This window comes from Schistocerca piceifrons, chromosome 5 (genome assembly GCF_021461385.2).
Source record: "Schistocerca piceifrons isolate TAMUIC-IGC-003096 chromosome 5, iqSchPice1.1, whole genome shotgun sequence".
Taxonomy (NCBI): Eukaryota; Metazoa; Arthropoda; class Insecta; order Orthoptera; family Acrididae; genus Schistocerca; species Schistocerca piceifrons.
Window position 1 is genome coordinate 295,352,583 of NC_060142.1, and position 72,089 is coordinate 295,424,671.

The following is a 72,089-nucleotide window of genomic DNA, read 5'->3' on the forward strand; positions in this document are numbered from 1 at the left end:
ATCAATAAATCAGAAGATCCAATAACACGTCTTTATTTACCAGTGACGCTGAAATTTATAAACCGGAGCCCTTAGAGGAAACTGTCGTACCGCCAAGAACGAAATTCTCGGGCAATTCGGGTGAAGTGCATTTTTATAATTTAATTCAACTCATTCATGTAGTTATTTAGGTTTTGTCAATCATACCCAGAAGAGAGTAATCACTACAGTTTTATGTACAGGAGCATTATTTCTCTTCTGTCATGTAAAATTATTATTCGTCTAATTTTGTTTATTTGAAATTAAAAGTGAAATGTGTATGGAAGAAGTACGAGGCTTATGTCTGCTAATTAGCATATCGTAAATGAGTAAAGCGAGTTGTTTTGGTAGGTGGACTGTAGTCTATGTAGTCGCAATATTTCCCTGAAAATGATCGTGGCTTTGGAGCGGAGCTGGAGCCACTATGTAAGCCGGCTTTAAGGTCCTCCAGGGCGAGCTGTTGATCGTTTCGGAGGATTAACGGCTGCCTACTAAGCTGGCAAGGACGTAACGGCGGGAATTCCAGTAAGCGGCTATTCGTTTCGCATTTATTCTCTGTAGCCATACGTAAGAGAACCGAGTAGGCAGCTTAAAACAGGAGACAATTAATTCACTCGACTTCACAAAGAATGTTGATATTATCAGTCTTGTATTCTGCTTCGGGCTTCCCTACAAAGTCTCGTTAACATGCACAGCGATAAATCCATGAACCTCCTTTCAAAAATAGACACAACCAGATGAAGCAGATTGGACGAAATCAAGCTCTACAACTTCACTTATGTTGTGCAAAATCATTAGTACATCTTATGTTTAGATTGCTCCCTCTACGAAACAGCCAGTGCACATCGAGAGGAAGTTGGCTAAAAATGTGACAATTACTTTAAAATTCGTATTATGACCAGATCAACACGAATGTGAGCACTTCAATAAAAATGCGGTTACACACATTAAAGTTTATAACACCCAAGTTATTAATGCCTTCAGACAAATATCAACAAAGCGTTGCAAAAATTGGCACGTCTAACACACTATTGGTTTAGCGTATGATTCACAGTAACTCGGTTCTAAAAGATTTCAAAAATGTGACAGACACATAGCGTCATAAGTTTTTCGGGCAAAAACGATGTTTGACACCGCCGCCAACTAGTAAGAAGGCACTCACCACAGGTCGCCCTCGTTACTGAAGAAATTTACACCTGAAGCGGTTTTTTCAACCTCTGGTTCTTCAGTGAACCAAATCTACACGAGAAGTCAAAGGCAACAGGTCTAGTGGACTTTACCTTGCCTCCCTGTAAAGTGAGGAAAAAACTTGGGAGAATTGCACGTTTGGCTTGGTCAGCACTTCTTGAGAAGCGCCAGATAATCATTGTGTCTGCTTTTGCTATTACTTTTTAATATTTGCATCTATTAATTTCTACGTTTGTTGTCTCACTTGTCGCTATCATAAGCTACTCTCTCTTCTAAACGCTAATTTTAATCACACTGATAGAAAAAATCGCAACTCCTAAAGATAATAGAAGTAGAGTAATTAAATTTTGGCAATAAGTTTGTCTAGGTAACATATTTATGTCATTAAAATTGCAAGATTACCGGTTGATATAAGCTCGAGATAAGCCACTCAAATGTTCAATTCTGGTACATTAATGACAGGTGTATCCACGAGAATGTTGAACACAAGCATGCAGTCCTGCATTGTCTTGTACAGGTGCCGTTGTCGGTTTGTGTGATGGTGTTCCATGTCTGCTGTATTTGGTCGGTCAATACAGGGACTATTAATACTGTTTGTGGATGATGTCGAAGTTGCCGTCCGATGATGTACCACGTGTGCCAGATTAGAGACAGATTTGGTGATCGAGCAGGTCAAGGCAATATGTCGACGCTATGTAGAGCATGTTGTGTTACAACAGCGGTATGTGGGCGAGTGCTATCCTGTTGGAAAACAACCCCCGGAATGCTGTTCCTGAAGGGCAGCCGGCCGGGGTGGCCGAGCGGTTCTAGGCGCTGCAGTCCGGAACAGCGCGACCGCTACGGTCGCAGGTTCGAATCCTGCCTCGGGCATGGACGTGTGTGATGTCCTTAGGTTAGTTAGGTTTAAGTAGTTCTAAGTTCTATGGGACTGATGACCTCAGGTGTTAAGACCCATTGTGCTCAGAACCAACCAGCCTGAATGGCAGCACAACAAGTCGAATACCAGGTTATCGTATGGATTTGTAGTCAGTGTGCGCGGGGTAACCACTAGAGTGCTCATTCTGCCATACAAAATCGCAGCCTAGAGTCCAGGTATAGGTCCAGTGTGTCTAGCACACAAAAAGGTTGTTTCAGGCCGTCAACTGGCTTTCTGCTAACCAACACACGGCCATCACTGGTACCGAGGCAGAGCTATCTTTCATCAGGAAACACAACAGACTTCCATCCTGCCCTCCAAAGACCTCTCGGTTGACACCACTGAAGCCGCAGATGGCAGTGGTTTGGGGTCAGTGGAATGCTCGCTACGGGGCACCTGGCTCGGAGCTACCCTTACCAGTGATTGGAAAAGAGCACAGGCAGTTCCAGTTTTCAAGAAGGGTCTTCGAGCAGATGCGCAAAACTATAGGCCTATATCTCTGACATCGATCTGTTGTAGAATTTTAGAATATGTTTTTTGCTCGCGTATCATGTCATTTCTGGAAACCCAGAATCTACTCTGCAGGAATCAACATGGATTCCGGAAACAGCGTTCGTGTGAGACCCAACTCGCTTTATTTGTTCATGAGACCCAGAAAATATTAGAAGATACAGACTACCAGGTAGATGCCATTTTCCTTGACTTCCGGACGGTGTTCGATATAGTTCCGCACTGTCGCCTGATTGGATGGATTGAAGAGTTTTTAGCAAACAGAACACAGCATATTGTTCTCAATGGAGAGACGTCTACAGAGGTTAAAGTTACCTCTGGGGCCCCACAGGGGAGTGTTATGGGACCATTGCTTTTCACAATATATATAAATGACCTAATAGATAATGTCGGAAGTTCCATGCGACCTTTCGCGGATGATGCTGTAGTATACAGAGAAGTTGCACCATTAGAAAATTGCAGCGAAATGCTGGAAGATCTGCAGTGGATGGGCACTTGGTGCATGGAGTGGCAACTGACCATTAACATAGACAAATGTAATGTATTGCGAATACACAGAAAGAAGGATCCTTTACTGTATGATTATATGATAGCGGAACAAACACTGGTAGCAGTTACTCCTGTAAAATATCTGGGAGTATGCGTGCGGAACGATTTGAAGTGGAATGATCATATAAAATTGTTGGTAAGGCGGGCGCCAGGTTGAGATTCATTGACAGAGTCCTTAGAAAATGTAGTCCATCAGCAAAGGAGGTGGCTTACAAAACTCTCGTTCGACCTATACTTGAGTGTTGCTCTTCAGTGTGGGATCCGTACCAGGTCGGGTTGACGGAGGAGGTAGAGAAGATCCAAAGAAGAGGGGCGCGTTTCGTCACAGGGTTATTTGGTAACCATGATAGCGTTATGGAGATGTTTAGCAAACTCAAGTGGCAGACTCTGCCAGAGAGGTGCTCTGCATCGCGGTGTAGCTTGCTGTCCAGGTTTCGAGAGGTTGCGTTTTTGGACGAGGTACCGAATATATTGATTCCCCCTACTTATACCTCCCGAGGAGATCACGAATGTAAAATTAGAGAGATTCGAGCGCGCACGGAGGCCTTCCGGCAGTTGTTCTTCCCACGAACAATACGCTACTGGAAGAGGAAAGGGAGGTAATGACAGTGGCACGTTAAGTGCCCTCCGCCACACACCGTTGGGTGGCTTGCGGAGTATAAATGTAGATGTAGTGCCATGTGGCCGTCCGGAGCGCAGTCTTCTAGTACATTCCCGTGACTACGGCAGCCAGCAGTCATGCAGAGTGACTATATTCCTGCCAAGTGTTTCTGCAGTTCGCAGAAGGAACATCCAGCTTATCGCATCCCTGTTCTCGTTCAGAGTCTGTAAGGTGTTAACAAGGGCCTTAAAGGTATTCTTGACTAACATCAGCAAACACGTCAAATCTAAGGTAACTAACGCTCATCAGCATTAGACCGTGTATTTAAAGCAAACTTGATGTGCAACCTCATAGTGGTGCTACTAGCGCACTCATGTGACTGGCGTGAACTTGATAGACGTCATATTCCAGATGTAGAAACACATCTACCAGCTTTCGTTTATGTCGCACATCTCCTTCTTATTGGTGCAATTTTTTGTCCTTCAGTATACTCGTATATTGCAGTGTTGAACTCTTTTCTGTTAACAGCTGAGACAGAACAGAACCCTGTGGGAGGAAAGTTAAATGTCGCTGCTAGCGAAAACTTACCTGCACCACTGTTCTGCCCTTCAGGGTAGTCATTTTCGAAAATGTGGAGAGTAGCTTCTCTTGCTGACGCTCGCGCAGCACGGAAAACATTAGCATTGACTGGAAGTGCCCAGATTCATTGCTGTACTTCAGTAGCTTGCCGTAAGGGTTGCATCGTTGCAGTGTTCAGGGTGAGTCACCTAACATTACCGCTGGATATATTTCGTAAACCACATCAAATACTGACGAATCGATTCCACAGACCGAACGTGAGGAGAGGGGCTAGTGTAATTGGTTACTACAAACCATAAAAAAATGCACGGAAGTATGTTTTTTAACACAAACCTACGGTTTTTTAAATGGAACCCCGTTAGTTTTGTTAGCACATCTGAACATATAAACAAATACGTAATCAGTGCCGTTTGTTGCATTGTAAAATCTTAATTACATCCGGAGATATTGTAACCTAAAGTTGACGCTTGAGTACCACTCCTCCGCTGTTCGATCGTGTGTATCGGAGAGCACCTAATTACGTAGGGCTCCAAAGGGAACGGTGATGGTCCTTAGGTACAGAAGAGACTGGAACAGCACATTACGTCCACATGCTAACACCTTTTTATTGGTCTCTTTCACTGACGCTCATGCACATTACCATGAGGGGTGAGGTACACGTACACACGTGGTTTCCGTTTTCAATTACGGAGTGGAATAGAGTGTGTCCCGACATGTCAGGCCAATAGATGTTCAATGTGGTGGCCATCATTTGCTGCACACAATTGCAATCTCTGGCGTAATGAATGTCGTACACGCCGCAGTACATCTGGTGTAATGTCGCCGCAGGCTGCCACAATACGTTGTTTCATATCCTCTGTTGTTGTGGGCACGTCACGGTACACATTCTCCTTTAACGTACGCTACAGAAAGAAGTCCAGAGGTGTAAGATCAGGAGAACGGGCCGGCCAATTTATGCGTCCTCCACGTCCTATGAAACGCCCGTCGAACATCCTGTAAAGAGCCAGCCTAGTGTTAATTGCGGAATGTGCAGGTGCACCATCATGCTGATACCACATACGTCGACGCGTTTCCAGTGGGACATTTTCGAGCAACGTTGGCAGATCATTCTGTAGAAACGCGATGTATGTTTCAGCTGTTTGGGCCCCTGCAATGAAGTGAGGACAATGTTTCAAGCGTCAACTTTAGGTTACAATATCTCCCGATGTAATTAACATTTTACAATGCAACAAACGGCACTGATTACGTATTTGTTTATATGTTCAGACGTGCTAACAAAACTAACGTGGTTCCATTTTAAAAAAACGTAGGTTTGTGTTAAAAAACATACTTCCGTGCATTTTTGTATGGTTTGTATTAAACAATTACACTAGCCCCTCTCCTCACGTTCGGTCTGTGGAATCGGTTCGTCAGTATTTGATGTGGTTTACGAAATATATCCAGCGGTAACGTTAGGTGACTCACCCTGTAGAGTACTTTCAGTGTATTGTCGAGTCCACACCGTAATAAGCAGCCTCCTCAGCAGGTGTAATGTAGTTTCTACACACTGTGAAGATTAAGTCTGTGGCTCATTCCTCTAATGCTAGTTTGTTTGGTCTCAGACGTAGCCTACAGGAACTGAAAGATATTTTCGAGAGCAGACACCGATGTACCGATGTTTTCCTGACTTTGCAAGCGTCCAGGTCAACCTGATACATCAGCCCAAAGAAGTTCTTCATTACATGGGTGGCAGTTAACACAGGTTAGACTCATCAGTGAATTAGGTGAAGTAGGAAATTACAGAAGACATGTCCAAAACATACACTACAAACAATAGCATTTAAAACAGTCAGCTGGTATGGTGGAAAGTTCAGGTAGGATACAAAGAATTCTTGACACAGGAGACATACTATAGGACTCTGGATAGAACATCATCCAGACAATCCTAACGACAGCAAGGGCAGTGTGAGAACTAGTAGATCGAGAAATACCATATAATCACCCTAGCAGTTCGTGTGCCAAGGTGAATGGAAAAATATGTTTGATGAAAATGTGTTTGAAGACAAGTTTGGCTTTAGAAAAAGTAACGCTTGATATTGGATGAAGACCAAAGAAAAACTGTCACAAATCGTAGGATTAGCTGACTTATGAAAAGCTTTCGAAATCTGCGGTGCTTTAAGGTGTTTCAAATCTGATAAAACGTGGGAATGGACTACAGAGATAGACGTAATTCTGTTGCTTTGGAATTCGAACAATGTTCGAAGGAATAAGGATAGACATATGAACTACATTACTACGATTCGACAAAAGATTTATCCTTCTGTGTTAGATAAGCTAAATTTGGATTCTAAATTTGTGAGAATGTACGTATGAAACACAGTGGAAGCGAGTCACGTGGTAAAAACAGAAAAGATGAGAAGTGAAAAGTTTGAGAAGTGGTGTTACGTTGAAAATTTGCTGATAATATCATAAATCAATAAGTTCTCTGCGTAATTGGAGAGGAGAGGAATACACTGAATAGAAGGGACGGGATGATATGACGTAGGTCGTCGGGGAATACTAGAGAGAGGTGTAGGTGAACCATAAAGTTACTTCTGGCTCACCAAAGGTTATTAATCTCAAGCAATACACAAAATGTAAAGAGGAAGTAGGTGCCAAGGAATAACTGGTGAAATTACACACAATTTTCAGTAACACTTTTTATTTCAGTAACGCTTTTTATTCAAATTTGATGCAAGACTTGACGATATTTTTTTTAAAAAAACAATAATTTAACAAATGAGTCACAATTTACGTCAGGAAAGGATTTTTAAATTATTAAATTATTATAAAAAAATTCACACCAGTAAAAGGCAAGTACAGGCATGCAATTTAACGTATACAACGCGACGCTGTATAACATTTCAAGCTCAGCTAAATTACAGGCGAATTTCACTCCATTCATTAAATGGCGCAGAAACTAACTTGTCTGCAACACATAAAGACAATCCTGTTTACAAAAATTCTCAAAATAGAAAACCAAAACGCATTAGTCATGCAGACGGGGAGATACTCACAGTTCATAACATTAATATTTCCAAATTATAGAAAAAAACGAATTTTACAAATTTCTGCCAGTTAACTTACGGTAAACACACACGCTCGCCAGGTAGGACTTGCGAACTTTTACAACATTCTCCTTTCAAGGCAACGATGTCTATCTGTAATGAAATGGCGAAGTTTTGCACGGCAAGTAAACATACTAACAAGCAACTGCCTGCATAAAACACATAAGCACGTTGAGTAAAAGCCTTAAAAGGTACTGAATTGGAAAAACACACAACAGTTTTTGCTGACTAGAAACAATATAAAAAAATTCACTACGGCGTACATTAACAACCTTGCTTAATTATAGCCAAATATACATAAACACAAATTTACGTAAGTTACAGCTTCCAGATGAGCAGGAATTCGTTATGCACTTGACTAGTTCTTACTACGAGGCAAAAGGAATTTTTCTTCTTTCTTAGAGTATCTTTCACACGTGAGTCTAGTAATTCTAGTTATGGCAGGCGAGAGAATGGATCAGGTCTTACTGCCTTGCGTTTTAAACAGCATAGTCATTGGTGCCTTAGACTTTCACAGACATGGCAGAGGCTAACAGTCGAATAAACCCGTAGGTAAGCTGGGAGGAGAAAGAAGTAATCCGAAACACAGACTTACTCTGACTCCCCCCCTTTCGTCCTCAATAGGGGACAAACGGATCACCCTTTCTAATATTACCACCTTCCCGCGGGTGGGCAGACGAGACTGAATGGGGGGAAACCCCCAAAAATACGGCTGGTATAATTAACAAGAATAAGTAAATTGAATTCAATTAAACTTCAGCCGGCCGAAGTGGCCGTGCGGTTAAAGGCGCTGCAGTCTGGAACCGCAAGACCGCTACGGTCGCAGGTTCGAATCTTGTCTCGGGCATGGATGTTTGTGATGTTCTTAGGTTAGTTAGGTATAACTAGTTCTAAGTTCTAGGGGACTAATGACCTCAGCAGTTGAGTTCCATAGTGCTCAGAGCCATTTGAACCATTTGAGCCAACTTCATAAAATCTGTCAACAATCAATACTCAACTTCTGGTGCGTTGCGACTACCGGGACTGAACCAACGCAGCACCTCCAAATACCCTGCCGAGCCGTCCGCTGCCAGCCGTTTCAACGGACGCAGGAAGGCGCGCCGATTTTCAGAACCTCCTTGCCGGTCGACAGCAAACGGCCGAACTGGATATTAGGCTCTCGCGGACCCACGCTCAGGAAGATTCCTTTCACGACAGGCAGTTAACGCCCCATACCACGGAGCCGCTGCTCGCGTCGCTTACGCTGATGCCGCGGTCTGCATGCTGTCCCTCTAGCACCGGCAGCAAAGTCGCTTCTTGATGCCCCAACTGCCAACTCTCTACCAGGGCCCATACAGCCACTTCTTAAACCCACGCGAACAGCCCACTTTTCCCCTTTCCCGCTAGAGGGAGACCCCGAAGCCTTCAATTGCGACAAAGGCACCACCTCCAGAATACGGAGGACGACTGCTTCACGCTACGCGCTGCGGCACGCTTTTCAAAGCTAACTTTACTACGGCTCAGTAGAGAGAAAAGTTGTAATTGGATTTAAGAGAAATTTGAATATACGGGATGCAATCGCTAATTGTTTACAATGTACCACACCTCTGCAGAGGAAGACGCAGTCAACTATTTGATAAAGGACTCTTAAGGTCCCTCAAGTCGGGAAACGACCACAAATAAGCTTACGTGAACCACTTAGGATACAGAACTTACGCGTCGTGCGAGATGTTCAATATTCTCTCTTTCTCTTCAAGTAAACTATTTTTCCTAAGAAAAAACTCATAGGATCGTACTTATAGGAAATTTAATGTTTAATTTTGTACCGTAATACGTGTTTGCTACAGGCCGAGTTTCGAGTTATTCAAGAAAGAGTTACATAGCTGACCTTCAAAACCAACCAACACCTTCGCACAAATCCCCACCTTTCAAGATTTTTCTGTTGTTCGTAGTGCTCTCTTTCCGCACTGTACACAAATTTGAGACTACACGATTGTTTCTCCTCGAAATAATTTTCAGGCAAGTCATTCAGAACTACCTCACACAAATCCCTTATTCTGGCACCATTTCAGTTGCATGAAGTTCGCATCCTATAGCTCTCACTATTATAACAGCATGAATTGGAAACTTACTCCAAGTTGTCTGTGAAACGCTCCGCCATTAGAACTTAGGAAGCTGGCCGTCTGTAATAGCACCCGATAATCTTGTTTGACCCATCTTTCATGCTATCCTTCACCGAGTCTGTTTAACATTCAAAATCTGTGATAACCTCACTAGGCACTATGTTCTTTAACGCAATAAATGCACCACCTCCACCGCCGCCTAACCTGTCCGTACGATATCTGTTCCAATCGGAACCTAAGATTTTGCTTCTGTTCATTTCCAGTTTCAGCCAACTTTGTATCCCTAATACTATGTATTAATCTCTTTAATAAGCGTGACTTGTTTTGGGGCCGGCCGCGGTGGTCTCGAGGTTCTAGGCGCGCAGTCCGGAACCGTGCGACTGCTACGGTCGCAGGTTCGAATCCTGCCTCGGGCATGGATGTGTGTGATGTCCTTAGGTTAGTTAGGTTTAAGTAGTTCTAAGTTCTAGGGGACTGATGACCACAGCAGTTGAGTCCCATAGAGCTCAGAGCCATTTGAACCATTTTGAACTTGTTTTGGGACCTTACAATGAATGCTCCTACATTTTACCGGTACTGTATTTACATTTTCTTGTCCCGATCTGCAAGCCTGAATGTTCTCCTCTGAGAATAGCGTAGCTGACCTTTCCTTAAATTCGGCAGGCATTTCATCAGTGCCCTAAAGATGGAATTCTTCTAAGCGAAACATCTACGATGTGGATAATGATGGAGCGTTGTAATTACTTGAAAACAACATCACAAGCTGTGGTGTTAACTTAGATCACCACGACCAGTTTCGGCATGCAAGGCCAATTTCAAGTGGTTATGTGCCTAGTGTCGTGGGAGTACACACGTTCCACCGTAGAACTACCTGAGCCTCTGGTTAAGACCTTCAACTCGACTCAAAACCAAAGCACGATGATGGACTCCAGGTACGATGCTGCAGATAGTGATCAGTGCTTCCATTCCACGTGTGATTCTAGTTGCCTTCACCAATTCAGTCAAATGCTAAAGGAACTGAGGATAGTCTCAGAATCCAGGCAGCAAGCGTTCTTGTGCCTATCTGATGCCGACACGAGCCACTATACGCAGCCGGTTGTACCCACTGCGTTCAAATTGGGCAGCAGAGACTCTACCACATCTTTTACTAGACGGGCTAGCAAACATGCCGTTATGCACACTGGCATTGTTTCCTGACCTGCCTGCTGCTTCCTGAGGGTCTCACCTACCAGCCTAATCTTGGAGTTCGCTCTGTGATCTTTCAGACTTCGCAGGAAAATCGGCCACTGGTACAACAGACATGTTGTCAACTAGGCAGTACTTCGAAAGTGTTGCTAAGGTGTAATGCTGCTGTCATATAGCCAGTTCCCACTTTCACGTTCCGCTCAGAGATATGCAAAAGCAAAGAAGCTCGCCACTTACCGTTGAGTGAGACCAAAGTGTTCAGGTGATGCAAATCGGAAGATGGAGTGATATTGCCAGGGGATTCCAACTGAACAAGAGGTGTCACAGATTTGCCAGTGGTGGCCGTTTCCGCCGCAACTTATTACAAAATGGCTCTGAGCACTATGGGACTCAACTGCTGAGGTCATTAGTCCCCTAGAACTTAGAACTAGTTAAACCTAACTAACGTAAGGACATCACAAACATCCAAGCCCGAGGCAGGATTCGAACCTGCGACCGTAGCGGTCTTACGGTTCCAGACTGCAGCGCCTTTAACCGCACGGCCACTTCGGCCGTCGCAACTTATTACAGCTGCCTGAAATCTTTCGACGGTGGCCAACGCAGCTTGAGTTGCCTATTCACCTTGTGTCCGTACACAACAAATGCAGCCCTATCCATTTCCTCCGACATAAAAAACTACACAAAATCACGAATAAATTTGCTAAACATTCAGGGACTAGTAGAGAAAAGAGCAACAAGCCTCAAACGCTGCAGACATAAAGTAAATATATTTTGACATTAGCGTTTACAGTGACGGGAAACTACACTAAAGAGTCAATTAATCTTACACAAACAACAGAAAAATACACAAACTCTTACAACAGAGTAAATAGCACTACCAAGAACAGATAAATAAACAGCTACTGTTCACTTCCACACAGAAGCACGTTAGAATACCACTAAACTGAACAATGTATGCAATATGTGTACACTGTACCCACTACGATCGCTGCTGCTGAACTCCGCTCGGGTTTACAACTGGAGTTCTGCTAAATATTTACTGTTCGCAGAGGTTGTATAAATCAAATCAATATAGTGACATTAGCGCGTAATGGGGCGGAAAACTAAACTATAAGCTTAATTCACTATACACAAACGATCGAAATATAGACGAATTTTTATGACAAAATAAATAGCATAACTAAAGACAGATAAACAAAAAACTGCTTTTCATTTCTACTCAGAAGCACTTAAGAATGTACAAATGTTTTCTTTATAAAAACTACACAAATACCGTATGACACCTACATGTGTTGGTGCGCTGGTATTCCCAGTAAAACGCCGCGATAATATAACTTTTCTAATAAATGGTGAGCCATTGAAGCCCATGGGTTGTTTACACGAAAACGCCCATTTTGTGTCAGATTCACATATATAACAGTAAGTGATAAGTAAAATATTTCTATGACAGTTCCCCAATCTTGGAGAATTTTGAACTTCTTAAAGTGTAAAACTATGAATTTTAGTTATTTACCAATTAGTAGTGGCGTATGAAAATTAGTTACTGAAAATAACATGTATCATCATTTTCGGGACAACAGATAATTTTTAATGGTAGTCGACGATTATCATCCGGAGCAGCTTGGTCGTTCTGGTGCAGTCGTTTATATCACAGGAGAATTCTCCTATCTGCAGGGACTTCGGAAATTGCCGTTAGAAACTTCTAGAATTTGTAAAGGGGTAGTAACTACATAATATTATTTAGATGCAAACCCATGTCCAGTAACGTACCGTTTCCGTTCTACAGCCGTCCGTCGTGGCAGAGCGGTTCTAGGCGCTTCAGTCCGGAACCGCACTGCTGCTACGGTCGCTGGTTTGAATCCTGCCTCGGGCATGGTTGTGTGTGCTGTCCTTAGGTTAGTTAGTTCTAAGTCCAGGGGACTGATGACCTCAGATGTTAAGTCCCATAGTGCTCAGAGCCATTTGAACCATCCATTCTACAACTGTTTCAATTCATATCTTTAATTCATCTACTTCTGCTTGAGCAATTAAATTCGACGTGACACAGCACAGTTATTAGTTAACAATTCGAAAGAAAACGTAACGAGACAGCCATTTATCATTTAAGCTTATTTGCTTGTGTTGTTATTGCTGTTGTTGTTGTGGTCTTCAGTCCTGAGACTGGTTTGATGCAGCTCTCCATGCTAATCTACCCTGTGCAAGCTTCTTCACCTCCCAGTACCTACTGCAACCTACATCCTTCTGAATCTGCTTACTGTATTCATCTCTTGGTCTCCCTCTACGACTTTTACCCTCCACGCTGCCCTCCAATGCTAAATTTGTGATTCCTTGATGCCTCAGGATATGTTCTACCAACCGATACCTTCTTCTAGTCAAGTTGTGCCACAAACTTCTCTTCTCCCCAATCCTATTCAATACCTCCTCATTAGTTCATTAGTTGCGTGATCTACCCATCTAATCTTCAACATTCTCCTGTAGCACCACATTTCGAAAGCATCTATTCTCTTCTTGTCCAAACTATTTACTGTCCATGTTTCACTTCCATACATGGCTACACTCCATACAAATACTTTCAGAAACGACTTCCTGACTTTTAAATCTATACTCGATGTTAACAAATTTCTCTTCTTCAGAAACGCTTTCCTTGCCATTGCCAGTCTACATTTTATATCCTCTCTACTTCGACCGTCTTCAGTTATTTTGCTCCCCAAATAGCAAAACTCCTTTACTACTTTAAGTGTCTCATTTCCTAATCTAATTCCCTCAGTATCACCCGACTTAATTCGATTACATTCCATTATCCTCGTTTTGCTTTTGTTGATGTTCATCTTATATCCTCCTTTCAAGACACTATCCATTCCGTTCAACTGCTCTTCCAAGTCCTTTACTGTCTCTGACAGAATTACAATGTCATCGGCCAACCTCAAAGTTTTTGTTTCTTCTCCATGGATTTTAATGCCTACTCTTAACTTTTCTTTTGTTTCCTTTACTGCTTGCTCAATATACAGATTGAATAACATCGCGGAGAGGCTACAACCCTGTCTCACTCCCTTCCCAACCACTGCTTCCCTTTCATGCCCCTCGACTCTTATAACTGCCATCTGGTACAAATTGTAAATAGCCTTTCGCTCCCTGTATTTTACCCCTGCCACCTTTAAAATTTGAAAGAGAGTATTCCAGTCAACATTGTCAAAAGCTTTCTCTAAGTCTACAAATGCTAGAAACGTTGGTTTGCCTTTTCTTAATCTTATTCTTGAAGTCTGGGGGTATTTCGCCTGTCTCGTACATCTTGCTCACCAGATGGTAGAGTTTTGTCAGGACTGGCTCTCCCAAGACCGTCAGTAGTTCTAATGGAATGTCTACTCCCAGGGCCTTGTTTCGACTCAGGTCTTTCAGTGCTCTGTCAAACTCTTCACGCAGAATCGTATCTCTCATTTCATCTTCATCTACAGCCTCTTCTATTTCCATTATATTGTCCTCAAGCACATCGCCCTTTTATAGACCCTCTGTATACTCCTTCCACCTTTCTGCTTTTCCCTCTTTGCTTAGAACTGGGTTTCCATCTGAGCTGCATTTTTATATTTTCTCCTTTCATCAATTAAATTCAATATCTCTTCCGTTACCCAAGGATTTCTACTAGCCCTCGTCTTTACACCTACTTGATCCTCTGCTGTCTTCACTACTTCATCCCTCAGAGCTACCCATTCGTCTTCTACTGTATTTCTTTCTCCCATTCCTGTCAATTGTTCCCTTATGCTGTCCCTGAAACTCCGTACAACCTCTGGTTTAGTCAGTTTATCCAGGTCCCATCTCCTTAAATTCCCACCTTATTGCAACTTCTTCAGTTTCAATCTACAGTTCATAACCAAATGTCTCTTTTCTCCAAATGTCTCTTTAATTCTCCTGTAGACTGTATCTATCTTACCCATAGTGAGATAAGCCTCTACATCCTTACGTTTGTCCTCTAGCCATGCCTGCTTAGCCATTTTGCACTTCCTGTCGATCTCATTATTGAGACGTTTGTATTCCCTTTTGCCTGCTTCATTTACTGCATTTTTATATTTTCTCCTTTCATCAATTAAATTCAATATCTCTTCTGTTACCCAAGGATTTCTACTAGCCCTCGTCTTTACACCTACTTGATCCTCTGCTGTCTTCACTACTTCATCCCTCAGAGCTACCCATTCGTCTTCTACTGTATTTCTTTCTCCCATTCCTGTCAATTGTTCCCTTATGCTGTCCCTGAAACTCCGTACAACCTCTGGTTTAGTCAGTTTATCCAGGTCCCATCTCCTTAAATTCCCGCCTTTTTGCAACTTCTTCAGTTTCAATCTACAGTTCATAACCAAATGTCTCTTTTCTCCAAATGTCTCTTTAATTCTCCTGTAGACTGTATCTATCTTACCCATAGTGAGATAAGCCTCTACATCCTTACGTTTGTCCTCTAGCCATGCCTGCTTAGCCATTTTGCACTTCCTGTCGATCTCATTATTGAGACTTTTGTATTCCTTTTTGCCTGCTTCATTTACTGCATTTTTATATTTTCTCCTTTCATCAATTAAATTCAATATCTCTTCTGTTACCCAAGGATTTCTACTAGCCCTCGTCTTTACACCTACTTGATCCTCTGCTGTCTTCACTACTTCGTCCCTCAGAGCTACCCATTCGTCTTCTACTGTATTTCTTTCTCCCATTCCTGTCAATTGTTCCCTTATGCTGTCCCTGAAACTCCGTACAACCTCTGGTTTAGTCAGTTTATCCAGGTCCCATCTCCTTAAATTCCCACCTTTTTGCAACTTCTTCAGTTTCAATCTACAGTTCATAACCAATAGATTGTGGTCAGAGTCCACATCTGCCCCTGGAAATGTCCTACAATTTAAAACCTGGTTCCTAAATCTCCGTCTTACCATTATATAATCTATCTGACATCTTTTAGTATCTCCAGGATTCTTCCATGTATACAACCTTCATTTATGATTCTTGAACCAAGTGTTAGCTATGATTAAGTTATGCTCTGTGCAAAATTCTAACAGACGGCTTCCTCATTCATTTCTTAGCCTCAATCCATATTCACCTACTATGTTTCCTTCTCTCCCTTTTCCTACTGTCGAATTCCAGTCACCCACGACTGTTAAATTTTCGTCTCCCTTCACTACCTGAATAATTTCTTTTATCTCATCACACATTTCTTCAATTTCTTAGTCATCTGCAGAGCTAGTTGGCATATAAACTTGTACTACTATAGTAGGCATGGGCTTCATTTTACCTCCGGAATATTTCACCCAAGAGGACGCCATCATCATTCAACCATACAGTAAAGCTGCATGCCCTCGGGAAAAATTACGGCTGTAGTTTCCCCTTGCTTTCAGCTGTTCGCAGTACCAGCACAGCAAGGCCGTTTTGGTTGTTGTTACAAGGCCAGATCAGTCAATCATCCAGACTGTTGCCCTTGCAACTACTGAAAAGGCTGCTGCCCGTCTTCAGGACCCACACGTTTGTCTGGCCTCTCAACAGATACCCCTCCGTTGTGGTTGCACCTACAGTACGGCTATCTGTATCGTTGAGGCACGCAAGCCTCCCCACCAACGGGAAGGTCCATGGTTCATGTATTAACAGTTAAACATTATTTGTTAAATTATTCCAAAACAGAAAAGAAGCAAGCATGTGATGTTTAAAGCTTTCCCGGCGTACTGATCGTTCAAGTTATGGAACGAGAAGCAAGCATGTTGTACATACAGAATAGTACCGATGAATTACAACGGCTCGATGTGGAGACCACCAACGTTGTTACAGACATTGTACCTACGAAGCAACTTCAGGTACACGCTCCTCACCAGACATAGTGTGTGGCCAGAACTCGTGGCAGCATACCTTCCTCTGTCTCCACAGGAGTCTGGCGAAGAAAACTTTACACACGAGCCCAAAAGAAGTAATCTGACGCAGTAACTTGTAACCTCCCAACAGATAAAATACGTATATTGCATTTACATTTAGCGTAACCTACCAACAGATAAATTCCGTAACCTACCAACAATAAAAATGTGACTAATCTCTCAATAAAATTGTGGCTCACTTATAACCTTTCAATAATTAACTGACTGAGAATCTAAACTGGTAAATTTTGGACGTCAGCAGTGCTGCGTCATGGCCCTAAAAGATCACAGTGAATAAATTGAAAATTCTTACCTCAATAAGGTCGCCGGATAACGCATATATGTCTGCTCCTATGAGAAATTTTTCTGGCTCAGCCCAGTGCAATGCTGGCCGATAGATTTGTCATGTATAAAAAGAAACAACTGCTTTTTCTTTACAATAATCGGGATGACCATGGATTGGAGAAATTAGTAAATTCTTTAAATTGAGATGAATGATTGTCAAAAGTTAATTTTTATAAGAAAGATTATTATCAAGAGATTTTTTTAAAAACATTTACATGGGACTTGATATTGCAATAGTACATATGCGCGAAGCCTCTTTTACCTTATACTACAACGCTCAGACACCGCCATCGCTCCCCACTACCGGCGCAGCCAACTTCATACACACACTGCTCGCTACTACCGCTACTACTACTACTACACAGTTCCTACTGCTGACAACACTGCTCTCTCGTCTGAGATTCTCTTATAGCTTACATATCGTAAGCAGCGCGTGAGCAATCCAACGAAATTATATCTGCTCGAGAGCGCTAGCAACAAATTCCTTAATCATGGACCTCTTACATAACCCTCCACTGGGGGTGGGGGTGGGAGCAAAATTTGGCAGCGATGTTGAGTCAATTGGACTTGCCATGAGCAACAAATTTTTCTATAACCTATTTAGTTATTAAGTCTAAAGTCACAGAGTACATACATTATTGATAAGTGAGAACATATTAAGAAATGAAATAGAGTGCACACATTCAGAACATATTAAGAAATGACAAAATGTATACACAATGAGTACAAAATATATTAACGAATGACATGAAGTGCACACGCACTGTATAAGTCTTTAGCATTTTTTACAAGAGCTGAATACATTAAGAAATGAAATAAAGTGCACACGCACTGTAGAAGTCTTTAGCATCCCTTTTCTTTTCTTTTTTTTTTACAAGAACTGAATACATCACAGAAATGAAATAAAGTGCATACGCACTGTATAAGTCTCTATCATTTTACAAGAACCAGGAAAGGAATGGGAAGGATAGCACCATGGTTGTAGCACAGTGAGTTGCACATAGCTGCACTAAAAGTCCATATCTTTCTACAGATGCAACAACACCGAGTGAGGCAATCTGAAGTTCTCTTCCCTGAAGTATTTATCAGTGTAGCCAAGACACTGAAGTGTTTTATTAATATTATATGTTATCATTTTGGTAGTACATTAGGTACACCAAACAGTAGGACCATAATAACATCTCCATCGTTCAAGGTGGTGGACAGCTTGATGTGTCAACACCATATTCTTGTAGAATTCATACTCTTTCACCAACGCAGAATTAGTGCAAAAACCAAATATAGTGCTCCATGATCATGAGGATGGACAGATCATACGGATATTGCAGTAATTGCTGGTAATTAGGTCAGAAGGTGAAGGACATTAAATCTTAAGCTAGCCATTATTCAGAATTACACTAGTGTATCAACTGATTTGAATAATTATTGGCACTCATTGGCTAGTTACTAAACATTCATGTGGTATGTATGGAGTATTACAGAATATTAGTCATAAGTCATCTCATTATAGTAATTATTGGCATAGCATTTATGCATACATCATCTCATTACAGTAATCATTGGCATTCATCTTTGCATCTTTGGAGTGTAACAAAACGTTATCAAGAAGTCATATCATTGCAGTAATTATTGACACTCATTGGCCATTTACAAAACATTTATTATGCATTATTCAGAAGTCACCTCATTACAGTAATTACTGACATAGCATTCATGCATAAGTCATCTCATTACAGCAATCACTAGCATCATAAGACATCTCATTACAGTAAATATTGGCATTCATTGGCCAGTTACAAGGCATTTATTATGCATTATTCAGAAGTCATCATTCAAAACAGGAGTTATTGGGTGTAGCATCAAGCTGCTTGTGTTTATATATGATATCATGCAAGTGACATAAGACATATTTAAAATGAAAGACATTGGAACCAGTATTCAAGATGTTTAGTCCAATAATACATAGACACAATGGAATCAATACATCAGAGAAATTTGCATTATATTTAGACTAGAAATATATCATAAACTGGTAGCATTATTTAGTTGTATTCTGGTAACAGTTGGGACTGGTAATTTTTTTTTTAAGGTTATGAAACAAGTAGAGTATATGTGATCACATTCATAAATGATAGACACAACTGGGTAAAATAAATGCAGGAACTAGAACAGGTTTCATAATTAAGTGCTTATAGCATATTAACATCATGAAAAGTTTCTCCTGGAAAAAATACAAAATGGATTATTGAGCTGAAAGAAGAAATGTATATTATGCTGAAAAGTAATAAACTTCGTATTAACAGGTAATGAAACGTGTACTCAATATGTATGTACTCCAGCTGTCTTTCCCAAAACATTCAGTCATTATACTATGCGACATAAGACATACTGTCAAAAGGAACTGCAACAATTACTTAAATAACTACATAGCATTTCTTAACTAACAGAAAATATATAAACTTCATCATTATCATCACCTGCAAAGAAAAACTTCATTATTCATATTATCATAACTTCATCATTATCACCATCTGCAAAGAAAAACTTCATTATTCATATTACCATATTCTTCATATAACTATTCATCATCATTTATTATCATCTGCAAAAAACAGACACTTCATTATTCATTATTCATGTTACCATTTACTTCATACAACTATTCATTATCATTCATTACTTAATATATTATAGAGTTTCTTACTTCTAGCATATTTCATCACTAAAATTAACATGTGTAGTTCTATCTGACAGCTTGCATCAATCGCCTCGTATTCTGAAAGAAAAATAATTAGTTAAGACTGCTATTATACACTCCTGGAAATGGAAAAAAGAACACATTGACACCGGTGTGTCAGACCCACCATACTTGCTCCGGACACTGCGAGAGGGCTGTACAAGCAATGATCACACGCACGGCACAGCGGACACACCAGGAACCGCGGTGTTGGCCGTCGAATGGCGCTAGCTGCGCAGCATTTGTGCACCGCCGCCGTCAGTGTCAGCCAGTTTGCCGTGGCATAAGGAGCTCCATCGCAGTCTTTAACACTGGTAGCATGCCGCGACAGCGTGGACGTGAACCGTATGTGCAGTTGACGGACTTTGAGCCAGGGCGTATAGTGGGCATGCGGGAGGCCGGGTGGACGTACCGCCGAATTGCTCAACACGTGGGGCGTGAGGTCTCCATAGTACATCGATGTTGTCGCCAGTGGTCGGCGGAAGGTGCACGTGCCCGTCGACCTGGGACCGCACCGCAGCGACGCACGGATGCACGCCAAGACCGTAGGATCCTACACAGTGCCGTAGGGGACCGCACCGCCACTTCCCAGCAAATTAGGGACACTGTTGCTCCTGGGGTATCGGCGAGGACCATTCGCAACCGTCTCCATGAAGCTGGGCTACGGTCCCGCACGCCGTTAGGCCGTCTTCCGCTCACGCCCCAACATCGTGCAGCCTACCTCCAGTGGTGTCGTGACAGGCGTGAATGGAGGGACGAATGGAGACGTGTCGTCTTCAGCGATGAGAGTCGCTTCTGCCTTGGTGCCAATGATGGTCGTATGCGTGTTTGGCGCCGTGCAGGTGAGCGCCACAATCAGGACTGCATACGACCGAGGCACACAGGGCCAACACCCGGCATCATGGTGTGGGGAGCGATCTCATACACTGGCCGTACACCACTGGTGATCGTCGAGGGGACACTGAATAGTGCACGGTACATCCAAACCGTCATCGAACCCATCGTTCTACCATTCCTAGACCGGCAAGGGAACTTGCTGTTCCAACAGGACAATGCACGTCCGCATGTATCCCGTGCCACCCAACGTGCTCTAGAAGGTGTAAGTCAACTACCCTGGCCAGCAAGATCTCCGGATCTGTCCCCCATTGAGCATGTTTGGGACTGGATGAAGCGTCGTCTCACGCGGTCTGCACGTCCAGCACGAACGCTGGTCCAACTGAGGCGCCAGGTGGAACTGGCATGGCAAGCCGTTCCACAGGACTACATCCAGCATCTCTACAATCGTCTCCATGGGAGAATAGCAGCCTGCATTGCTGCGAAAGGTGGATATACACTGTACTAGTGCCGACATTGTGCATGCTCTGTTGCCTGTGTCTATGTGCCTGTGGTTCTGTCAGTGTGATCATGTGATGTATCTGACCCCAGGAATGTGTCAATAAAGTTTCCCCTTCCTGGGACAATGAATTCACGGTGTTCTTATTTCAATTTCCAGGAGTGTATGATGTGTATAGTACATTCTTGTTAATACTTGTTAATTCTGAACCATTTATTCCTCATGACAAGCTATTGCATTTTCTTTCGTTCATTCCGATGGTGAAACTTCCATTTCATAATAAACCACTGTGGTTTATTTTATTTAATTTATTTCTTTTACACGGTATTGCTTTCCGAAAATGATGAATGTGGATTAATATCTTGCATTTAAATCATATATCCGTTAAATGAAAACTTGTTTCTACTGATATAACTAAGCATACAGCATAGCATGACAGAAAACGTATTATGTCAAAAATATAGACCGTTTTCAAGTGCAAAATATGTACACACAGTATCATAATGCAGTAGAAAAAAATGTAGAATAGTCGAGATATTGAGATATCATAAGGAAAAATGTCGAAGTCAACTGGTGTTTGTGACCTGCTAACCTTACCTTGCCGGGCACTTGCCAAAAAAAAAATATAATCATCAACAGTAAGTGGTCATATAAATATCTGGATATGGCATTACAGTGTGATAAATCATAAAGTATGTTAATTCAATAAATGGTTTAATACTGGAAATACGGTGATTGCCCTTACTTTTTCTGGTTCTCAAAGTTTCGACATGTACTACATTGGGTTGAGGAATGCTGCGAATTATATATGGACCTGCGTACAGAAGCTCAAATTTACTGCATCTGCTTTTCCTCTGTTGGATAAATAGTGTGTGCGTACTAATATTTTCTGTCCAATGTGAAAGTCACGGCGTGTACAAACCAGTTTTTGCTGTCTTCTCCGCCGCTCTGCGGCACGTTTGATGTTGCTGAGCGTAATGTCAAGTATTTCATGGTGGCGTAGTAGACGAGACGCAGGAAAAGATACTAATTCTTTAATTTTGTTAGGTGGTTCAACATTTTTCAATATAACAGTCGTAGATAGCATAGTAGATTCATTTGGTATGGAGTTAATTATATCCTGGAACGAGAGTATGTGTGTGTTCCAATCAATATGTCTTTTATGGCAGTATATTATACACAGTTTACCAATTTCTTTCATTGGTCGTTCACAAGGGTTAAAAGAGGCGTGATACCTGGATATACAGATCGGAGAAATGTTTCTAGCTTGTAACATACGTGTCCATATTACAGATCGAAATTGTAGTCCATTGTCAGAAATTACTTTCAATAGATGCCCTACATGAAATAGAAAATGTTTTACAAATGCTTTAGAAACAGATTTAGCAGTAGCTTTGCGTAACGGAGTAAAGGTAACAAATTTCGAAGTGAGTTCAACAGCGACTAAGATGTAACAAAACCTCTATTAGATCTGGGAATCGGTCCAAAAACGTCTACAGCGGCCATAAGTCTCAATTTAACTGGTACAATGGGATGCAACGGAGGAATATGTGAAGTCGTGTCTGATATAGCTTTCTGGCAGATTTTTCATGACTCTAAAACTCGTCGAATGCGTTTCTCCATGTTGGCAAAATAACAGTTCTGTCTCAGTATAAGAAAACATTTTCTGGCTCCGTAATGTGCGTACTTAAATGAGTATACCAAATTAATTTGTTAACAAGTTCGTCAGGAATGCATAATAACCAGTTGTTGCTGTCAGGGTGAGAGCGGCGGAACAGAATGTTCTTGCGTACAGTGCAATGATTCTAATGGTAACGTTATTCCTATCTTGCCAAAGGTGTTTAATTTCTTTCCATACGTTGCTTTGCTTTGCTCTTGTCCTATGTCTCGTAATGACGAAGAAATGAAATTTTCAAATGCAACTTGTTCGTATATGACGATAGAATTTGCTTGGCAGAAGTTGGATCCGATGTCTTGCTGATTGTTGCTGAGAGAACGGGACTGTGCGTCTGCTACAATATTTTGTGTGCGGATATTCGGAATAGGATGATGTTTAGCTTTAAATGTGTCATGCTGTTTAACTTGAAATTCATACATAAAACCGGACATAGTACCAGGGACGTTGTCAAAAGCTGGAGCTTGCTGCAAAAGAATTTTGCGTAGTTGAGTACGTTCGTCATCTGTATTTGCGCTGCTCTGTTTTACCTTCTCAGAAATCATTTGAATAACGTCATAGTCGGCTTCGTTTGGTGTATTGTAGTTGTGTACGTACGTATCTGTGAACAATGTGGAATGACAGTTTGTGTAACGCGATGTAGAAATGACGTCTTTTAGATTGATTGCCTGTTCTTCTGCCGATAAAAAGCGCTGAAATTCTAATGCCAGTTGTACCTTTCATCTTTTAACATTAAATAGGAATTTTGAAAGTCAATAATTGCGTCATGTTGTACCAAAAAATTCTTACCTAAAATAACGTCTGTTGTAATTAAGGGAACACTCCAAAAATTTGAGTGGATCGTATGACCTGCAATACAAAATGATAAGTGTGTCTGTAATTTTACATCTACTCCTTTACCAGATACTGCTCCTTTTACTTTAGTTTTGCCTAATGGTAACCATTCGTTGAATGTTTCCTCATTTATAACTGATATAGGTGATCCAGAATCGATTACTGCTGAAAATGTGGATGATCCAATCTTTACGTCAATGACAGGATGGGAAATGGTTTTTGTATAACTGGTTTTTCATGCAAAAGTGTGTCTCGGATGTCGTCAAAAGTAATAACATCTTCGTGAACAAGATTCTGTGTATGAAAAGTATTGCTTACATTGCTGGAAGATGCAACCTGTACTGTATCTAGTCAAATTATTTCTGACGTGCTGTTATTTGCGGGAGAATGCTGTGGCGTTTCAACTATTTGTACAGTTCTGTTATTTTGTCCTGACGTATTTGGCTCGGGATGATATCGACTGTCTGGTTCATTCACGATAATCTGTTGTTGTGGATGATTCTGCTGCTGATAAGACCTACTGCTATTAAATGTACGCTGAAAACTGTGCTCATTAGTTTTACGTCTGTCATGATAGTCATTGCTATACGGCGCTTTGCAGCAGGAATCGAAATGATGTGTTTTCTGTACGTACTGATTTCCATATTGCTGTGCGTTACTATTTGGTGGAGCCAACGCTATACGTGTAGGCGGCGAAAGATTAAAGCTTGGTTGACCTTGCACATTACATTGTTGGTTAGGTATGCTAACCGGCTGGTTTTGTTGTTGTTGTGGGGAAAAACCTCTATTGTTACCAAAATGTGTTTCCTGTTGCTGATAATTTTGACGATACTGAAAATTAAAATTTTGTCTCTTATTAAAGTTCTGGTGGTTGTCATTACTTGCGCGTCTATCGCCTTTGCTATTAAAATAGCGTGGCTGGTCGTAATTACTGTATGCTTGTTGGCCTTGGTTATGGTGTGAAAAATTTTTGTTTATGAAAGAATAGTCTGATTGCTGAACTTACAAAAGCTGTAGCAGATCTCTAAATGCCGAAATATTTTCTTTCTGCTGTCCTGTTAAAGGTTATACTCTTAACGATTGTGGTAATTTAGAAATACATAACTGGATAAGTGCTGATTCACTGTATGGCGCACATAAGTATTGGTTTTGTTGCACCATGTGTTCAAAAAATTGCGTGACAGTAGTAAAATTTGAGTTCTCATAATTCGGTAAACTAACTAATTGATCCTTGATTCCGCGCTATGTCGTCTTCGGCCAATACACTGACAGAAAAGCATTCTGAAATTTTTCTACGGAGTAGCATTGTCTCGCGATCGGTCTCATACGAGTGCCGGTTCGCCTTCCAAAAAACTGCAAATAAATTCAAGTTTGTGTGTTACTGGCCAAGTTGGTGGAAAAGCAAAACTAAATTGTTGAATCCAATTCAAGGAGTGAATCTGTGTTCTGTCATTCTTAAATACCTTAAATTTTCTCGCGGATAGAAAGTGCCTGCAATCAAAATTATCGTCTCTGAATGTTTGAACAGGTTCAGGATTTTATGAGAATCTATTTGTCTGTGTCTGTTCGGACTCTAAGTCACGTACTCTCTGCAAATTACTTAAATTACACTGGCTGTGTGAGTGTCACTAATGTTCGGAATGTGGCGTATGCTGTGTCGTGTTAAAGGCTGAAACATTTTTCATTTCTGTCACTTCTTGCTGTAATGATGACAATTTTCTACGTAATGTATTATTGATTGTCTGCTGAATGTTTTGGAATTCGCGTGTTTGATTGAACGAAACTGCTGACGTATCGTTTGATTTGGTGTCATTGTTTTTTTCGATAACGTCAATACGACTGGCCAATTCATCAAATTTTTCAGGCAGTGCTTTTACCTCATAGTCATTTTTAGTGTCACAGGCATCGATTTGTTTTTGCAATTTACGTGTGGTTTCGTTCAATTTCTTAACGTCCGTTTTAATGGCATCGGAATCCTGTATTAATTCCAACTTTTCAAGTCTGCTGGTCATTGTCTGAAAGCCTACTGTGTGTGTGTCCGTTTTTGTTTTAAATTTCATCATGCAGTTTGGTGTTCAACTGTTTGATTTCGTCTGATACTGTAGCAATGTTGTTGTCTACGTGTGTTTTTCCTTTCGTAAACAACTTACGCTTATCTTCCTGCCTCTGTGCAGTAATTGTTTCCATGAATTCTTTCTTTACTTTATTCTGTTCCTGTATAAATTTACGGTAACGCGTTTCACTGTTTTGTAGGTGGTGATTAAAACGTTCTTCAATTTGGCTGTTCTGTTGGTCAAATTTCGTGTCTACTTTCGCATCCAGTGTGCGTGAAAGTTTTGCTGACGTTAATTTAAACTCGTCGCGTAACTGTGTTGCGTTTTCTGAACTTTGTTTAGCAACTGCACTAATTTCACCTCTAAGTAATTTAGTTATGGCAGCATGTGTATTGCGTATCTCTTCACTATTATTCCTGACACAGCCCTTAATTTCCTCACGTAACTGTTTTTTAGTTTCATTACATTGCTCCGCAACGGCTGTAACCTGTTCAGTAAGCTGTTCAATAGAGGTGTCGAGCTTTTCATTAATTTGTCTGAACGACCTGTCGTGGTTTTCATTCGACTGTTTGAAACTTTCATTAAGTTGTTTGAAATTGTTGTCGTGTTTTTCATTCGACTGTTTGAGATTTTCATTAATTTGCTTGTTCGATTCATTAAGTTACTTGTTCGATTCATTAAGGTTGTCGTATTTTTCATTCAACTGTTTGAAATTTTCATTAAGTTGTTTGTTCGATTCATTAAGTTGTAGCAATACTGCCATAACTTGATCAATGCCAACATTAGCGACTCTATTTTCTGTGCTGTGTGATCGTGTATCTGAATTTGTCACGTGTTGTGTAACCACTTGGTCATTGTCTGATTCACGAAAAGGTTTGCTAATTGGATGTGCACAGTTGGTCACTACATCGGAATCAAATAAATCCAACGTATTTTGACTAAATAGTTCATTTTCTTTAGAAACATTTATCTGTTAACTGTGTAAATTTTGCAAATCAGGTGTGTCTAACTGGGCGACGTTCATTGAATCGGAACGTGCCGCGTCATCAATTGCTAAATTTACTGTGGACATAATTGAATTTGTTTGCTCATCATTAGGATTAAAATCATTACTAGTGGTCGGTACGCACTGATTATCTGTAATTGGAAGAACATCATAATGACACAGAGTGTCGCTAGTATTATCGGTCAAATTATTTAAGTCGGTTTTTTCACTCATTGCGCATCGCTATGTACTGTTAGCAGTTTTTCGCGGCATTTTCACAAGTCAAAGGTAAGCACAAAATCAAACAAAGACAAAGCAAAAATGGAACAAATACAATAACAACAAAGAGCAATAAATTGCCGATTATCTGTGGAAGAAAGAGTGACAAGTTAGTAAATGCATTGCGCCAGATGCAAACTACATTAAACATTAAGTAAATAAGAACAGATATATAACTGACTACATCTCAGAAATTCACAAAAATACGATCCTGGCCGATTGTCGACAAGTGTAACCTCCCCACAGAAAATTTCCGTAACCTCGCAACAGTAAAAATAATATTTATGTATAGTATTCACATTTAGTGTAACCTCCCAACAGATAAAATATGTATATTGCATTTACATTTAGCGTAACCTACCAACAGATAAATTCCGTAACCTACCAATAATAAAAACGTGACTAATCTCTCAATAAAATTGTGGCTCAAGTATAACCTTTCAATAATTAACGGACTGAGAATCTAAACTGGTAAAATTTGGACGTCAGCAGTGCTGCGTCATGGCCCTGAAAGATCATACTGAATAAATTGAAAATTCTTACCTCAATAAGGCCGAGCGTAAGAAATTTTTCTGGCACAGCTCAGTGCAATGCTGGCCGATAGATCTGTCATGTATAAAAAGAAACAACTGCTTTTTCTTTACAATTATCGGGATGACCATGGATTGGAGAAATTAGTTAATTCTTTAAATTGAGATGAATGATTGTCAAAGGTTACTTTTTATAAGAAAGATTATTATTAAGAGATTTAAAAAAAACATTTATATGGGACTTGATATTACAATAGTACATATGCGCGAGGCTGCTTTTACCTTATTCTACAAAGCTCAGGCACCGCCATCGCTCCCCATGACCGGCCCAGCCAACTCCACACACCAGACTGCTCGCTACTACTTACTCCTACTGCTACACAGTTCCTACTGATGACAACACTGCTCTCTCGTCTGAGATTCTCTTATAGCTTACATATCGCAGGCAGCACGTGAGCAATCCATCGAAATTACATCTGCTCGAGTGTGCTAGCAACAAATTCCTTAATCATGGACCTCTTAAACTGTCATTCTGTTTAACCTATTGCATACCAGGACAGGCAACACTGAGGATTGTCTCTGTCCTTCTGCAGACGTGGACACATTACACATCTGAAATGAAATCGTCGCTGAACGGAAACGGTGCGTTCCCCGATATGAATTCCTGTCCTCACTCCCCTCTACAAGTCTTAGAAGTTTGTAACGAGAATTTCCGAACACCCTGTATAATACATTCCTAACTGGCACTTTTTTTGGCAATCACTGAGTAGTCTGGAAAGGTAACAAGCGAAAGAGAAACCGATTCATCCTTGGTGGCTCACCCAGACACGAAACGTGGTGGGTAAGTCGCCGTGGTACCGACATGACGGTTTGTTGGTGTGCTACGCTCAAATTTTCGTGCTATGGGTGTTTAACATAATCGCATTACGCGGCGAAGCCATGAATACGTAATCGCGTTTGGCCGCCTGGTTAGAAGCGGTACCCGTGCTGCCCCTGGTGGTCGCCAGATGGATCAGAAAGGGAGGAGTGGGGGGAGAGAAGCTGGGGTGTGGCTGGAGGTTCACAGAGAGCCCTACCACCCCCACCCCTTCCTTCGTTTCCATCCCTCGCCCGCCCACTTCCTGCTTACGCTTCATGAGATGCAGAGGCTGTTAACGGTCGGCTTATTGAAAAAGCAAATGTTCTCCTTGCGCCACAAACTCTGAAATAATTAGCTTTAACTCTACCAGATTGTTTGTTTGGAAATTATAGTACCGTGGTACAGACGCAGATTTGAAGAAAGAGAGAGAACCTCAGATTAAACGATTGTTTTCCTGACAACAGTAGTATATTCAAGTTTTATTGTTTTAAATAATATTCCCAAAAATATACCTTTTTTTCAGCAGGGTCTAACACGTTAAACACAAAATTAAAACAATTGAAAGGATATGAAACATTTTGTTGTGTTAAAGGGGGTATTGTTCTGTGTTACTCTTGTAAAGGAAATTTATATCTACTTTTCATTTGAAGAGTAAATTGTCCACTGGTAGACATCTAAATTTAAACTCTACGGTGGATGGGAAATAGTGAAATTTTGTTAAGTGTGCTTACACAGTACTAGTGAACCCAGCACTGCTTCGTAATGTATGGGAACTGGATATACGTCCTAATCTGCAGCTCCCCCTCTCTCTGTCCACCTCCTGCCGCCTTCTCGTTGTCCATCTCCCCACCTCCTCGTCTCTCTCCGCCCATTTTCTCCTTCCTTATCTCTAACACTCCCCCCCCGCTCACCACCCCTCCCCCCCCCCCCCCACCACGCTGCACCCTCTTTTCTCCTCTATCTCTGGCCTTCAGCCTCGTCTATTGAAATTGGAAATACAGATTCCGTAGTAGTATTCTAATCATAAGCCAGTAGTCCATAAATACAGCATTCTTATTTTTGTGAAAATCGACTGCGAGGAAGAAAGCAAATCGGCACATTGTTGTGCATACAATTTTTGTTTCGAAATATAAACAACGAGAAAAAATATGCATGAGAGAAACAATTTGTCTAATGGTTTACATGCCCCGCTACCGAGGTTAAAACAAAGCAACACATTTTCACAGTAGGACACAGCACAGCTTTTCCTTTCTCGCATAAATCTTCTTTGTTGCTTTTCGAAGTCCGCCTCGATAGCTGAATGGTCAGCGTGACGGGCTGCCGTCCTAAGGGGCCTGGGTGCAATTCCCGGTTCGATCGGGGACTTTCTCCGCTCAGGGACTGGTTGTTGTCTTGTCTTCCTCATCATTTCATCCCCATCCGGCACGCAGGTCGCCCAATGTGGCGTCGAATGCACCAAGGCGGCCGGACCTGCCCCATAAGGGGCGTCCCGGCTAATGAGCTAAACGATCATTTCATTTCCATGGTTTTCTGAAAAGATATATCGCCTGTTCTGTCTGAATCTTTGTTAGAGTACAGTGTGAAAATTTGAGTGAGTCGCTCAAGACATTTTCGGAATCTTTAGTAACAATGTTTGCCCTTTATATATAGTATTACATATGTAGTAGTTACATTCTATACATCCAAGAAATATGTAACCTGTGACCGTCCGAATTTTCATTATAGTGTAGTGTAAACATTTCAAGTACTTTCCGAGATTTTTGGCAACAGCGTTAAACAACGATTTGTGTTTATATAGTAGTTTGGATAATAGCAAGAATGTCTGATTAAATCGTCAGATGATTCTGGGATATACAGGGTGGAATATTTAGTACACAGGATTGTCGTCTCTGGGAGCAATAATGGCTATAATCCAGCCTGATAGCCTCTTGACAACCCATGATCAAGTGTTCCCAATGAGTGAAAATCTGGAGAACATGTTTGCCAGAGCAGTAGTTGAAGACCCGCTATATAGAAGTAGGTTATGACATCATGGGCAATAAACAGTCTTCCGTTATTCTGGTGAAAGGTAACATCACAGAGATCTCGAAGATAGGGTATAGCTACCGGCCTCAACTCGTCAGGAAATTAACGCTAGCTGCTCAGCTTATGAGCTATGCCAACCAGCGGTGATTTTATAGCTTACGTGAAGGCACCCCATAGCGCCACAACAGGTGTTGGGCTCCTATGACCATGAAGAATACAGTCTGAAAACTTTCGTTCTCCTCAGAGGCCTTACACATGGATACACCCATCATGAAACTGTACGCACAAGAGCGTCTTGTCTTAAAAGGTGACGAGGTGCCACTCATGTTTTTCCAGTTGAGAGGACGTGAGAAGATCCTCGGCAGCACGCAGTGCTTTTGCAAGTTTTATCTGCAGGCGAAAGCAGTAACGTTACGTTATTGATTGAGGTAGGGCAGCGAAACGGTAGCGTCCAGCCCACTGCAACTGTCAGGGGTCAAGTTACGCCAACCCAACTATAGTACTGACGCAACACCGTTGACGCGTCACCCTTTGTTGCCGCGTCAACAGAAGTAGCAACATTGGCCGCCTTGCTGACAGTCAATGGCGCTATACACGTCGTAGCTCTGTCCACATGAATACTTTTCTTGTTGTTATAGGCGTCCGCAAATGGGGTGGGGATGGGGGGTAGGGAGAAGGGGTAGAAGGGAGCACTTATCCCCTTCCTGGAAGCTGAGACAGACATTTCACTAAATCCAAAATTCTCAAATTTTTGTAGATATGACTGTCTCTGATGCTAATCAGCCGAATACAGTGGTAACACAATGGCTTTAGTAAAAACTGCATTGTTTGGCTGTCAGGTTGTTGAGGAGAAATTGGACCATTTTCTTACCGTGGCGGCGGTTTCGGCGATGTTTTGCAGTATTGTGAGATGTGAATCACTACAGAACTTCGCCGAAAGAGAGTAACCGATCTTTTCTGCCATTTCATATTATAGCAAGTTCTGAGCTACAGTAAGTTCCAACAATTAGCACAGCATAAATTTTGCCGTATTATCGCTGCCCAGTGCCCGTCACTAGTTCCCCACAAGAAGAGCCTCTTCGCTTGGGGTCATCTTAAAGTAAACAGCAAGTTTGTATTCGAACCATGAAGGCACGCTCAGTCTTCAATTTTATAAAGAAGAGCAGATTTAGTATATTATCAAGAACACGGCCGTTCTACGCTGCATGTGTATTCAACTATACTTCACGAGTGGCCCCAAATACAGAAAAAAATTGCTTGGTCAATGACAGCAAAATACAACACCGGAAAAAAAGTGCACCTGGAAAGAGGACGTCCATCCTGATCCGATGACGGCATATGCCACCTTAGGGAATAGGTGACGTACTGGTAATGGTTTCAACGTCGTCCGCCAACATACAGCGTAGTGGCACAGCTACCATGCGTCATCTGTGTCTAATTTTTAATAGGGAATGCTCACAGCCAGAAGACACAGTGTGATACAAACGCGTGGAGCAAACAGGAAACGATGCCACGAAGACACACTCGAGCTTCCTACAGCCAACTGAGCGAGTTTGAAAATTGTCAGTACCGAGTGGACATGTGGACACGTGAACATTCCCTCACCGGTAGACGTGGTTCTGGACGTCCACCCAGCACAGACGCCAGCCAGAATCGTAGTATCGTAAGGGTAGCAGTGGCAGATGGTACAACTACCACAGTTCAAATAAGAGATCTCGTGAACCCATACGTGTTAACACGAACTGTTGCCCACCGTTTATCAGAAGTGGGACTGCGGGCACCTCTGTCCCGACCCACTCACGCCACAGCTTCGACTTGCACGATTCGACTGGTGCCGTCACAGGGTCACTTGGAAGATGGAATGGCGCGCCGTCGTATTCAGCGATGAAAGCAGATCCTGCCTGTAAACAAGTTATGTTCGTTTGCACGTGCGACGTAGACCTGGTGAGCGCTGTCTCGTAGAGAAGACACACTGTCCCCGTCCCAGGCCTTATGGTCTGCTGTGCGATAAGCTACAACTGTCGTTCGCCATCGTAGATCCTAGCGTGCATGCAGAATGTTGCTACACCCGTTCTTTTGTCGTTGCTGAAACGGGAAGGCGATTTGTTGTTACGATAGTATAATGCTCGTCCACACACTGTCCATGAAACTCACGTGCTCTGCGAGACGTTTAGCAACTTCTCTGGCTATCACCATCTCCGGACGCGTCTCGAGTCGAGCATGAGTGGGATATGCAGGGACGACAAGTGACTCCTGTAAATCGTCACCCAACAACTCTTCCAAAACTACGCGAGTAGGTCGAGTAGGAGTGGCATAACGTATCCCAGGAGAGTATTCGTCTCGTGTGCTGTCGACTGGATGCCAGAGTCAAGAGGCTACACCGAGTACTAATATGGGTTTCAGCAAAGGTCGATACGTGGTACCTCAGAACCGCTTGTGCTTTAGATCTATAAAAGTGATAATTTCATGTACTCCATATGCCCTGAGTGAATTGGAAAACTCTAGAAAGTAGTACTTTTTTGTTTATTTATTTATTCATTTACACGTTTTTGTGGCAGTGTACGAAGGTCTGAGTGGTGTCTTGATGTTCTTAAACTATATGGTTCTATAACTATACGAAGGGCTTATTTCAATAGTGACACAAGCCCATTTTTGTTCATTTTGAGATACAGAGTCTTAAAGTTAAATGAGTTCTGAAAAACCTCCAGTTGAGATATCAGAAATATTCAAGTATATGGCTTCTTGCTAGAGATGAACCTTTCTTTCTGTTTGCTTGGATCATTAATTTCGGAAGCATTATAGGCAGAAAAATGGAGGTAATGGACTTGTACCACTATTGAAATAAGCGCTTCATATGGAGTGCAACGCTGCACGACAACCAGCAGTAGAGTATTGAGTACTTTAGTCCAGTTACCACCTTAACGTACCACACGAGGGAGACGAAGACCACTTGGGCTGAATCCTAGACTGTAAAGATTTGTACTATCGATCAGTTTGATGCTTGTTTTCGATTTACTAGATCTATATTGATATTACTGTAATACCATAAAAAGATGTACTCTGGATACAGTAATGAGATATGCTTGTCTTTACGGTTTAGTCGTAATCCAACTCCAATGAAATGCTGACTGAATAACTTTCAAACGTTTAAGATACAAAAATCTTTGTTTACTTCATGACAAATTTATTTCTTATCGCATGACAGTTTAATGCAGCAAGTAATTAGTTGAATAAAAATGGAATTTTTCGAGTCTTGCCCTCATCTGCGGACGGCCATGGTTGTGCAAATAATTAAAGTTCGTCCTATTCATAACGGTCCTTCTGTAAGAGTCAGCTCCATATCAGTATGGCAGTCGCAGAATTTTGAACACCATTAGAAGCAGTATCACAGAAGGAAACGATGTATAATCGACAGACGTTTCCCCTTCTTGCATGAATTATTAAACGATCTCATCGCAAACAGCCAACACTGAAATGTGTTTCCTGGATGAGAAACGTGCTGCATGAAGTTTAATATGAAGGCGTTCCCATTATCTACTTCTTGCGGTGAAATGCTACTGCATTAGATATTCAAAGACGTGTGGAACGATCAGATTACACAAGTAACTGGTAAGGCGAACTCTAGATTGCGGTTTATTGGTAGAACCCTGAAGGGATGCAGTCCTTCAACAAAATGCTTACAATACTTTAGTTCGTCCAGTCTTAGAGTATTGTTCGTCTGTATGGGACCCTTACCAGTTGGGTCTGATTCAAGAGACTGAGAGGGTCCAAAGAAGAGTGGCAAGATTCGTGACTGGTACATTTAGCCATAGCAAGAGCGTTACAAATCTCATACAAAGTTTTAAGTGGGACACACTTGCAGATAGACTACGCGCTGAACGGAAGGGGCTGCTCACTAAATTCTAAAATTCGATCGTCGCCAAGGATGTAGAGCATATATCATTAACACCAAATTTCACATCGCGCAATGATCACCATTCAAAGATAAGTTGTTGTGTCTAGGCAAGACAGCCTAGACACAATGCGAGGAAGCCGAAAGGCACGCGCTTAAACTCACGCAGGATGGCGTGAGGTCTGCAACAGGATACGTAATGAATGCTATAAAGAAAAGTACGTAGCTTCTGGAATACCTAACTTTAATCCATCATTTGTATACATCGTTCTTGATGAGACAAGTGAGACTCCATAGATACATGCAATGTTACTACTGGCGCCTTGCTAGGTCGTAGCCATTGACTTAGCTGAAGGATATTCTAACTATCTGCTCTGCAAACGAGGGAGGCTTCGACAGTGTGCATCGCTAGCTACGTCGTCCGTACAACTGGGGCGAGTGCTAGTAAGTCTCTCTAGACCTGCCGTGTGGTGGCGCTCGGTCTGCTATCACTGAAAGTGGCGACACGCGGGTCCGACATGTACTAATGGACCGCGGCCGGTTTAAAGCTACCACCTAGCAAGTGTGGTGTCTGGCGGTGACACCACATAAGTGAAATTAGAGCTCGTGCTGAGGCGTTCAGACAGTCGTTTTTCCCTCGCGCGATCCGCGAGTGGAACAGAAGGGGGAAAGTATGACTTTGGGCTCGAATAATGCCCTCCTCCACACATCGCTTGGTGCCTAGCGGAGTATATATGTAGATGTAGATGTAGATATAGTAAACTTCACGCCAATGTGATGTTTTTTGCACGCTGTCGAAATCGCATTGATGTTTAATGGCCAGCAGTGCATAACTGTTGTACTGACACTGGCTCCTCTCCAGGGACTACAAAGATGAGAATAATGTCAGAGACTGAAAAAGATAGTGAAGAGAATCACCTTGATTTGGTGAGATGGAAGGGCGGGCCGATTGAACTGAGGCAGTGGATGTAACAAAAGTCTGTACGAACAGTCACGCACGGCAGACCAAAACGGCATGGAGTAGAATATCTCGTGGTTATGAATGTATGCGTTGAAACTCACTGATTCATCTGTACTGCTCCATAGCCGTAAAGAAACTGTTTTGTAAGCTCACAAGGCAAGAAAATTAGTCAGCCCAGTGAGCACGCACATATGAATCGTGTGCTCAACCGCGCACGCACTGTCGCTACGTGAGCAGTAGCGGACATTGTACCTAAACGTGAGTAAATGTAAAGGCCATGACAGACTGGCCAAATCATGTTTGGTCGTGTACATAATCAACGGTTTGTGAAGTTGCTGGCTCTATTGGTGTTTCATGACGGATTCTTCAAGGTGTCTACAAGCAGTGATGTAACACACGTGGCCACGAAACATGACGTCAAAATTTGGTCGGAGAAAGGCCCTGACTGACCGGAGAAGCGTTTCACGGATTGCGAAACAATATTGGTTCTAAACTCGGCAGCAGCTGCAACGGGCAGTGAATGATGTCCCATCCCAACGTGTTAGAGAGAGGAAACTGCGTGTAGTGAACATTTGGAATTGGTCACCTCGCAAGAGGTCATGTCTCACACACGCATATAAAATGACAACTGCAAAGGTGATCGGGCTGGAAGAACACATGACTAGTTTTTATGAACACTCGCCCAACGCTGTTCTATGTCGACTGACCTGTAGAATCATCTGATTTGAACGCCAACATCAGAATCCCCGAAATTTAATAGAATTGCGCGATCAGATCCTCAACTAGTGGCTTAACTTGGATACGACGCAACTGCACGTCCTTGTGGACTCACTTCCTAACATAATCCAGGCGATTATCAAGTCCAGGGTGGAATTACGGTGTTAAATAGGCTTCTATCGATTTCTCTAGGGATGACTAATTTTTTGTCCGGTTAACTTAACAGGGAGCAATAGTTTGCACATAGAGTAAACCGCAATGTTTCACAGTATGCAAGAGGATGTCTTGTAGCCCAAATTATTAAACGTAATTTTATATTGTAAACAAGAACTATGATTATAAAGTTATATAGACACATGGGGTAATGACCTACCACGTTCAATTATACACTGACCGTGGCTTCAAGATTCGCCTCCTAAATGGTTATTCCGCCTTTGACGCTGCACAAGCAGTTGTTCACTGACCTAGACCTTTCACGCTGTACGCCACACAATCCCGGATATGGGCCTAATGGAGAAGTTACCAATGATACACGATATTCCTCATTTGTTTCCGATTCCCTAATTGTTTTACGGTCCATCTGTAAGTAGGCTGTTTAGGTTTTTATATTGGTAACGCCACGTAGCGCTCTATATGAAAATCACTGGCTGTTCTGTGTGCAGTCTGTGGCTGGTTAGCATTGTTGTAATATTCGCTACTGCTATCGTAGTGTTGGGCAGTTGGATGTGAACAGCGCGTAGCGTTGCGCAGTTGGAGGTGAGCCGCCTGCAGTGGTGGATGTGGGAGAGAGATGGCGGAGTTTTGAAAGCGGATGATCTGGACGCGTGTCCATCAGAGACAGTAAATTTGTAAGACTGGATATCATGAAGTGATATATATATATATATGAACACTATTAAGGTAAATACATTGTTTGTTCTTTATCAAAATCTTTCATTTGTTAAGTATGCCTATCAGTAGTTAGTGCCTTCAGTAGTTAGTATCTTTTATTTAGCTGGCAGTATTGGCGCTCGCTGTATTGCAGTAGTTGGAGTAATGAAGATTTTTGTGAGGTGATTCATGAAAGGTATAGGTTATTGTTAGTCAGGGCCATTCTTTTGTAGGGATTATTAAAAGTCAAATTACGTTGCGCTAAAAATATTGTGTGTCAGTTTAGTGATGATCAGAATAAGTAAAGAGAGAAACGTCCGAGTACGTTCAGTTTTGCTCAGCTGTTTGAAAAGCAAATAATGTAAGAGGTTCATCGGCACAATCATTCATTAATTTTTCTAAGGGGACGTTTCACATCGAGCGTTTGTACTCGGCAGACTAATCAGACCAAAGCATCTGGCATATGGCAACAATTTCTCCAACCAGGCTGGGAATCGAGTGGAATTGTGCTTGAATGACAGACATGGTTATGTCATTCCATGGCGCTTTAACCTTGTTGCACAGTTCACCAAGCGTATTGGTTACGAAGTAGTGGTGTAACAGTCTCTCGACAACCAATGCCAAACGGTTTCATTGACTGTAAATCTGGAGAACTTACTGGCTAAAGCAACAGCTGAATACTGTCTGTATTGAGACAGGTCGGGATCGCATAGGCAGAATACAGTCCTGCTGTGTCTTGCTGAGAGATAATGCCACGGTTACGTCCAAGAGAGAGCACAGCTACCAGATTCAACGTGTCAGAAATTTAATGTGTGGACACAGTGTAGCGGTCTTCCACTGACGCTTGTGAGCGTTATAACTATTTTTAACGGAGTTGTGAGAAGGAACTTCTGCACTGCTGTATCGGATATAGTTCACTATCTTCGGCAACTCACAATCACCTTCAGGCAAAGTATACGTGGGTAGCTGTATTCTTTTACGACATGGACCATTTACATGATTAATTATGACAATATATTCGCTAAAAGCGTAGTATGTAATATTTGTTGTACCTTGAAACACTGTTGCTATAGTAAGATTCTCTGTCTCATCTGTAAGTGATTTTATTTTTTGAATCCATTGTACCTGTTAAGCACAATTTATTTAGCGATTATATTTTAAATTACTCAACGGTTAACGTTATTGCAATAAATAAATTTCAACCGACAATTCAAAGCCATTATTAAATCTATTCAGTTTTAGATTGCATTTTTTTTTCTTTCAAACGTGATATGTTGCAGTAGTACTTGTATATGTAAATGTGTCTGTCCTTCCGTGTGCGAAAATCTGTGATGAATTTTAGCGGTTATTAAAGGGAATGGTGTAGCTTCCACCAAATGATAATAAGAACTTGAAGGAATATGGTGAATAAATTGATCTGTGATACCAGCTTACCATTCACTCCCTGCAAACACGACGAACCATAGCAAATTGAGAGGCCCGTAAGTACGTCGTAGTGTGATTACTATTATGTGACTTCAGAAAAGTTTAATGCAACTGAGAAACATTTCCTGTGGCTATCCAGAGGATTTAATAGAAACAGAAGCATGATACTGACGGACAGAAACTTTTTACCCGACTTGTTATTGAAATGTAAAGAACTTTAATCAAAAGAAAAGGCGGTATGTTGTTGCATGTAGTGTGTGATATGTAAAATCCTCCGTTGTCATAAAAACTTATATACTATGCGATACTTTCGTTACTGTACCCCGAAACAAAACGTCCATAGGAGACTTTTAGGTTTTTTTTGTCATTTGCTGAACAAAGGAAAAAGCTGTGTCATTTCTCCTTGACGAAACTCCCTCTGTTCCAGCGGATTCTGAAAAGGCAAGAGGCGAGATCATTAATCACTGTGGAAGCAATTAATGGGGGGCCCACAATAAAATGAGAGAGAATTAAATTTTTTCCTTCGCCAACGTTGGCGAATAATTATAGGAGCCAGTGTAAAAAGGCTGAAAAGTTACTACCGAAAACCGAGTTTAATAAGAGAGCAGCGTGGAAGATTCTACAATTTTTCTTGAACCAGAGGTCACCTCAAAGGCTTCAAAAGGCAATTGATTACACGTATTACGTTTCCCATGCTTAGAAAAGAGAACCAAAGGTTGACGTGCGCACGTTATAGTGTTGCAACAACACCGGCTGCAGGCTCCTCGGTCATTCGATACACTGATGTGGGGCTCGGGAGCTTTTGGACAACGTCATCGCTGGCCGCGCCAGAGAGTCCCTAGAACACGACGCGAGCTGGTCTAATCAGAGATTAGTGTGCGCAGCAGAGACTGTTGAGTGTACTGCTATATACTGCAAGGGTATTCAGGATGATTTCGACAGATTTTCTTTGTAATGCTTACAGTTAATGGGATTAATATAAGTTAATGCGTATGGGATAAACATTCCTGTTTAGATATAAAGCATAAAAAATACACTGCTAGAAAAAAAAAAAAAAAAAGAAAACGTGACAGCAAGAAGGAGTTGTGCGACACGAACGAAAGTTGGTAGGCGTGTTTCTAAATATGAAAGATGATGTTTAGTACCATTTAGCGGCAGTCGCGTAAGTGTGGCGGTAGTAGCGATTCTCTGAGGGCATAGATGAGGCTTGCTTTAAATACACGGTGTATCAGTCGTCAGCATTACTTACCGTTGCGACTGGACGTATGAGTTGATACCTCGAAAGCGACAAAGCGGTCATTATCAACACCCCAATGAGTTTGAATGAGGTTGTGTAATGGAGCTACTAGAGGTAGATGTTCCTTCCGTGATACTGCAGAAAGACATGGGAGGAATGTCGGCACTCTACATGATTACTGGCAGCTGTGATCACTTGAATCTATGGTCGCAAGAGGACCGGGGTCCGGACGGCCACGTGGAACCACCGAAAGGGAAGACCTTGGTAACCGGCATGTCGCTCTGGTGCTTCGTAGTGCATCTGCAACAGTAGTTTGAGCAGTTGGCAGCACAATAATACCACAAACTGTTGCAATTCGGTTACGTTCCACTGACCACAAACCATCGCCATTTGGGACTTTAGCAGTGTCAAGCGAGATCTCATTGGAGGGCATAAATGGGTCTTTTGTATTTTCTGCTGAAAGCCAGTTCTCTCTCTGTGCCAGTGACGGACGTGTGTTCATTAGGAGGAGGTCAGTTGAGCAACTGCACCCAACGCGTCCGTGTGTTAGTCACACTTGACCATCACTTCGAGTTCTTGTATGGGGTGCCATTTCGTATGAATGCAGGACCACTCTTGCGGTTTTCCCACACACCCTGTAAGGTGTCAGGCAAATCCAACACCTTCCATGAAAACCCTGACATGATAAGCAAATCCAGTAGTGTGTCACATAGCTCCGAATAAATCGTGACGTTAAATTAACCAAAGTAATACGAGTAACAAGTGAGCAAATGGAATACCACAGACTAACACAAGAATGCCTAAATGCATGTCATACCTTCCCACCGTGAGACAGACGCAGTTCTACATCTACATCTACATCCATACTCCGCAAGCCACCTCACGATGTGTGGCGGAGGGTACCCGGAGTACCTCTATCGGTTCTCCCTTCTATTCCAGTTTCGTATTGTTCGTGGAAAGAAGGATTGTCGGTATGCTTCTGCGTGGGCTCTAATCTCTCTGATTTTATCCTCATGGTCTCTTCGCGAGATATACGTAGGAGGGAGCAATATACCGCTTGACTCTTCGGCTAAGGTATGTTCTCGAAACTTTAACAAAAGCCCGTACCGAGCTACTGAGCATCTCTCCTGCAGAGTCTTCCACTGGAGTTTATCTATCATCTCCGTAACGCTTTCGCGATTACTAAATGATCCTGTAACGAAGCGCGCTGCTCTCCGTTGGATCTTCGCTATCTCTTCTATCAACCCTATCTGGTACGGTTCCCACACTGCTGAGCAGTATTCAAGCCGTGGGCGAACAAGCATACTGTAACCTACTTCCTTTGTTTCCGGATTGCATTTCCTTAGAATTCTTCCAATGAATCTCAGTCTGGCATCTGCTTTACCGACAATCAACTTTATATGATCATTCCATTTTAAATCACTCCTAATGGTATTCCCAGATAATTTATGGAAATAACTGCTTCCAGTTGCTGACCTGCTATTTTGTAGCTAAATGATAAGGGATCTATCTTTCTATGCATTCGCAGCGCATTACACTTGTCTACATTGAGATTCAATTGCCAATCCCTGCACCATGCGTCAATTCGCTGCAGATCCTCCTGCATTTCAGTACAATTTTCTCGATACACCACAGCATCATCTGCAAAAAGCCTCAGTGAACTTCCGATGTCATCCACCAGGTCATTTATGAATAGCAACGGTCCTATGACACTCCCCTGCGGCACACCTGAAATCACTCTTACTTCGGAAGACTTCTCTCCATTGAGAATGACATGCTGCGTTCTATTATCTAGGAACTCCTCAATCCAATCACACAACTGGTCTGTTCATTAAACGACTGTGGGGAACTGTATCGAACGCCTTGCGGAAGTCAAGAAACACGGCATCTACCTGTGAACCCGTGTCTATGGCTCTCTGAGTCTCGTGGACGAATAGCGCGAGCTGGGTTTCACATGACCGTCTTTTTCGAAACCCATGCTGATTCCTACAGAGTAGATTTCTTGTCTCCAGAAAAGTCATTATAGTCGAACGTAATACGTGTTCCAAAATTCTACGACTGATCGACGTTAGAGATATAGGTCTATAGTTCTGCACATCTGTTCGACGTCCCTTCTTGAAAACGGGGATGACCTGTGCCCTTTTCCAATCCTTTGGAACGCTACGCTCTTCTAGAGACCTACGGTACACCGCTGCAAGAAGGAGGGCAAGTTCCTTCGCGTACTCTGTGTAAAATCGAACTGGTATCCCATCAGGTCGAGCGGCCTTTCCTCTTTTGAGCGATTTTAATTGTTTCTCTATCCCTCTGTCGTCTATTTCGATATCTACCATTTTGTCGTCTGTGCGACAATCTAGAGAAGGAACTACAGTGCAGTCTTCCTCTGCGAAATAACTTTGGAAAAAGACATTTAGTATTTCGGCCTTTAGTCTGTCATTCTCTGTTTCAGTACCATTTTGGTCACAGAGTGCCTGGACACTTTGTTTTGATCCACCTACCGCTTTGACATAAGACCAAGATTTCTTAGGATTTTCTGCCAAGTCAGCACATAGAACTTTACTTTCGAATTCATTGAACGCCTCTCGCATAGCCCTCCTCACACTACATTTCGCTTCGCGTAATTTTTGTTTGTCTGCAAGGCTTTGGCTATGTTTATGTTTGCTGTGAAGTTCCCTTTGCTTCCGCAACAGTTTTCTAACTCGGTTGTTGTACCACCGTAGCTCTTTTCCATCTCTTACGATCTTGCTTGGCACATACTCATCTAACGCATATTGTACGATGGTTTTGGACTTTGTCCACTGATTCTCAACACTATCTGTACTTGAGACAAAACTTTTGTGTTGAGCCGTAAGGTACTCTGAAATCTGCTTTATGTCACTTTTGCTAAACAGAAAAATCTTCCTACCGTTTTTAATATTTCTATTTACGGCTGAAATCATCGATGTCGTTACCGTTTTATGATCGCTGATTCCCTGTTCTGTGTTAACTGTTTCAAATACTTCGGGTCTGTTTGTCACCAGAAGGTCTAATATGTTATCGCCACGAGTCGGTTCTCTGTTTAACTGCTCAAGGTAGTTTTCAGATAAAGCACTTAAAAAAAATTCACTGGATTCCTTGTCCCTGCCACCCGTTATGAACGTTTGAGTCTCCCCGTCTATATCCGGCAAATTAAAATCTCCACCCAGAACTATAACATGGTGGGGAAATCTACTCGAAATATTTTCCAAATTATCCTTCAAGTGCTCAGCCACAACAGCTGCTGACCCAGGGGGCCTATAGAGACATCCAATTACCATGTCTGAGCCTGCTTTATCCGTGACCTTCACCTAAATCATTTCACATTTCGAATCTCCGTCAATTTCCTTCGATACTATTGTACTTGTTATCGCTATAAACACGCCTCCCCCTTCACTGTCCAGCCTGCCTCTGCGGTATACATTCCAATATGAGTTTAGGATTTCATTACTGTTTACGTCTGGTTTCAGCCAACTATATGGGCGTTGTGACCGTTTATTAATGAGAGCAGTTCTGGGACCTTTCTATAGACGCTCCTGCAGTTTACTATTAGCACATTAATATTGTTATTCCCTGTTGCATTTTGCCTACACCTACCTTGCTGCGTCTCAGGAGGCGTCTTGTCGGGCCTAGGGAGGGAATTCTCTAACCTAAAAAACTCCCATGTGCACTCCACACGTACTCCGCTACCCTTGTAGCCGCTTCCGGCGTGTAGTGCACGCCTGACCTATTCAGTGGGACCCTACATCTCTCCAGCCGATAGCGGAGGTCGAGAAATTTGCACCCCAGATCTCCGCAGAATCGTCTGGGGCTCTGGTTTAAGCCTTCCACTCGGCTCCAATTCAGAGGACCGCGATCGGTTCTGGGAACGATACTACAAATAGTTAGCTCTGATTCCACCCCGCGAGCGAGGCTCTCCGCCTTCACCAATTCCGCCAACCGCCTGTACGAACTGAGGATGACCTCTGAACCCAGACGGCAGGAGTCATTGGTGCCGACATGAGCAACAGTTTGCAGTCGGGTGCACCCAGTGCTCTCTATCGCCGCCGGCAGGGCCTCCTCCACACCTCGGATGAGACCCCCCGGCAAGCAGACAGAGTGAACACTGGCCTTCTTCCCCAACCGTTCCGCTATTTCCCTAAGGGGCTCCATCACCCTCCTAACGTTGGAGCTCCCAATAACTAATAAACCCCTCCCCCCGTGTGCCTGCTCGGACCTTGCTGAAGGAGCAGCCACATGTCCACTCACAGGCAGAGCGGGCGATGCCACACGGCCAGCTCCACATTTACCCTCCACCTCGTGCGCCGCGAACGCCGCTGAACCCGCCACTCCCCTTGGGGAGAGGGTGGCCCAACCGCGCCCGGTACCCGCGAAGATGTCTCGACAGCAGGGGCAGTGGGTGTAGCATGTAACACCTGGGGTGTACCTTGCGACGCACCAGACTCCCCACTGCCGCTACACTCCGAGGCAGCAGCCTGAAGACGGCTGACCGCGGCCATCAACACGTTCAGCTGTTCGCGAACAGTGGCCAGCTCCTCCTGCGCCTGGACACAGCAGTCACACATCCTATCCATCCTAAGGAATCAATTTACTGAAGAGAGTTAATCAACTTTTAACTAGACTGCTAATTCACTAAAGGCGGCTGTTTATTGACTAAGCTGTGGTTGCTAGCCACTTCTTGTAGAAAACAATGAAAATAGCACTACCTGTTTCTGGACTGTATGGGAAACAAACGCTAGCACTACTGGCACTATGGTTGACTAAAGGGACTCTCTCTGATTGTATTCAAAACAAACACGAAATCTATGGAGCACTATTAATAGCACTCGACAATTAAAGCTTCCTAAAAGCAAAAATACACGGAAGAAGAAGGGACAAGTAAGGAAAATACAGTTAATACTTAAATTAAGGTAGCTCGTTGCACAGCAGACGTGAAGCAGACGGCGATTAGGACGCATAAGCGTGCATAAAGCATTACTCAGAACTGCAGAAGTCTCATCTGTTACATCCCCTTTTTAAGTAATACTAGTGTCGATCGTCAATTAAATCTCATGGCGTTCACATTTGCCACTTGAAGTAAAAATCTGAAACGCGATGATTTTTCTGTTATATAATTATTAAGAAGCCACATCAGCCACTGTAATTTACGACAAGTTAGATAAGTGATTAAAGATAATTGAGGGTCACTGTAGACCATTTGATAGTTTTCTCTTTTGTGAAACTTAATTTAAACATAGATTATAGATGTGATATGGCATAGGTCATCCTTCGATCCATTGTAGAACTTGGAAACCCATTCAGGGAATATTCGTTCATATTTTTGTTGAACGCAGTTGGTTTTTATCATCCTGTATTAAAATATTTCCTTTTATCAATAGTGCAATTTATAAACAATGTTTTGTGAGTAGAATAAAAATTCCTATGGTAAACTTAACTGCTTTTTCGACGTTATTTTACCAGCTAACTAAAAATAGGAAAGCCTTGAACCCCTTCCACTAAATTTATGTAGTATTAAGATTATTTTACAGGGAGTGCAGTGGAGCTGACGCTGAAATAATTTAGGATTTGACTGTATCATCGCTAGTCTCACTGAACTCTTCTGAACTCTACATGTCATGTGTGGTCTGGCGTCTCCTTACCAGCAACAGGTCCCAGGTTCAAACTAATCAAGTCCCTAAAAAACACGCTCAGAGCGTCGTTGCGCGAAAGTGGTAGGGAGACACGACTTAGAAGAAACAGACACCACGCAGAATGTTAGAACCCTTATTGCAAATTTGTACACCAGTCTGATGATTCGATCTGTTGTGCTACCATTCATGAACGGCATTCCAGAGGGTGTTTTGCAACAGGATAGCTCTCGCCCATATACCGGTGTTGTATCCCAGTTTGCTCTAAGGGTGACGGCATGTTATCTTGGCCTGTTCGATAGCCAGATCCGTCTACAATGTGGCACATATAGGGCATCATCGGATGACAACTCCAGCTTCATCCACAACAGCATTAACCGTACCTGTATAGACCGACCAAGTGCAACAGGTATGGAACACCGTCACAGAAACCGACATCTGACACCTGTACAAAACAATGCACGCATGTCTGCATGCTTGCATTCAATATTCTGGCAGTTACACCGGTCATTAATGTAACAGGATTTGCAATGTCTTATCTCGCGCTTACGTTATCCTGTGGTCTTGCAATGTTTATCATTTCAATATGTTACATGACAAATATGTTCCCGAAATTTCATCACTCCATTAATGAGGTTTTGGTGCTGCGATTTTTTTCTGTCAGTGTATATACTGCTAGACGTACCCATGTAGATAAAAATATACATGTGTACCATTTCAAAGTGACTTCAAATGAAACGAACCCTTAATGCTAGTTGTAAAGAGGACTAATGACCAACAAAACTGGAAGGTGTCTGTAACAAACACGAAAAACAACGCTTATGAGACCCATTTTTGTATTTTACTCTGCTGTCAGGTGTCCCCGCTATGTCGGATTACAGGAAGACATTGAAGCATTTCAGAAGCGTGTATCTAGATCTGTTATCAGCAGGTTCGATCATAAGGAAAGTCTTGCAGAACAGCTCCGGGAATTCAGATGGGAATTCTTGATGGAAGAAAATTATCTTTTCTCAAAACGCTATTAGGGAAGTTTAGAGAACTAGGATATGTGAAAGTCTACAGAATGATTCCACTTCCCGAATGTTCGTCTCGGTTGAGGACAAAACTATAGTCATTAGGTGGAGTACAGAGACATACTGCTGATCATTTTTCTCAAGTTTCATTTGCCACTAGAAGTACCCTACGCCATGCAATTTATGTGGCTTACGGAGTAGCCGCACGGGATTAGCCCAGCGGTCTTGGGTGCTTTAGTCATGGACTGTGCGGTTGATCCCGGCGGAGGTTCGAGTCCTCCCTCAGGCATGGGTGTGTGTGTTCGTCCTTAGGATAATTTAGGTTAAGTAGTGTGTAAGCTTAGGGACTGATGACCTTAGCAGTTAAGTCCCATAAGATTTCACGCACATTTGAACATTTGAACGAGCTTACTGAGTAGGTATGTCCACGTGAATGTAGATGTAGAATGTCAATGGCTGTCGAAATGGCTGAGGAGAGAGTAAATTTGCTTTCATATTCAAACAATCTTCTATTTTATGAAGCTAATCGAAGAAGCAACGAAATGAAGGACAGGTTTCAGAATGGGACTGAAATTCAGGGTCATAGAATATCAATGATACGATTCACTGACGACATCGCAAACCTCAGGGATGGTGAAGAAAAATTACAAGATCTGTTGAATAGAATGAACAGTCTAATGAGTACAGAATATTGATTGAGCGTAAACCGAAGAGGCGCTTCAGTCTGGAACCGCGCGACTGCTACGGTTGCAGGTTCGAATCCTGCCTCGGGCATGGGTGTGTGTGATGTCCTTAGGTTAGTTAGGTTTAAGTAGTTCTCAGTTCTAGGGGACCGATGACCTCAGATGTTAAGTCCCATAGTGCTCAGAGCCATTAGAACAGAAGAAAGATGAAATTAATTATACGTATCAGAAACGATAAAAACGAGAAACTTAACACAAAATTCTCATACCTTGGAACCAAAATAATCCATGACGGGCGAAGCTAGGATGACAAAATGGCTCAAATGGCTCTGAGCACTATGGGACTTAACATCCGAGGTCATCAGCCCCATAGACTTAGAACTACTTGAACCTAACTAACCTAAGGACATCACAGACACCCATACCCGAGGCAGGATTCGAACCTTCGACCGTAGCAGGAGCGCTAGGATGAAACAAAAAACAAACCAACACAGGCAAAGAGGGCAGTCTTCGTGAGATGAAGTCTACTGGTGTCAGGCCTACTCCATAATATCAGGAAGAAATTTCTGAAAATATACATTTTTAGCAGAGTATTGTATTGTAAGGTAAGGAATGAGGATGTTCTGTTCAGAATCGATGAAGAAAGAAATATGTGAAAAACCACACTGACAAGAAGAAGGTACAGGATGATAGGACAGATGTTAGAGTGCCGCGGAATAACTTCCATCGTACTAGAGGGAGCTGTACAGATTAAAAACTACATAGGAAGCAGATACTGCGGTACGTCCAACAAATAATTGAGGGCGTAGGATGCAAGTGATAGTCTGAGAAGACGAGGCTGGCACACAAGATTAATTCATATCGTGCCGTATCGAACCAGTCAGAAGACTGATGACTCAAAGAAATAAAAAGACAAGGTGATTTTGTAAGTACTATAACAGTGTTAAAACTATCTTTAATGACTTACTGTGCACAACTGATTTGGCTTTAAGCGCTTCACAGATTTTATTCGCTTTGAAAATCGTTGACATAAATCACTATACGTCCGACTGTAATTGATTAGGACAACCAAACCCAATGCTCTCATCTCACTGTCTGTAATGTACCGATAGTAAGAGTTCGATAAACTGTTGCAAATAACTGGCACACCATTGGCACAATGAGGTCACAGGTGAGTCCTCCTAACCAAATTTATTTAAAAGTGCTGTGGTAGTCAAGCTAGATTCAGCATGACACAAGACGCTTTAATGCATAATGAATACACCCATAAAATCGTCTTGTGTCCAGCTTTGCTCTCACGTCTGTCTGGGATGGGCAGAACCTGGAGCCTGAGACATTCCCATATAATAAATACTGACACCAGAACGTCTATTGTAATGATGAATACGAAAATAATACCTCTTTGCTATTGAAAACGGGTATGAGGTCAAGTCTGTCAATTATGTTTCATGTATTGTTTAACAAGGAGAAAATGAATTTATGTGCACAAGTGACGTTTATTGACTGTTCAGGCAGGCCGGAGTGGCCGTGCGGTTCTAAGCGCTACAGTCTGGAGCCGAGCGACCGCTACGGTCGTAGGTTCGAATCCTGACTCGGGTATGGATGTGAGTGATGTTCTTAGGTTAGTTAGGTTTAATTAGTTCTAAGTTCTAGGCGACTGATGACCTCAGAAGATACGTCGCATAGTGCTTAGAGGCATTTGAACCATTTGACTGTCCAGTGTTCTGTAAGGTATTGATGGCGAAATTAGCGACTGAGTACTGACCACTGAAATACCGATGTGTATGACCATGCAAAGCTTACCAAGAGTTAGGTGGTCACAATACAAAATGCCACTTCTAGTAACAATTTTTAAAGACACTGCTAATTGAAATCTGAAACTCAAAGTAGCTATAAAATGATCGTTATACTTTTATACTGTGTGATGTGCGTCAATCTAAGCCGGTCTTTAATCTCGTTATTATCAGACGAAAGTTTGTCGATCCCTTCCCTGTACAGGGTGACCAATCCTTACTGCAACCGCCTGGAGGGAATTTCTGTCCGCCGCCGCCAGCCGCCTAGTGGGAAGAGCATTTTCCTCCTCTGCGAGGCTTTTGTTTGTTTAGAAATCTTGCGCAGTTATGACGCGTCTGTTAGGCGACACAAGACAGTATTTTGGGAGAAAGTGTTTCAAGTGAAATGGCGAGATACAAGTATTCTGTTCGCCAAAGAGTGTTTATGTATAGTTCATATGTGCATACATAATCAGCGTCTGCAGTAAGATCATTTCAAGGGGAATTTCCTGCTATTTATTTTCCTAATTGGAGTACGATACATCGATTGATAAATAAATTTCGTGAAACTGGAAGTGTTCTTGACACCAAACGCACAAAACTTCAGATATGAAAATCTGTATACCACTGGGTATGTTCCGGAAACGTCTCCAAGAAAATCAGTCCGACGTCTCTCTCAGCAAATGGGAATTTCCTACGGCTCTGTTCAAACGGCTACGAAGTCACTGAAGTTACAGTCCTATACAATAAGTGCAGTAGAAGAACTTAAACTGGCTGACCCTGCAAACAGATCTCGGTTTCGTAAATGGATTTTGAATAGGGTGCATGACAGGAAAATTGGCTCTCACCTAACTTTCTATTCGGACCAATCGTGGTTGTACGTAAGTGGATACGTTAATTCACAAAATAACCGTTATTAGAGCATTGGAAAGCCTAAATACACGTGGCCACATTTATTCCAGAAGACAGTTAACAGTAAGAGATACAGGGGAAACATGTTTTGGCCATTTTGTTGGCCAACTAACTCAGAAAGAACGTTCTTCCGAGATCTTTCAGCAGGACTCAGCGACGGCACATATGACCAACTTCTCATTAAGGATACACGTGACGTGTTTCAAGATAGAGTTATTACTAACAGCGTGTGGCTTTCCCCAATTTAACCTCCAGTGGTTTTTATCTCGGGGGGGGGGGAGGGGGGGGGCATTAATTGAGGAAGTGTACAAATCAAATCCACACACTTTAGATGGACTTAAAACTAACAGTCGTCAAGAAATTGCTACCATTTCTCAGAGAGAAATTTAATCAGTAGGTGTCAGAAAGGCTTGACACGCAGCTCCTGCATCTCCTTGTTCAATATGCGAGGGTAATTTACTATTCTTTTCAAGTTTTTATGTATTGTATGTTAGAAGTACTTACTCGACAAACCACACTACTCATCTATTCACTGACCGATGACCGTAGCAGTCTGGTCCCCTTAATCCCACAAACCAAACCGTCTATTCACTGCGGGCCTTCTGTCGCCCGCAACGCGGTCGCAGCAGCCAGCCTCGCCGGCCGGCCTCGCAGCGCGAAAGTGGTTGCGGTAGCGATTAATCACTCTGTATTTTCATTTTATTTAATCCATTATGGACACACCAAATGTCGTTACAGGATTGCTAGTTCCAATAATTTTATTAAAAATATGTCGTTTAACACTCAATTTCTAATGTATGTACAGATCCAGTTATGTGTTACGTTGGTAGATACTAACTGAGAGATTATTTTATACTAATTATGAAATGATTCGGAATAAAATTCTGTTTATTTCTTTTTTAGGTAAAAATAAACAAACTGCTCTTCTGTCTTTGTATTCATTTACGTAATAGTTTATTAAAAATTCTGTTTTCACAATTTGACAAACCGTGATGCTATTGGTGTAGAAATCGCGAAAGCGTTCAAAGGTGCCATCTTGCATCGTACCCGCGGTGATGGATGTTCTTTGATGCATCATTCTGTTGCTGTTATGATGATCGCTGGACGACAGCAGGTTTACAGTTGTTCTCAGTAGGAAGATTAGCTCCCAGTATGTCAACGAAATTTTCGCTCCTGGTCCCGCGCTTCGTCTCGTGGCTAAATAAACACGGCAAAATCTTGAAACTGGTTCGGAGTAGGACACCGGACAGGATGAAGTCGGATGAATGCTGCAGACACCATTTCACACTTTCAGTGACGACGACTGCTTGCCTATGAGTTTAAATGGTGTGTCCTCTGCTTCATTAATTGTCACTCTAAGCATTGATAACTTTGGTTCTTACTCAAATCTAGCTAACATTCGAAGACAATTGAGCGTTAAGCGCGTGGTACAATATCGATTAGTCTCCACTCTTAAAGCAGACTATAGAACGGGTAAAACCACAGTCCGTCTTCTGTCCAAAATTACGCATAAAATAGTTCAGTATATTGCCTGAAGTTCTCACAGTGCATTGGCATTCTTTTGATGGGATGTTTCAGATCTTAAGCTGCTTGATATAAAACTTCTGCCTCTTCTAACGGAACAACTATATTTGACAACAGAAAGTAAGGATTTTAAAATTTTTCCACAAATGTTTTCGACATGTTACGAAACAACGGTAATTTTCATTACCTGCCTATACGTAGATGGAATGCAGATATCTTTATAGCTTAGGAAAGCAACGAGTTTCTGAATAACTGCTCGTTAGTATGGGGAAAGAGTTGTTATAATTATTTTGTAGATATGGCTGCCGAAGAGTTGTTATAATTATTTTGTAGATATGGCTGCCGAAGTAACAATGGCTCTAAATAGCGCCATACTGGTAGACAAGTAATTAATGTATAAGAGACTTGAAGAAGCAGTGCAATCTAGTTTGTCCACCGTTCATCTAAACGACGCACTCAACAATGAACGCCACAGCACGATAACGCAAGATTCTCCAGCTAACTTCCTTAAAAACTAGAACTGTACTGGAGCTTACTGCAATTTTCTGTTCCTGATCGTAAGTTGATTATATGTAAATAATTATTAAAGACAGCGTTAATTTCAGTTTAAACCATTTCACTCTCCCATTTCCAAGAAAATACAGAACTACTCGAAATGGTTGTCTTTAACCATAGAGTTTCTTAATCTTTTAACGTCAACTGGAGTTACTGACCAGCAACCATCCAAAACTCGGTTCAAAATTAGAGCAAAGTAAATTAGCCCCATCAAAGCTTGGCTACTGTAAGGAAACGGGAGAATATTTAGTAATCGCACTTATTACAGAAGGATAATACCGGGTGAGTTACAAACTACTTTTTCTGAGCTGGAATCTTCAACCGTGGACTGGTGGGTATATCCAAGCAATACCGAAGGTAGGCAGTGTTAACACGAGGACAGTACTTTATATACCATAGTGAATTAGCTCAGGATCGAGTCAATATATTCACCAGTCGCTTTTGAATATGTAGTCAGTCGTCTTTATGAAGCTCGAAAAGTCCTAGTAGGTCACACATGAGTCAATCGAAACGTGGCATTGTTGATATTGTTAGCTTTTAGATTCTAACAATGTTGGAAAGCCACTGGCTGAAAGCGGAATTATTGCTTGTATTGGGGTGTGGCGTGACGGCTTCAGGGACGCTGTGCACGTGACGTCACGGTCACGGGCCGCCACACTAGGATTTGTGAATTCAGGGCAGTCGACATTGAGGTTAACAGCGTCCTAACTAGTCTGATACGAATGTTATTGTAGATGGCTGACTATAAAATTACATCACTGTCGCCTATTCTCACTCCAGTCCGGAGCCGCGCTGCTGCTACGGTCGCAGGTTCGAATCCTGCCTCGGGCATGGGTGTGTGATATCCTTAGGTTAGTTAGGTTTAAGTAGTTCTAAGTTCTAGGGGACTGATGACCTAAAAAAGATAAGAAAAGCCTAAGCTAAATGTAGTATAAGAGAGTGCTGTTCTTTAATAAAATACTTAATCGTAATACTCAAACCTAACCCATGTCCAACAAATAATTTTCGGGCAACACGGGCTTAGTAATACTAGAGCCCGTGTTGTTGCCCGTAGCCCTTTTTTAAGCCATCATTAACTTAAACACAATGATGTGTACTCTGCGGCTGCCGCGAGTGAAATGAGCCAGCAGCAGCCAGAGCAGTAGCGCGAGCTGATAAGACGTCACTCACTGCTTATCATGACGTCACTTCCGCTGATAAGTTTGATTTTCCAGCAACACGGGCTAAGTAATATATAGCAGCGCGCTGCTATACATTACTTGGCTGAATACTCTATGTCCAGAGAGTTTCTTGTATATAATGAAAATGGTTTATCAGTATGTACCACACCTGTTCCATAGTTCCTATCACCTTGTACACCAATTGAAAAAGTACGATAGGCGATAATGTCTCTGTCATAGTACGATTCCAATCCTTCTAATGCTTTATCACTACCTCGTACTACAGCAAGTGTCAACCATGAATTACCTGGAACAAGTTCTGTAGTGGTACATGAAAAATTAATCTTGCATCCAACAAATGTGATTGGACCAGTCAGTAGCTCCTCTTGAGAAACATTATTTGGAACAAAACTAAAAGTATCCACTGTCTTGTAGACTGGAAGTCTGCTCCTCCTGTATCTTCTGCGACGGTACGGCATGGCTGTGTGCTTCGTGCGGCTGCCTCGAGTCGACTGAGCATGCTGCTGCCTCAGAACAGGATGTACTTCCTGTCCCCCACCAGGAGCTCACAGCGCCAGCGCGCCTTATCAGTCCCGATTGCGCAATCGCCAGTTTGATTTTCCAGCAACACGGGCCTAGTAATACTAGGGCCCGTGTTGCCCAGCTGCCTCGCTCAGCGGCTAAGTCCCCTTCAAGGTCACACGCCTTATACAGCAGCATAACGCTAAGTCACACAGCCATGAAATAATAACTCAGGAATTAGTACCCAGCTGCCCCGCGGGATTAGCCGAGCGGTCCAATTGCTGCAGCTCATGGACTGTGCGGCTGGTCCCGGCGGAGGTTCGAGTCCTCCCTCGGGCAGGGATGTGTGCGTTTGTCCTTAGGATAATATAGGTTAAGTAGTGTGTAAGCTTAGGGACTGACGACCTTAGCAGTTAAGTCCCATAAGATTTTAAAAAAATAAATAAATAAAAGTACCCAACTGTTCCCTTACAAAAGATTCTTAAATAAGCCGGCTGCCTTGATAATGCAGTAAACACTCTAATTGTTTATGTAGCAGTGAGCCTCTTAACTAAATTTTAAAATCTACACATTCGTGTCATCGTCTGCTAAAACATTGGGAAAACAAAGTAGCAAGCTAGATTTTGTTCAATTACCCGAAGAAAAAAAGAGAAAGACCAAACTAATAACATTTTAATCGACCATGTTTAGATAAAATCCAACTTACGTGTTGCTTAAAGGATGCGGAGATAGTGAAAGATTCTGTACATCTAATGTCTCAGATAAATGAGACTGTGATAAGGAAGTAAAACAACAAATCATCCTTGACTGAGCCGCAGTGGTTAAATCAAAGACTTGGCAGAACCGGGCAACATCCAAAATAACGAAAATGCGATTAGTGGAAAAAATAATGCGCTTAGTGTTATCGCTGTTGTTACCTGTATTCTTGTACAGCTGAGAGACCAGGACTTTGAAAGCTAGTGAAAAGAGTTAAAATGATGCCTTAGCGATATTGTTACACATACCACTGACAGAAAGAAGCACCAATGCTACCATTATAGTAGAACTTAGCATCACAATAAGTCAAATACACTTCCAGTTCCTTGGGCACATTTGAACAGAAAACAGGATAACCCAGGAAAGACTAGCTAGCGCGGCAGAATCAAAGAGCAGCAAGTAGGTGGGTGGATCAAGTATGTCTGTCAAAGATGCTTACAGTTCCTTGGACGCGTTTCGGGAAGAAAAGTGGATGATTGAGAATATCTTGCAAATCAAAATAGAAGGTAGTAGGTCACAATGAAGAGAAACAACTACATGGTTGAATCAAGTGAAGAATATTACCGGTCTAACTTTTCACATTATGTTAAGAAGAGCTGAAGATCGTTGTGGATGGAGTCGTCTAGTCGAAAATTCAGTTACTTAAGAAATAGATGAAGAAGTTAGGTCGCAACTCAGTAATGAGTTAACCGATTAATGATAATGACCTAAAAATACAATAATTAAACTAACTGCAATTCGAACTGCACATGCATTGCACGTTTGACATTCTTCCATTCAGAGCCGAAAGCCATGTGTCATTGGTCTGTACTCTAAACAGTCGAGAGAGGCGGACTTCATCTCGGCGGTGGGCGGAAGGAAGTACGCCACGGCAGAAGAGTTTATTTTTATGAACCACAACTTTTTGATTTCCGTATCCACGAACTCTTCTACAGAAAGGTAGGACAAATTACAAAACAATTCCGCGCTATTGATTATTCTCCTCACACTCGAAAACAAATAAACATGTACAGCCACACTGCAGGTAGAAAATTATAAAATAGTGTATGACAGCAGTGAACACGTAATGCAGTGTTTCAGGGAGATAAAATTCTAATGGGAAAATTAAGACGTTGTAAGTGTCGCCAGAGGGGAAGAATTTATGGAAGAATACCGGGTGTTGAGGGAGGAAAACGAAGTAGTTCGTTCAGAAACAAGTATCAGCTAGAAATAGCAAATAAACAGTTCAAAAATCAAACGAGTAGGGGGTATACGTGGAAAAATATAGGAGATGGTAAGACACCAGCCGACTTATATTATTTCAAAAAAGAGATTCTGAAAGAAAATATTGGATTGTAAGCCACATCCAGGAGTCAATATCGACTTAGTTAACATTTAGTAATGATGAGCCATGGGCTGAGATGTGGGAGATTCGTCAGGAAGTGAGTACTAGACTACTGATAAATGATGATCTGCGTTTAAAGCTATCTGAGACTAGATACTGAGATAATGAATACCATAGTTGTAGTTTCAGTTGAAGAGGAATGGATGTCTTTAAATATGGTAAAGGCAAAAGTTTGACCATCATAATTATAAGAATGGTTACTGCAAAGGAATTTCGCGTGACAGACTAAACACTTCAAATGACTGAATAAATGAGGAAATTCAAAACTGTTAAGGAAAAAAGAGCAGTCAGCAACACAACTCATCTCCAAATGAAATTATTAGGAAGCATAAGTGAAATGGCTGCGAAATATGTGAAAATGTCGAAGTACAAAAACAGTTCCACAGTTAATTGCATAGGAGAGAGCAAATAAGGGGTATTGCCCTTTGTGTGTGGAAGAATCTGCTGACGTGGTAGAAGACGAAGTTAGGTGTCGATTTGGAAGACAAAGCGAAAGCAGTATCAAAGTATCAGTGTGAAAAAAAAACCTTGGAGAATAAGTGATAAAAATAAGGAAGAATGGGTAGAAAATATTCTTTCTGAATTCTTAATATCATTGGGGGAACTGGTGTGTTAGTGTGGAAGATTATTAGAACCCAGGCATACCACTGGAGCTTGGAAGAATAACTCCCGCATAATCGCGTGGTTAGAAACGGTCAACAAATTGAATAAGTATCGTAGAGTCAATTTCAAACCTAATAAATCCTAGTTGCCGAACGAAATAATATAGAAATGAACAAAGAAGAAAACTAAGGATCTGTTGGACGACGACCTGTTTGATTTTAGAGAAAGTACAAGGATCAGATATTCAGTAACACTTCATACTGAACGCAAATCTTAAGGAAGTCAACGATTTCCTGTGGTTTGTCGACTTAGAGAAAGTGTTCAACAGTGAAAAGTTACGAATGGTATTTCATTTCCTTTGAGAAATACGTGTATGCCACAAGAGACTGGGAATATACAATATGCAATAAACAAGTGGAACTATGAAAATCAAGGAAAATGAGAGAAGGGCTCGTACTAAAATGGTAGACTTAAGGCAACGGTGTTGTTTTTATCCTCTACCTATTTTGGAGAAACAAAGAAGATGAAAGTGTGGAAATATGTGACTAAAATTTGTGGTATGATTATATCAATGGCAGATTCGCTAATGACACTCCTGTCCACTGCTGGTATTAAACATCTGCTTGCATGATTAAACACGGTTTAAATGGAACAATGGTCGAGTGCAGCATTTGGATTATAACTAAAGGAAAAAAGGTATAGAGCAGCAGTAAAAAATCGGAGGATAATCAGCACATTAAAAGAACACATTCCGTGCTAATAGATGTCTACTTGCACTAAACCTCTGGAGCATTTCACTTCCAGCCAGCTGTGCTCCATCATTAGGGAATGCCAAACCCACTTGAAGCAGTGCTACTAACGTACTATTTTGTTGCTGGTGGCACTACTGGAATGACATTTTCTTCAGTGTAGATTATCTGATCAAAATGATCATATGAATAAAGAAAACGAACCACTACAGGCATATCATCAAAGAAATTTATATTAAAGATTGGTTTTGGCACAGCACAGGTCCAGTATAAACCAAAATACTGTTTTTAATTCTTGGTCCATGTAACGTATGTTAAAACCCGTACACATTAGCTGTCATGGATTGCATACATCAGAAGCGTAGACTAAACTACGTGTTCTCACCACTGTGTCATAGTACGTCATCTTAAAGTCCACTATAAACCACTGGGTCACAGTACGCCTTCTTAAGGTCCACTATAAACCAAAAGAGTACTTTCATTCCTTGCTCCATGTATCGTGGAAACCATATAACACTATTTGTCGTGGATTGCGTACATCACAAGCGTATACACTACAACTCCTTGTCTCTAATGCGTCCTGTATGTTTCGTAGAACCCACATAATACTATTTGTCGTGGACTTTATACATCGGGAGTGTTTACATTCTTGACTTATGCAATGCACGACAAATGGTATTATACGGTTTCTGCGATACAAGGACCAAGAAATGAAAATACTCTTTTGTTTTATAGTGGACCTGAAGATGGCGTAACTGTAGCGCCGAAACTAGTCGTATGAAATAAATTTTTTTGCTGTTACAGCTGCTGTGGTTCGTTTTATTTATTCATTCACTGGGGTGTCTGAATATCAGTTGAGGAATGGCGGCCCATAATTTGTGAAGAGCCGAAACCAGAGAAGGTGGTGATGTTCGATGCTGGGTGTGTAGCGCAATCGACGTTCAAACTCATCCCAGAGCTATTTCATCGGGTTTACGTCTCATCCCTGTGAAGGCTATTCTACTTCACGTATTTTATTGCCCACAAACTATTGTCTCACAGATGCTGTGTCACGGAAGTGTGCACTGTCAAACTGATACTAACGGTCATCGATTCTGAACCGTTCCTCACCTGCACACATTTTACACAATGCTGTAAAAGTTTTCTTTAACGCAACAGACGGAACATGCACTAACCACGAGAAAAACAACCTGATACTGATAGCAGGTAACGTTTTGCACGCATTCACGAGAGTCAAACCCTTTCAATGGACTGCCTAGGGTGTTGTGTGATTTATCACTCCAAACCACTCGTTTCCAAACATCCACGGTCCAGTGACATCTCTCTTTACTCCTCATCAAGCGTCACTTATCATTGACAATAGACATGGGCAACTTACGAAGCATCGCACCCATCCTTTTTAACTCCCTAAATATAGTCATTGGGCTATATAGATTACTGATGGCACTTTGGCACTCACGAGTGATTCCTTCTGCTGACTTCTTACAACCACTCTTCGAAATGCTCGACAGGTCCTGTCCTAAGTATTTGAAGGCAGCCTAGTCTTGGTTTAGCTATGGTCGTTCTTTCCAGTTGCCAGTCACATCACCAGCAGTCGTCATTAGAAATGTTTAAATGTCCCTGGCGGATTTGCTGGTCACCTGGCATAGATTTAATTGTCCACGTACAAAGGAAGTCAGCACTGACCGATTCTGCGGTTACTGCTTCTCTACTGACAACACAACACTTCTCGCATCCAATTTAACCTGTCAGGTTCGCCTCTAGTGACATCTAGTGATCATTTCCTCATTATGGAGGGGGGTCCGGATGTTTTTGAGCAGATATTGTACGGATACTGTTCTTGAGAGTAACTGCCGCTCTGCCACTGGCTCGTTTTTTAACATAAAGGAATTGTCTGCTTTTTCATATTATCACATTGAAAGTGTCGCCATTTCATTTTAGGGAAAAAGAAACATATACAGAGCGTTTTTTTCCACTTTGTACAAGCTCTAGGGACTGATCGGTGCGAGCGATGCGGACCAGAAAAGATTTAATGAACTTATGTCCGGAAATGCATGGTTTCCATGTTAGATACCATTTATTCAGTCATACATTGTTACGGAAACTGCTGTATAATACGCCCTGCACCATGCTGTCACAGTTACAGTATGTGATGTAAACGGTCTACATGTGCCTAACTGCATACGAGTACCCGCCGTAGCATGTTGTGTCTCACAAGTTCACATCGGCCAGGCTGCATCCAAATATTGTCAAAGGCAGCATGAATACGCTGCTCCAGTGTCCATATCTGGAATGTGCTCTGCATACACGATACTTTTGAGATAGCCCCATAGCCAGAAATCGCACGGGCTGAGATCCGATGAACGAGCAGGTCGTGCAACTGGCCCCCCTCGTCCGATCCATCGACCAGGGAAGACACGACTCAGATGCATCCGGACGTTAACGGCGAAGTGAGCTGGAGCGACACCATGTAGCAGCCACATAACCCTTCGATTCATCATTGGCACTTCTTCCTTCAGGGAAGGCAAAGTCACTCGCGAGAAACGCCAATAGTTCCGGCCTGTTCAGCAACGTGGAAGTAAAACGGGTCCCAAAATACGGTTTCCATTTATCCCGGCTTACAAAATCCGGCTGTACCGATGCTGACGATTCGCTGTCGCCACACCATGGGGTTCTGCATACTGCCCCACAGATTACGGTTACGAAAGTTGAGGATATTACTAATCCTATCTTTGAATAAGATAGATGACACATATCTTGGAATAGTGGTTGCCTGCTGAAGAAACCAGTGACAAAACTGCTCCCGATGTGGGAAGCCTGTCGCTGGTAATCTCTACACACGCTCTGAGTGGTATGGGTAGCAACTGCCATGCAGAATGTTCCACAGGGTCGTCTGGATTTCCAATACTGTCGGACCAACTGCCCCGAACACTACCACCCTCTAGGTGGAAACCATGCATATTGTAACTTTGGCTGTATGATACAGCGCGTATTAGGACAGTAGCCATGCGGATTTTCGCGGATGATGCTGTAGTATACAGAGAAGTTGCAGCATTAGAAAATTGCAGCGAAATGCAGGAAGATCTGCAGCGGATAGGCACTTGGTGCATGGAGTGGTAACTGACCCTTAACATAGACAAATGTAATGTATTGCGAATACATAGATCCTTTATTGTATGATAATACGATAGCGGAACATACACTGGTAGCAGTTACTTCTGTAAAATATCTGGGAGTATGCGTACGGAACGATTTGAAGTGAAATGATGATATAAAATTAATTGTTGGTAAGGCGGGTGCCAGGTTGAGATTCATTGGGAGAGTCCTTATAAAATGTAGTCCATCAACAAAGGAGGTGGCTTATAAGACACTCGTTCGACCTATACTTGAGTATTGCTCATCAGTGTGGGATCCGTACCAGGTCGGGTTGACAGAGGGGATAGAGAAGATCCAAAGAAGAGCGGCGCGTTTCGTCACAGTTTTATTTGGTAAGCGTGATAGCGTTACGGAGATGTTTAGCAAACTCAAGTGGCAGACTCTGCAAGAGAGGCGCTCTGCATCGCGGTGTAGCTTGCTGTCCAGGTTTCTAGAGGGTGCGTTTCTGGATGAGGTATCGAATATATTGCTTACCCCGACTTTCACCTCCCGAGGAGATCACGAATGTAAAATTAGAGAGATTCGAGTGCGCACGGAGGCTTTCCGGCAGTCGTTCTTCCCGCGAACCATACGCGACTGGAACAGGAAAGGGAGGTAATGACAGTGGCACGTGAAGTGCCTTCCGCCACACACCTTTGGGTGGCTTGCGGAGTATAAATGTAGATCTAGATGTAATCTCTGTAACAAAGTGTGATTGAATAAATGGTCTCCAGTATGGAAACCATGCATTTCCGAACATTATTTCATTAGACCTGCTTTGTACCGTACCGTCCCGTCAACCAATATCTAGAGTTTGAGCACGGTGGAAAAAAATCGTCCTGCGTAACTTGTTTTAAATAAATTAATGTCAGATGCTGTGGTTGGTTGGTTGATTTGGGGGATGGGACTAAACAGCAAAGTCATGGGTCCCATCAAATGAGGGAAGGATTGGCAAGAAATCGGCCGTACCTTTTGAAGGCAACCATTCCGACATTTGCCTAAAGCGATTTAGGGAAATCACGGGAAATCAGGATGGCCGGACCCGGGTTTGAGTCGACTCCCGAATTCGAGTCCAGTGTGTTAACGATTGCACCACCTCGCTCTGTCACATACTGTGAATTTTCACAATAAATATGAATTCATGAGAGCCGAAAGACATTCGCGAGGAAAAAATTCTTTTGCTTCCAATTTACAATAAACTCTCCTTTGGAATCACACTTTGAGAAGAGAGTCTAAGTAAATTATAGCGCTAATGTTTGCATGGCGCTAATGGTACTAAACGCAACGCTTAGAATCTAAAACTAAGCAGTGAACCGTTTATGTTATTGTAAAGTTACTGATAATTAATCGATTTCAGGAAACCTCTTTTTCGTCTGCTGCAGAACTTTTGTTTTACCGATTGTCAGTATCTAATGTTGACAAAATGAGAAAAACTCAGGGCTGAAACAGTTTTCTTTTCGCAAATATATATGTTTTGGTAAGTACATATTTATTGCTTGTGTTCACTTGGATTGTGTTCACGTGGCTCACTGCTGGAGGCAGGTACGAGTGTGAAATTCTGGCGACAGTGTAGAATCTCAGAACCAGTACCTCCCCTGCTGTTCCGCGGCAGGAGCGATATGGAAATGCGAATGCGGTTTGTATGTACATATTAATGCACCTTTCTCGCATATGATACGGATTACGCCGGCACGAAACTCAACCACCTCTTTAAGCCGGCACGTCGTAACTCAGGGTTGCGCGCATCTTGTCTGAACCAACCGCAGCGAGACAATTTAAATTGACTTTTAGGCGGTATTATTCTGGGGTCGGCTAAAATGAAGAAGACTGCACAAAAGAGGAGATGCTGAGAAGTCCCTCCTCTCGCACCGCAGAACTGATTAAAGAGGGGAAACAACGTAGGGGTCACGACGAAGATGTGCCGAGGAGACTCGACTGAAACGAATTCCTTCTGTTTTGTACGAACGGTGAGAAGAGAGAGGAGAAAGAGAAAGGGCGTCTGGAGACAAAGCAGGCTTAGTCGCGTGAGGGGGAGATTGTTCCATCGTGTTTAAAGCCCACCCAACTTTGATTTCCAATTAACGTTTGCGACTTCATTCTGCAGAGCATAGAACTTGCAGAAAAGATGTTCTCGCCATGAGAATAAGATTTAATGAGTGGTGGTGCAGGGACGCGCTTGTGTTTGAAACCCAGATGCATTGTTTAATTCAGCACGGTTAAGAAGGCTAAGATCAAATGGTTCAAATGGCTCTGAGCACTATGGGACTTAACATCTATGGTCATCAGTCCCCTCGAACTTAGAACTACTTAAACCTAACTAACCTAAGGACATCACACAACACCCAGTCATCATGAGGCAGAGAAAATCCCTGACCCCGCCGGGAATCGAACCCGGGCGTGGGAAGCGAGAACGCTACCGCAAAAGAAGGCTAAGAATTCAGGCCGTCAGAGCGGCGCCCGTAACAGATGGATGCTGTGTTTGGTCGATTGTGTATGCTAAGACAGAGAGGAAGAGAGCTTCTGTGAAGCGTAAATATTCAGATCGTCGTCCTGGTCCATGTGAAAGCTACGTTGTTTTTGAGATGATCGTGTTATATCTCGTTTAATGAGGAGGAACTTTTGCCAAAACGTTTTGAAATTCACCAGCTAAAGTGTAGTGACCAGTAGAGACTTCGGTTTATCCCTCCGTGGCATTGTTGCTCATGTTGGTCGGTATCGCACGAATGTCATACGAATATGGAATATACACTGACGAGTCTAACCATTATGGTCATTTGCTTAATAGCTTGTTCGTCCGTCTTTGGAACGAAATACTTAAATGATTCTGCGCATCAGTGAAACGATAGTTTGTTGGTAGGTTTGTGGGAGTATGTGGCATTAGATGGCTTCGCACAGGTCATATAATTCAGGTAAAGAACGGGCGGCTGACTGGCCTACCCCGTGATGTCGCTTGATTGCAATCCAGGTGGGTTCCTTGCGATTTACTTTAAGCGAATTCGGTCAACAAATATCAACGAGAGTTCACAATAATGCTCCTCAAACCACTGTAGCACGGTTGTGGCACCGAGATACGTACAATTATACTTCTGAAAGATGACATCGCCGTCGTGGAGGACATCACGCATCACAGCTGTCAGCGTGTCTTCGATTATTACCACAGGTCCCATGCAATCGCAGGAGAATGTCTCACACAGCATAATACTGCTCCCACCAGCCTGCGTCCATGAATCACTGCACGTTTCGAGCCGCCATTCACCTCGGTAACTGCATTTGTGGAGACGACTATCGGTATAATGCAGCAAAATTCTGATTCACCCGAAGAGCCGTCACGCTTCCGTTGATCGATGGTCCCATTTCCACTGCAATCTTAATTGATGATATCATTGAGTCAGAATTTGAACACGTAGGGGTGGTCTGCTGCGGAGCTACATGTTCAACAAGGAACGATTAACAGCGTGCTCCGAAACACTTGTGTGTGCACCAGCATTGTGCCATTCGGCAGAGATATCACAGAATTGCAATATATCCTACTTTACCGAGCAGACAAGTCCCCGAAGTCCACGTTCTGTGAAGAAAGAGTGGTGTAAGTCCACCCATTTAATGGCTTTTTTTGTCATAAGTCTTCTCACTGGTTTGGTGCGGTCCGCCACGAATTCATCCTGCTCTAATTTCTTCATCTCAGAGTAGCGCTTGCAACCTACATCCTCAATTGTTTGCTGTATGTATTCCAATCTCTGTATTCCTCTACAGTTTTTTTCCCTCATCTCCCTCTAGTACCATGGAAGTCATTGTCTTGTGTCTTATCAAATGTCCAGTCGTCCTGATCCTTCTCCTTACCAGTGTTTTCCACATATTCCTTTCCTCTTCAATTCTGCGCAGAACCCTCGCATACCTTATCTTATCAGATCACATAATTTTCAACTTTCGTCTGCAGCGCCACATCTCAAATGCTTAGATTCTCTTCTGTTCCGGTTTTCCCGCAGTCAATGTTTCACTACCATATAATGCTGTACTCCATACATACATTCCCAGAAATTTCTTCCTCAAATTAAGCCGATATTTGATATTAGCAGGCTTCTCTTTGCCAGGAATGAATTTTTGCCATTGCTAGTCTGCTTTTTATATCCTTTTTGCTCCATCCATCATTGTTATTTTACTGCCTAGGTAGCAGAATTCCTTACCTTCATCTACTTCGTGACCATCAATCCGGATGTGAAGTTTCTCGTCGTCCTAATTCTACGACTTCTCATTACCTTCGCCTTTCTTTGATTTACTCTCAATCCATACTGTGTACTCATTAGACTGTTCATTCCGTTGAGCAGATCATGTAATTCTTCTTCACTTTCACCCAGGATAGCAATGTCATCAGCGAATCGTATCATTGATATCCTTTCACCTTTAATTTTAATTCCACTACTGAACCTTGCTTTTATTTTCGTCATTTTTTCCCTCGATGTACAGACTGAACAGTAGTTGCGAAAGGCTACATCCTTGTGTTACACTCTTTTTAATACGAGCACTTCGTTCTTGTTCTTCCATTCTTAATATTGCCTCTTGGCTGTTTTACATATTGTATATGACCCGTCTCACCCTATAGCTTACCCCTACTTTTTTGAGAATTTCGAACATCTTGCACCATTTAACAATGTCGAACACTTTTTCCGGGTCGACAAATCCTATGGACGTGTCTTGATTTTTCTTTAGTCTTGTTTCCATTATTAACCACAACGTCAGAATTGCCTCTCTCGTGCCTTTACTTTTCCCAAAGCCAAACTGGTCGTCATCTAGCGCATCCTCAATTTTCCTTTCCATTCTTCTGTATATTATTCGTGAAAGCAACTTGGATGCATGAGCTGTTAAGCTGATTGTGCGGTATTTTTCGCACTTGTCAGCTCCTGTCGTCTTCGGAATTGTGTGGATGATGCTTTTCCGGAAGTCACATGGTATGTCGCCAGACTCATACATTCTACTCACTAACGTGAATAATCGTTTCGTTGCCATTTCTCCCAATGACTTTAGAAATTCTTATGGAATATTATCTCTCTCTTCTGCCTTATTTGATCTTAAGTCCTCGAAAGCACTTTTAAATCATGATTCAAATACTGGGTGCCCTATCTCTTCTAAATCTACTCGCCATTTCGTCTTAGCTTCCCTGCACTTCTTATTTATTTCATTCCTCGGCCACTTGTATTTCTCTATTCCTAAGTTTCCCGGAACATTTTTGTACTTCCTCCTTCCATCAATCAACTAAAGTATTTCTTCTGTTACCCGTGGTTTCTTCGCAGCTACCTTCTTTGTACCTATGTTTTCCTTCCCAACTTCTGTGATGGCCCTTTTTAGAGATGTCCATTCCTCTTCAACTGTACTGCCTACTGCGCTATTCCTTATTGCTGTATCTATAGCGTTAGAGAACTTCAAACGTATCTCGTCATTCCTTAGTACTTCCGTATCCCACTTCTTTGCTTATTGATTCTTCCTGACTAATGTCTTGAACTTCAGCCTACTCTTCATCACTATTATATTGTGATCTGAGTCTATATCTGCTCCTGGGTACGCCTTACAATCCAGTATCTGATTTCGGAATCTCTGTCTGACCATGATGTAATCTAATTGAAATCTTCCCGTATCTCCCGGCCTTTTCCAAGTATACCTCCTCCTCTTGTGATTCTTGAACAGGGTATTCGCTATTACTAGCTGAAACTTGTTACAGAACTCAATTAGTCTTTCTCCTCTTTCATTCCTTGTTCCAAGCCCATATTATCCTGTAACCTTTTCTTCTACTCCTTCCCCTACAACTGCATTCCAGTCGCCCATGACTATTAGATTTTCGTCCCACTTTACATACTGCATTACCCTTTCAATATCCTCACACACTTTCTCTATCTGTTCATCTTCAGCTTGCGACGTCGGCATGTATACCTGAACTATCGTTGTCGGTGTTGGTCTGCTGTCGATTCTGATTAGAACAACCCGGTCACTGAACTGTTCACAGTAACACACCCTCTGCCCTACGTTCCTATTCATAACGAATCCTACACCTGTTATACCATTTTCTGCAGCTGTTGATATTACCCAATACTCATCTGACCAGAAATCCTTGTCCTCCTTCCACTTCACTTCACTGACCCCTACTATATCTAGAATGAGCCTTTGCATTTCCCTTTTCAGATTTGCTAGTTTCCCTACCACGTTCAAGCTTCTGACATTCCATGCCCCTTTTTGTAGAACGTTATCCTTTCGTTTATTATTCAATCTTTTTCTTATGGTAACCTCCCCCTTGGCAGTCCCCTCCCGGAGATCCGAATAGGGGACTATTCCGGAATCTTTTGCTAATGGAGATATCATCATGACACTTCTTCAATTTCAGGCCACTTGTCTTATGGATACACGTTACGTGTCTTCAATGCAGTGGTTTCCATTGCCTTCTGCATCTTCATGGCGTTGATCATTGCTGATCCTACCGCATTTATTGCAGTTTCCCAACCCTAGGACATGAGAGTGCCGTGAACCTCTGTCCGCTCCTCCGCCCTCTTTGACAAGGCCGTTGGCAGAATGAGGGTGAATTCTTATACCGGAAGTCTTCGGCCGCCAATGCTGATTATTAATCAAAATTTAAGCAACAGTGGGATTTGGACCCGGGACTGAAGTTTTGATTATGAATCAAAGAAGCTACTCCTAGACCACGGGTGCCGGCCGGGGTGGCCGAGCGGTTCTAGGCACTACAGTCTGGTACCGCGCGACCGCTACGGTCGCAGGTTCGAATCCTTCCTCGGGCATGAATGTGTGTGATGTTCTTAGGTTCGTTAGGTTTAAGTAGTTCTAGGGGACTGATGACCTCAGAAGTTAAGTCCCATAGTGCTCAGAGCCATTTAGCCAGACCACAGGTAGCGGTACTTCGAATGTCCTTCTACCTCTTTCCGTAGATACTCACAGCAGTAGTACATGAAAATTCGACCACGTTCGCCGTTTTCGACATGCTCGTTCACAAGATGTGCGTAACAATAATCTGCTCTTTGTCACAGTCGCTTGTCTCAATGGATTTCCCCATTTTCAGCCCATATCTTCGCTAGAATGATCCCCCATCTGTTTCTGCTCAGCTGCAACGCCAACGGACGGCGTCCAAAGTCGTGGTGGGCAGTGGTCATAATGTTTTGGCCTATCAGTGTATGTGTTCGGTAAGACCGTAGTCATCGCCATGCGGGATCTCAGCGTATTCTTCATTCGTTTCAGCAGGATCGCACAACCACGTCATTTACATTGACTTAGGAGACGCGTTTGTTGGGAGAAGACAAGTATCAATATTGGCAGTGCGTCTTCGTCTTGATCGCAGCAAACTGGTAGCGCGGCTTCCTTTGACGTGAAACAGAGAGAGACAGCCAACAGGAGTGTACCAATGACTTCAATGGAAACCGGAGAAGCACCACGTCTTCTTTTGATACGAGTCCCAGCGTCGTGGAGGATCCGAGAAGGACGAATGCCGGTAGGCGGCATTTGTCGTCACCTCTGGTTCGCATAGCTGGTAATCTGGACTGCTGGCCTTAATTTTCTGATGTTTTAAGGCTGGTGACTGGGCCTTATCTTTGAGGTATCTATGATATCTCTCGACAAGTTTACGCGCACCACATGTTACCCGTGGTGTCCTGATCCATATAGATAACAAAGGAAAGCTAGCACGTTTGCTAGATCTCTCACCCAGTGAAAACGTATGGGAGTGAATCGTCATCATCCGTCACACAGCGCTCTGGCATAGCGTTAAAGCACCATGGAATGCAATACCAGTGCGCGTTGTCATCCAATCTCAGTTTGTCTGTGTCCATCTATGTAGTAGATGGTTACAGTAATTTTTGGTTGTTCTAATGCAATGAAAATCAAAGCAACTGCAGCTGTCTCTTTTGCATATAATTTATTTATGCAGCCAGTTGTGGTGTTCCTTTATACCATCTTGAGGCCCCTTGACCAACTTGTGCAGTCATGACAGGAGCCAATATTGAATAACCAGTACCCGTACGTCTCTGGTTTACACGACGCTATCACTTCGTTAATCAACCGACGACCGTCAGGACACCATTAAAACTAGAACCTCCGTAGGTGAAAGACGTCTGAGGACGTTCTGGTTTGAATGTTGACCTGAAAGGGGACCGACGTCTTTTGATGTTCTGATTTGAGTGTTGTCCTGACAATCGTCAGCTCTTGAACGAACTCATAGCGTTGTGCAAACCATAGATCTAGAAACAGCGGTTATTTAATATTGGCTCTTGTTTTGACTGCTCACGAGATTGGTTTCCTCCCAGTTTCGTTGGTCAAGGGGTCTGAAGATGGCGGAATGGAACATCGACAATGGTTTCATAAATAAATTAAGTACAAAAGAGACGGCTGCACATATTTTAATTTTCATTTTCATTCTGAGTTTGATATGATGCGCAGCCGGCATAGGGACATTGTTTCTGATAGAGCTGACCATGTACTAAAATTTTCGTCTGTAAACCTCCAAAATAAGAAGCCGTTTTCTTCCAGTGTACTGATCAGGGAACACCTTATCACAGATAAGACTGCCCTTAAGGCTTGTAAGCTCACATTTATTACAATAAATGACATACTTGAAATGTCACCATTCTCATTATTACGTCAGATAAGAAATGCACGTAGTACGTTCGCCGTATTCATGAATTCCTCTTCAAAGTAACTTACCGTACTTATTATTTAACACAAAATTACATTAAAAATTTAAGTTATTGACGGGCAGCTAGTTGAGAATATGTATGAACTTCAAATGACAGGACGAACCGTCTCGTTCTGCATATGGATTCAAACCCAGGTCATGCAGACTAAGAAAAGATTTCGTGACTGACGGAAACTAACAGTCATTCCTGACTAGGCATACAGAGTGATATACATCGAATTCAGACAGTATCAGTTAGCAAATATCAGCTTTCAATTACATAACGCAAACATTTTAATCGGGCGCGAATTCCTACCCAGCACCTATTGTCCCTGTTAACGAACTACGAGAGATGATAAATATTCTTCTTCACAAGCAACTTACTTGAAATGCCGTGAGGTAAAGCTTAGTGTTGCACAGGGATTGGAACCCAGAGCCTAATCGGATTGTTATCGAAGCACAATCAACTGTGACATACCGGATTTTATCGGCAGTAGCTAGATGTTTTAACTGAAATGACGAGACGAAACATTAATTTGTTCCTTCCCAGGACTCCAACCCGGCACCTATCGCTGTTATATTATAGAGAAAACGAACGTTAAATACGGTTTTGTTACACCAGCAGCGACATGTGATATTTGAAGTTCATACATATTCTCAACTAGCTGCTCGTATATAACTTAAATTTTTAATGTCATTTTCTGTTAAATATTAAGTACGGTATGTTAGTTTGAAGAGGAAATCCCGAATACGAGGAACTTACTACATGCATTACCTATCTGACGTAATAATGAGAGTGGTAACATTTCAGGTATGTCATTTATTGTAATAAATGTGAGCTTACAAGCCTTAAGCACATTCTTATCCGTGATAAGGTGTTCCCTGATATTTCTAGTATCGTGGTATTACTTTACATCTTGGGTTATCGCGATACAGAGCAGTGTTTCCTAGTGGTGACTTGTTGGAACAGTTTTCAATAGTCAAACGACTGTACCGAGGAGCGATTAGAGGATATGCTAGACAGCTACGTTATGCGGGTTGCACGCGAATCAGGCGAAATGCTATTCAGGTCGTTCGGATACTTTTGAACACGATTGGACATATCGTCTGCATTTAGCGGTTGCTGCAGGAGTCGGCGTAGATATTAGTGTGGTGCCCTCACTAGTTCGCATATCTCTGTTCAGCGTTTAGGACTCCCGCGGCAGTGGTGCTGCGTTACATACGCTGGAAGAGATGGCAACGTTATCTTAACTTTGTGTCGACAATGCTCTCATCTTTTTCTCCCCTTGGCGGTTGGTTCAACTTGTTCGTAGTAGTTAGTCAAACGAGATAATACAAAGAGCGGATAACTGTCACAGAACGACCCATTTGAAGTGACTAATCTTTCCTAAAAGTATATTTGTTACATCTTTCTGTTTCTGGTGGTTTAAGTACACGTTCAGTTCAAAACCGACAGTGGTGACATTGTAAAGACAAGTACAAAAGTTAGTGGAAAGGGTGCTCATGGCACCACAATTATTGAGGTTGTGGTGTCACCACACTTGCTAGGTGGTAGCTTTAAATCGGCCGCGGTCCATTAGTACATGTCGTACCCGCGTGTCGCCACTTTCAGTGATAGCAGACCGAGCGCTACCACACGGCAGGTCTGGAGAGACTGAGTATCACTCGCCCCAGTTGTACGGACAACGTAGCTAGCGATGCACACTGACGAAGCCTCGCTCATTTGCAGAGCAGATAGTTAGAATAGCCTTCAGCCAAGTCAATGGCTACGACCTAGCAAGGCGCCATAAGCAGTATATTGTCTGAAACTATAGAGTCTCACTTGTATCGTCAATAGCGATGTACCAAGGATGGATTAAAGTTAAGTATTCCAGAAGCTACGTACTTTTCTTTATAGCATTCATTACGTATCCTGTTTCAGACCTCACGCCATCCTGCGTGAGCTTATAGCGTGTATTTCAGTCTCCTCAAACCACACTGTGTCGGCACTTCTGTCGACACATCATATGGCGACGAGGCTTAAAAGAGGATTTCGCGTTCGTATTGCTCTAATTTACTTGTCATGGCTTCGCCACAATCTCCAAATGTACTGTCCGAATTTTATTGCTTGCAGACTCAGCAGACGCAGGCGTTATTAGATGCCCTTGGACAGCTCGTCCAGGGTCAACGTGCAATGCAAAACGATGCGGCAGCCGCCGCTTCAGCGCTACCGCAGCCACAACATGCAGTTGCACCCCCATTCCGCACTTTTCAGGCGGACGTGGAAACATGGACGGAGTGGTCACGCCAATTTGGATTCCATCTCGCTGCCTACAGAATTCTAGGTAACGAGCGGCAGCCTTTTTTATTGGCCTGTGTAGGTGTGTCCACCTACCGTGTGATAGTGAAATTGTTTCCCCGACGCGATGTAGCAACTCTATCCTACGAAGAAATTTTGTCGACATTAGATGCCTATTTCAAACAAACAGTCAATGTCGTTGCAAAAAGGTATACGTTCTTTCGTACAAAACGTACGGCAGGTCAGACTAATAGGGAGTCGGTAGCAACATTGCAAGGCCTTACTAGGGATTGTGCTTTTGAGTGTGAATGTGGACTCCCTTATTCAGATACAATGGTACGTGATGCAATTGCACAGAACGTTTCTGATGTTCGTATACGGGAACAGATTTTGAAACTAGTCAATCCCTCCCTTCAACAAGTGATAGACATATTAGATAGGCAAGACACACTTGACTTTGCACAGGAATCATTTGAACCTTCGCCAGCTGTGTGTCACATTAACCGGCCCGCCGGGCGCGCTGCACGGAACGATAAACAGCCCTCGCGCTCGTCCGCGCAGCTGCCGCCTAGCTCTCCACGTGTGCCGCGTAAGCATGCAAATGCAGTGAAATCATGCCCACGGTGTGCAACTGCACATTCGCGTGAACATTGCCCGACACGCCAAGCTATTTGCTTTTACTGTCATAAGAAAGGACATGTTCAAAGTGTTTGCCAGAAAAATCTCAGAACAGACAATTGCAACCACTCCAGGCCCTTTGCTTCACGCCGGAATCGAACCAAGAATAATCAGGCTCGTAAACCTTCGCCCATGGACGTTCATGTAGTTAAATCCACTCCATCCAGTGCCACTTTCTCTAACAGTGACTGTGTTCGTCCCACAAAACGTGTGCGTCGCCGTCGACGGAAATCCCATCAGGTCGCAAGTGCTTCTGTACCTGTATCAGTTCACATTGCACGAGAAAGTCGCTCTTGTCGTCAGCAGGACAATAAACTTTTTGTAGACTTGGACCTTGGAGGCAAAGTGATCCCATTCCAGCTCGATACCGGAGCTGCAGTTTCGTTGATCAATCACGACATGTACAAACAACTGGGCAAACCTCCGTTGCGTGCCGCAACTGTTCAGCTCACTAGTTATTCAGGACAGCATATCCCTGTGTTAGGACAGTGCAGCCTTCTTGCAACATACAAGGGACAAACAAAACTTGTGTCATTTTACGTTCTTCGTTCTTCTTCTGCAGTGAACTTGTTTGGTTTAGATTTATTTCAATTGTTTAACATGTCTATAGTTAAGCAGGTACTATCAGTGAACGAGACTGTGCCTTCCGCCAGTGTTTCTCTATATGTGCAGAATTTGCAGACATTTTTGCACCGGGCCTTG